A 72,089-nucleotide genomic window follows, 5' to 3' on the forward strand; every position below is an offset into this window, starting at 1 on the left:
AATAGAATATATTGTTGAAAAATGTCCTGTTTCTGGCTGCATCTCAAAATAAGTTAAACGTGATAATTTCCTCAAACAGGCGTTTAAAGTAAGTAGTTTATCTAAGAGATGTATATCCTAAGACTGCAGCCAGTTAGGTGTGTCTTAGAATTCAAAAGTCATTTTGAATGGTTGCATTTCATTCAAATGAGTCTAAACATTCAAACCATGCTTCTTTTTTCAAAGGAGATGAAAAGGAAACAACAACAACAGTGTGCTCAGTTTTAAGGGTTTGGGATGAAGGGATTGCTTCTTGATCTATTGAAATCTAAGAGTTACAAATCTCTATCTGTAAGTGTCAAGTTATTTTTCAGGAAAGCTTTGAATTCTTTCAAAGAACACTGACAGTTGAGATTCTTTCCCCTGAAGGTTGATTATTTGGACCTCAATTTTCAGTTTTTCTAAAAGGAAAATACTGCTGAAACAGTATGTCTCAGTCCAGGATAAAGAACCAAATAACTTCTGATTTGGTGGTTAAAATCCAGAAACACCTGCTAATGAGTCTGAACCCGGATTATTCAACCCTTCCTCTGAGTCTCAGAGATACCTTTGTAACCTCACTTCAAAACTCCCACCCTCTACTAAAAAATAAAACAAACAAATGTATATAACAAAACAGAAACAGACTCACAGATATAGAGAACAAACTAGTGGTTACCAGTGGGGAGAGGGAAAGGGGGAGGGGCAAAATAGGATTAAGGGATTAAGAGATACAAGCTACTATGTATAACATAAATAAGAACAAGGATATGTTGCACAGCACAGGGATATATAGCCATTATTTTGTAATAACATTAAATGGAGCATAATCTATAAAATTATTGAATCTCTATGTTGTACACCTAAGCTAATATAATATTGTAAATATTACATATAATATATATATAATATAATATAGTAAATCCACTACACTTCAATAAAAAAATTCAAAAAGAAAAAAAAAGAGAAAATGAAGAGTGTTTTGTGACATAAAAATTATATGAAATTCAAATTTCAGTGTCCATGAATAATATTGTATATAATTGTATAAATTATATATATAATATAATATAATTGTATAAAATAAATACAATAAAATTGTATTGAAATATAAAGAAAACTTCCCACCCTAATTTAGTAGGTTTTTTACTTTTTTGTTTGCACTAGCCTGAGTTGAATCTGTTGCTTGAAACTAAATGAAGTTCTTGAAGTGGTTGCACTCTTTATATAAGATGCAGTGGAAGATGCCTACCCCCAGCGAAAGCACAAATTTCATCACTGTACTCCAAAAATATTTCTAAGTCTTTCAAAAGAGATTAAAATAAATTTTAGTGAAAAACTGAGTGACTGCTATCAGCAGTTGTTATGCCTACTTTCGTATGTAATATTTCATTTGGATCTGTATTCATTTTTCTAAGGCTGCTTTAACAAATTACCACAAACTACGTGGCTTAAAACAACAAAAATTTATTCTCTGACACTTCTGGATGCCAAAATTCTGAAATCAAGGTGTTGGCAAGATTTCACTTCCTTCTGAAGGCTCTGAGGGAGAATCTGTTCCATGCCTCTTTCCTAGCTTCTGGTGACTGCTGGCAATTCTTTGCCCTCCTTGGCTAGTAGCTGCATAACTCCACTCTGCCTTAATCTTCCCATGGCTTTCACCTCTGTGTCTCTGTGTCTTCTCCATTTCTGTCTCTTATAACAACACTTGTATTAGATTTAGGACCCACCTTGAATCCAGGATGATTTAATCTAGAGATTCTTAATTTAATCACATCTGCTATTTTCAAATAAGGTCACATTCACAGGTACCAGGGGTTAGGACAAGGATATATCCTTTTGGGATCGCTGTTCAACCTATTAGAGTCCTTCAATAACCTGTGAGATGAGTGACAATGTTATCATTCCCATTTCACACATGAGGAAGTCGAGGCTGAAATCACTTAGCCAGCAGAGTGGAAAGCAGGACACCAACCAAAACCTCATTGTAAGACCAATGTTTTCTCCTATGTCACAGCCTCTCTTGACACACTGCTTTTGCTGACATAATCATCTCATCTTTTAAAAAGATAACACATATTTAAACATTGTTTATAGATTTGACAAAAAGTTGCATATTTTATCAGCATCACTTAATTCTTCAATATAAAGTGATTCTTGTTAGCAAGTTATTCCTAACAAGATTCCTCAGCTTTTCAGAAAGAAAGGGAGATTAAGAGAGAAACCCAAATATGTTTTTCCTCATTATCTTTAGCTCTTTTTTTTTTTTTTTCCTCTCATGAATCTAACTTTCCATTTATGCTGTTCTCCTTCTGCTCATTCTCATCCCCTTTCCTGATTCCTGGGGTTCAGACAGTGATGAGCGCTCTTGAAGAAGCCCAGGGAAGGCGTTCTGGTTTTGTCTACAATCCACTTTTATTGGCACTCTGTGTAAGTAATCAAGGCTGCACCTATGCTCTTATAGACAAGGGAGTAGGGCCATGATGCATGTTAGGTTTTTGGTTTTTAAGAGCATCTATTTTATAGATGAGTCCTATTGAGGGCAGACCACAGAGAGCACAAGGTAACATGTGAATAAATTTGCTGCAAGGTATGACATGTGGCAGTAATTTGCCTGAGTGACCTAAGAAATCTTGACTATTCTTCTCATGTTTTTTAAATATTTGGAATATTCTACAATCCCACAAAACTCAAAAATTCAATTTACATTGAGTCAGTTGTAGAAATTGAGAATATATAGGAAGGATGTAACAAATGTTTGGTTTTCTAAACCAATTCTCCATTAAAATATACTTTACATTACTGAATTACTGAGCACTTGCCTTACATTAATCTGATTTCATTGCTCAAAAGGGATTAAAAAGTAACCAATATGCTTTTAAAAAATAAGACTAACCTTTAAAAAAGTCTGAGCACATTGTTTTTTTTTTTTTTCAAATGTAATATCTGCTCCCATCCACATTCTACCTTCACAAAAGAGTTTCTTCACAAAAAGAATTTTTTCTGTGAAGTCAGTCTACATTCTCCAAGAAATCCTGAATTCTAGACCTTCTTTGACATCTTCCTGTCCTCAAATTTGATGAGCATTTGGTTTGTACCCTACAATTTAATTTTTTTTTATTATTTGGCATGCACATTATAATTTTGAGTGCTTATCTTATGTCTTATCTTGTCACTGGAATGTAAATTCCAGAACCTGGTACTTACACTGATAGCTGTGAGTAACTAGCTGAACATGCCCAAATATTGAGCTATGACTGATGCAAAGTAAGTCTACATTTATTGTAAGCCTAGAGCTGACAGAAGTCAAATTTCCTGTTATATTACATAATACTTAACATTATCAAGGGTTTACTGTGTACTAAGCACTGCTCCAAGTGCTGTCTATGTATTCACGTCAGTTATGGAAGGACTGATTTGTTGGGAAGCCAGAGCAGCATTGCCATTATCTTGAGGAATATAATTTTCATCAAAGTTTTGGTTGAAATCCCTTTCTGGAGAATATTATTGCTATTATGCAAAGTCAGGGCCAACTCGACTTCCATCTTCACATTCCTTTTCCACTCTGTCCCTTTTCAATGTTTTCAAGAACTCACACTTGTTGTCAGTGCCCATTCAAATCAGTTTGGATAGATGAGGCTATTGATTAATTTTGTCAACAAGTGAAGAAGGATTTGAGTGATTATATTCTTTTACTAATTTTTTTGCACTAACATTCTTGGCAGTTGATTTGAGAGTGTTAAAATTGCCAATATCGTAGGTGGATTTAGGAGTGAAAGAAGTTCCAACTTCAGTTGCTTTAGTTTGGCTTTTCCCCGGTGAATTTTTACAGGAGGAGCAGCATGTTTAAGGACTAAGCCATCATACCATTTGGCGCAGTCTTGTCATTAACTTACTGTGACTAAAAATTTCCTACTCCTGGGAATCCAGATATCTGCCAGTATTTTATATTATCTTCCTCAATGACCAGCATTCTTATTACCCTAGATATAGGTTTTGGAGACTATTCTAAGAAAGAAGATTAGTAGACATTTTTTTTTTTTGATTGGGTATTCGTGTGTTTGGGCATGTAGGCCCCATATACCTGCAGCAAAAGACTGATTCTGATTTAGTTATCTCTCATATTCAGTAGTTAAAGATAAAAAATTTTCAGCCTCAAATTGTCTACATTCTCTCTTGCATTTCCCCTACCCCCAGTTTCACTGTCAGGGACATTAGTTCTATGGAGTCCTGGGAAAGTACTGCTACAAGACCAGGAACTTCCACCATAGTATCTGTTATGGGCTGAATGTTTGTGTTCCCCTCAAATTCATATGGTATTTAGAGGTGGGGCCTTAGGGAGGTGATTAAGTGTAGGTGAGGTCATGAGGGTGGGATCTCTGTGATGGGATTAGTTCCTTTATAAGAAGAGATCATAGAGCTTGCTCCATGCCCCCCTATCCCCCCCACCTTCCCCTGGCCATGGGAGGACATAGCAAGAAGACAGCTATAGGTAAGGCAAGAAGAGAGCTCTGACCAGGAATGTGACTATACTGGCCCCTTGATCTTGGACTTCCCAGCCTGCCGAACTGTGAGAAATTAATGTCTGTTGTTTAAGCCACCCAGTCCATGGTGTTTTGTTATAGCATCCTGAGCAGACTAAGGCAGTTTCCATTTTGATGATTTATGCTTTCAATACCATTTATTCCTTGCATATTCTATCCAATTTTTCTTGCCTTACAGTGTTACCTCCATTAGGATATCCAATCCTAGAGTCAAAGGCATTTGAAGAATTTTGTCATCTATGATTCAAATCAAAACAATTTTCTGTCGATGAAAAGTTTTCATCATGCTTCTCAAAATTCAATAATGATAATTTTTTTGGTGGTAGAGAAGAAAAATTAACCCAGGCTAGAGCTCTGCCATTTTGGGTGAAGTCTCTCTGGCTCTGTAAAAACAGATTTCAATACCTCTTGGTAAGTCCAAAACCTAACAGGACTGCACAGAAAGGTGTTAGATTTTTTCTTCAAAACTTTTGTTTTCCAGTTTGTTTTTAAATTTTTTGTTTCCATTGAAACAGGTTTTTTTGGAGATACTTAACAAATAGCTATTTGACATAGAGTTATTTTGAGTCAGCTACTGTACTTCTGTTAAAAGTTTTTATATGGTAACCTCCTAAATTAGCCAAGTTCCTTGTATTTAAGGTTATAGTGTCTTCTGAAACCTGTCTCTATATTGTTCCATGTATTTGCAGAAGTTGACATATTTTATACAGATGAAATTATGGAGCTAAAAATAAAAATCAAAAGAAAATTTCATATCTGAAGGAAAGAACACTCGGAATCATCATAGAGACGTGTAGCTATCTTGGTAATACCATGATCCTATGAAATGGCAACATCTTAAATAAATATATACTTTTAATGTCTTTATTTAGAAGAGTTGTCCCATTGTGACGTGGAATAAGCTAACATCAGAAATTTCTATAACTATTAATAAGGATACAAATGTCTATCATGAAACTTCAACAATATTTAAACAGCAATTTGAAGCTGTTTACTCAGTACGCAGCTCAAAAATATCTAACAGCTCTGGCTGAAAAATATCAATAGGGAAGAGAGCAAAAATTCCACTAGCTTAAATACTTCACCGCTTATATAACCTGTTTTGAACCTAAAAATGGAAGAAATGTCTGGGTCTTTTAAAAAATTAAAAAATTTATAGTATTTTATTTTATTTTAATAAACTTCATGTCAAAATTATCCAAACTTGGTCTTTTAATTTTCCAACATTACTTTAGGAAACTTTAGAGTCAAAATTATTTAAGAACATTATATTCTAAAAATGGCCGCCTCAATACCTGGAACCTTTTGTACAAAACCTAGATGTTCTTCATATCTGAGCAATTCAATCATCTGAGTAATTCACTCCTAGCAGAGGTGCTCTGGCCTGGAGGAAGTGCTATGCTCAGTCCCAAGAGGTGGTTTCAGTGCCATTTTCCCCTCCTCACAACCAGTCTCAATCCCAAAAATGGCTCTGACTTGATCCACAATGTCCTGGGCCAAGTTTTGCAAGAGTCTCTTGAGTTTGGTTTTGAACACAGTGAATTTGAGCTGACTGTAGTATATCCAAGGGAAAATACTAGAAGACTGTGTTAGGCTGGGTCTTCTGAGAAGCAGTCACCAAGAAAGAATTTGAAGTACAAGAGACATTAGTGAAAAACCTGTGAAAGATAAACAGGGTGGGAACAGGAATCCACAGGGAACCTACAGATGCAGGTGTGACACCTGTGAAAAGAGATGGGGAAAGGAGGAGGGTTGGGTAAGGAGGGCCTCAGACTACAGTGAAGTTCTGAGCATGCGTTGGCCAGGCCACTGGGGACCCCAGAGCAGAGATTGTCCATCAGTGTCCTGTGTTGAGCACGTATGACCCAGCTCCAGTATGCCCTCTGTGTTTGGTCATTGATAGGGTGCAGCCAGCGAGATAAGGCCTTGGTGTGGGTATGAATGCTGTGATGGATTCTGAAGGTGGAGGCTGTCAGCCAACTGTACTCCCTGTAGCAGGTTCTCACTTGAAGGAAAATCTGAGCAGCTCTCCTCCATGGCCACGACAAAGATATGGAACTTGGTTTAACGATGTAGGAGGGTTGTTTTCTTAATAGTTGGCAAAGCATTCCTTTTAGGAAGGAAATATTTCGATGTGGAAAAATAATAAGCCAATTGATGTATGGAAGGATGTCTGCAGAAGCCTAAGCAATACAAATGATAGCTAAGATACTCTGAAGAGAAATTTTTTTTTTATTATTTACTCAACAAATATTTACTGAGCACTTAGGACATGTCAGATATTGTGAAGATAGAACAGCAATCAAAACAGACAACAACCCCTCCCTCATGAGACTTACATTCTAGTGAGTAGAGAAAGATAGTAAACAGATAAATGAGCAAGTTATATAGATTGTCAGAAGGTATAAGTGCTATGGAGAAAAAACAAAGCAGGGAAGGTTGATGGGTAATTCAGAAGTAAAGGGTTGCTATTATAAAAATGGTGTCTGGGAAGTTTTCACTGAGCTGAAGGAGGGTGAGGGGGTAAGCCTTGTAGATAACTGGGAGAAGAGCGTTCTAGGCAGAAGGAAAAAAAGGCTCTGAGGCAGGAGTGTTCCAGAGCAGCAAGAAGGAGGAGCTTCTGTGGTGGGAGCTGGTAAACAAGGCTGAGAGTTACTAGGGGTGCCAGGTCATGTAGGACACATTATAAGGACTTTGGCTTTTCTGTTGAGTGTGATGGGAAGCTATTGAAAGATTCTGAGCAGAGGAGTGGCACAAACTGACCCATTTTCAAAGGATCCCTCTGGCTGCTGTGTTGGAAATGGACAGCAGGAAGGCAAAGTAGAAGTAGAGAGACCAGTTAGGAGGCTATTGCAATAATCCAAGAGAGAAAATGGGAGGACTTTATTTTTTTTCCTGAGATGAAAGGGGCAGAGATGAGTAGAAAGAAAAGGTACAAGGAAAGGGGCTGTATGGAGACATGACCAATGAAGGTTTCCCATTGTGGAGTGGATAAAGGACATTATAAGAAGGTGAATGTCAAATATTACCTTTGAAATTGTTGCCATGTTTCTGTTTCTGCTTCATATTTAATCAAGCCTATTTAATCCAGCCTTTAATTTAATCAAGCCTATTTTACTCACAAATGTACTGTAGGAGTGTGTCTCTGTCTATCTATCTTTTTTATTCTAGAAAAGGTCTGTGTGTTATAACTGGGTTGGCATATAGAACACAGTATATTCATGGTAGCAGGAGCTTGAAATCAAACATAATCAGGAGAATGAAAACCAGGGAAGTTGGCAGAACTTGGGGAAGGCTTTGGGTCTTAAAAGTAGATTAAGGGGGCTTCCCTGGTGGCGCAGTGGTTGAGAGTCTGCCTGCCAATGCAGGGGACACGGGTTTGAGCCCTGGTCTGGGAAGATCGCACATGCCGCGGAGCAACTGGGCCCGTGGGCCACAATTACTGAGCTTGCGCCTCTGGAGCCTGTGCTCCGCAACAAGAGAGGCCGCGATGGTGAGAGGCCCGCACACCGCGATCAAGAGTGGCCCCCGCTTGCCACAACTAGAGAAAGCCCTTGCACAGAAACGAAGACCCAACACAGACATGAATTAAAAAAAAAAAAAAAAAAAAAAGTAGATTAAGGATTTGAACAAATCTTATCTAGTTGCAAGAAGCTTGAAACTTCCAGCTGACTTCTGACTTAAGGCAAGGCTAGAGATTTAAATTTTTGAGCTACCCCTTATAGAAATGATGACTAATAAAGGGACTCTTGGAGGGAAAATACCAGAGAAAAAACCGTCTGTACTTTAGTATTTATTCCAGGTAAAAGAAAGAGATGGTAGATTTAGTAAAGGCAATGAGAGACTGGAGTGATAGATGAGAAGCAATGTTGCATGTTGTGGCAGAGTCTGCTGGTTTCCCACCCAAATCCACATTTCCATTTCATATTTCTAGAACCCTAATTTTTATTGTACACCTAAAATACTATATTTCCTATCCTCCCTATGCACCAAGGCTCGACTCAGTTCTTCCTAGTGAGATGCAAATAGAAGTTGGATGGAAATTTTTGACAGAATGAAAAGGAGCCTTAAAAGTGAGCAGATAGCTGGGATGAGATTTTCGTCCGCTTCCTCTATTTTTATCTCCAGGAAGTTGGAAATATTATGATGGCTGGAGCATCAGCAGTCATTTTGGACCATTAAATGCCCTTGAGGATGGACAGTAATTGCTAGGATAATGGAACAAAAAGTAGGAGGAGCCCTGGGCTTCCTATCTCCAGACTTGTTTTATGTGAAAGAGAAATAAAATATTTTTCTTATTTAGGTCACGGTTAATTTAGGTGTTCTGTCTATGCCAATATAACTGCCATACAATAATGGCAGCCACCATTTATTGAGCCCTATTATATTTCAGGCATGGTGCTAAGAACTTTATATTATTAGCTCAATTAATCATCACAGTAATCCTATGAAATAGGTGCTATTATTTCCACCAATTTAATAGATGAGGAACATGAAATTTAGAAGGGTCACATAACTTCCCCAAGATCATCTAGCTAGTGTGTAGTCTCAAATTTATTTGTTAGATTTTTTTTTAACATCTTTATTGGAGTATAATTGCTTTACAATGGTGCGTTAGTTTCTGCTTTATAACAAAGTGAATCAGCTATACATATACATATATCCCCATATCTCCTCCCTCTTGCATCTCCCTCACACCCCTCTAGGTAGTCACAAAGCACCGTGCTGATCTCCCTGTGCTATGTGGCTGCTTCCCACTAAGCTATCTATTTTACATTTGGTAGTATATATAAGTCCATGCCGCTCTCTCACTTCGTCCCAACTTACCCTTCTTCCTCCGCATGTCCTCAAGTCCATTCTCTACATCTGCTTTCTCAGATTCACTGAAATGTTTTTTCCTCTGAGAACAAAGCTTCCAGAAACTCAAAACACCTGTATTTACTGGTGACCTAAAAGGAGCACTTACTTACCTGCTAATTTCCTGCCTGGTTTTCAAGTAGCTTGGCAGAGATTTCCTGCTGTTACTAGGCTTTTATAAAAAATTAATTATTCTGAATAGCTAGGTCTATTTCAACGGGAACTGCCTCACTTTTAAAATCTGTCTTTTGAAATTTTCTAATAACTATTAAGAGACCATTAGCAAAATTGTAAGGAAAATAAGAAGGTAAGACTAGTAAAGCCATTATCCCAATCATCCTTACTGAAGACACAGCACATTAGCTTCTGTGCATGTTTTTGTTTTACAATTAATCTAGATTACAGAGATGAAAGAGCTTCAAATCTTTTTTACTTATGCATGTGATTGGGAGTGGAGTATGAAAGAGTAGGTATGAATGGAAAGTATCATTTAAATATTTTATTCAAAATTACATGAACACTTATCATTATTGAATGCCTATTAGGTGCCAGATGCCACATGAGGTACTTTACTTGTCTCATTTAATGTCATCCTTGCACCAGTCCCTGTGAGGGAGAGCACAGTTTGTAAATATGATGATGTTCAGAGACACTGAGTGAATTGCCCAAGGTCACACAGTAGGAATTGCACAAGGTCACACAGTAGGAATTTATATATAGATCTGTCTCCAAAGTACATGCTCTTTCAGTTTATTACTCTATGACAGAAAGCATTCAGTGCTATGGGATATTTTAAACAGAGGTCTGTTTTATAGAACTTCAGTGATAATGAAAACTCAAGTGCCACTTGTAAACAACTATGAATCACTGCTTATGGTCTGGTTTGAAGTTTCCAGATCCCATGTCCTTCTCTTTCCTGCTTCTACCCTTTGACCATTTCATATATGCTAGAAGAAAGAATGCAGTTAATTAATTTTGTTCATTATTAACTGCCTTGGCAAAAGTTTTGATGAAGAAGGAAATGGAAATTACTGATTAGAATGAACTTTGTTTATTATTTTTCAATTTCATTTAGTGGTACATTACCATTCTTCATTCCCATGATTTCTTAAATTGACTTTAGTTTTTTAAAAAAAATCTCTAAATTGCTCTCATTTAACAAGTGAATGCAGTATTGTTTTTACAAATAAGAAAATGAACTTATATTTGCTTATTATGGTTTATAATTACCCTAATGGTCACATAAAGAAATAAAGTAAATTCTTAAAGCAACCAGCTTCATTTGTTACTTTGAAGAGGGCCAACAGCCGCAAAATATCAATAGTAGCATGGTTCTGGGAGAGCTTAGTGCAGTAGAGTTTCAACTGAATCGCATATTGGTTCGCTTGATGGATAACCTAACTATGTATACAGTTGATGCTTAAAATCCTTACCAGTAGCCGTAAGGTTTTATCACCATTAGCAGTTACTAACATCATGCAATATACTTTAAAGTCTCTGCTTAAAGGAAATTTGTCATTTGCTAAATTTTACATGAAGGTTATTGACTATTTTGGTAGCTATAACATGTATACCCTTATATATAAAATGTATAACCTCTATGGACATTTTGAAAAACAAATGAATATTGTTATGTAATTTCTGTTTTGTATATCTATCTAGCTAATGGGGTCTGGAGAAAGTAATAATCAAATGCTTGTGTTTTTCTCTCTTTACATTTGAGTAGTAAAGTATTTTTCAGTTTCCTTTATGAGTTGTATATTGACTATGTTATTACTATTAAGAAATTATGCAATACATTGATTATTCAATGTGTGTAGAACATTCGTGTCTTTGGAAACATAAGGGAAAGGGGAAAATATCTAAGTATTTACAAATTGTTTGACAAGATTAAATAATCCCATTATCACTAACTTGTTGCTGATAGTATTTGTGGGTAAATGTGTAGGAAAAAGAGAGTTTACCTATAGACTCAGACCCCTGGGCTTGTCTGTTTTCACCCAATTCAAAGCTTTTCTAGAGTTGGGGGATAAGCAGGGAACATGTATTTCCATTGCAAAAGGAAAATTTGTTTGAGGGTATAATTTTGCCTGAATTTTCATTGTGGTAGGATTACTTGCCTGGTCTTCTATACAAGTTTAGGGGACATTTGCAGGCCCTGTTCCAGGATTAGATTGCAATAAATTTTGGGGGTGGGGGTGGCTCATCAAGATGCTTTTCCCTGTAATCCCAGGTTTGAGAATGATGGTCCCAGGGAATAAGATGGAATAGTTTGCATTAGACACTTTTCTCATCCCTTCTCCCTAGAATTTGGAATTGGAGACTGTCAGGGTAGCCTCAGTCAGTGTCCAGTGGCAAGGGCAGGAAATTGAGCTGAAGAAATGAAATGGCCTTGAGTCAGGCCTGACAGAAAGGACTAAAGATGTGTGAAGGAGGACTGGTTTTTATATAATGTGTTTGTGACCATAACCAGTTACTCAAGCACGGTGGTTCTCAAACTTTGGCATGCATCAGAAACTCCTGGAGGGATTGGGAAACACAGATGTTTTGAGCCCCCACGTCTAGAGTTCCTGGTTCAATAGGTTTAGGGTGATATCTGAGAATTTTCATTTTCAATCAGTTCCTGGGTGATGCTGCTGTTGCTGGTTCAGACCCCGCACTTTGAACATCATTGCCCCCAGCATACAGACAAGCTTGGTGTGAGGGGGTTCCTGTGAATCCAGAGTGCTGTGACTATGATGCTAACATGTGAGACGTTATGGGGCTTTGGCAGGAATTCAGCCCAGAAAAGGCATCTGTGGAGCAGTGGACAGCTTCTTTTGGATGGGGCCTAATATGTCTTTTGTAGCTGTGCTCTGGGGCAGTGAGAAGCAATGGCAGTGGACTTATATCTTTTAATCTCACTCACCTCTCCTGGAGGAGAAGGGATAGGGAGATTTTGCTGGGCACATGATATCTGAGCTGGGTCTTGAATAAGTTCTTCGGGAAGAAAATGTTTCTAGCAGAGGTGCAGCTTGCACAAAGGCAGAAAATAGCATGATAGTGTGGTGATGTGTGTGTGTGTGTGTGCACACGTGTGTGCCTAAGGAGTGAGAGATGGAGTTGGAGAGGTAGGCAGGGAATGGAATAAGACAGGTTTTTTTATACGTACAGAGCAACTTGGACATTGATTGAAGAGTATGGTTTCAGACAGTGCTCCAAGAGCCCTTTCAGTCACATGGTGATGGAAGTGAATAGGGTGTTGGGACTCTCATACTCATTTCAGCCAGGGTTTATTTACATATTTTATAAATTTGGGTTTTTCCTAGTCTCTGTATTAAATAAAGCATTCTACAGTTCTCATAGTCACCCTTGGTGGTTATGTCTTTCTTGCCATTTCTGGTATAATCTTTACATTTTCAGCATGTCACCTTTAAAACCATATGCCATTGTCTTAGCTAATCTATGAATTGCTTGGACCATCATAGTTTTTTTGTTGTTGTTGTTCTACTTCACTCTTTTCTCTCCTCATGAAGACAATATGTGATTGAATAATCAGAATTATATCTTGTGGAGGCTCTAGTCCCTTTAACCTCTATTTTCCCTTTTAGGATTACATGTCATAGAATCATGAATTTTTCTCCAAACTTTCAAATTCTTGTCTTGCTACAGTCTCGACTTATATCAAGCCATCTGGCTCAGCCTTTACCTTGCTGGTTATTGTAAGCCTCCTAGTGACAGGGCGCCTGGATCCTAAGATTCTTAGCACTTTTGCTTCACTAACCAATTCTTTTTTGGTCTTAAATCCCTAGGTGTTTCCTTGATCTTCTCAGTGCCCAAATTGTGAAGACCTGTCATATGTTTTGTTTGTACTAAATGAGAGACAAGAACTAATTGAGGTCCTCATCATGACTGTGCCTATTTTGTGACCTGTCTCAGTAGCACATTCTAGAATTGGCTTAAGAATGTTACAATATCATCATAATACTTTTTATTTCTTTCTTCCCACAAATTTCTACCAAAATGTTTATCTTCATTAATTTACTTCTACTGCACTTACCTTCTACCAATCTAGTGAGTCATTTTATTAAAACAGAGTAACTCAGAAAAAAAGAGAGAAAAAATAAAATAAAATAGGGTAACTCCTCTTATTATTATTATTTTTTACATCTTTATTGGAGTATAATTGCTTTACAATGTTGTGTTAGTTTCTGCTGTATAATAAAGTGAATCAGCTATACGCATACATATATCCCCATATCCCCTCCCTCTTGCATCTCCCTCCCACCCTCCCTATCCCACCCCTCTAGGTGGTCACAAAGCACCGAGCTGATCTCCCTGTGCTATGTGGCTGCTTCCCACTAGCTATCTATTTTACATTTGGTAGTGTATATATGTCCATGCCACTCTCTCACTTCGTCCCAGCTTCCCCTTCCCCCCTTTCCCGTGTCCTCAATTCCTCTTATTATTACACCTGAAATATATAGGCTTATACTAGCAATACTAGTAATACCTATATGATCATGGTTATTGTCCTATATTATACATTTAAGCTTGATGTTCATTTCAATTCAATCTTGTTGGTTTTCAGGGCTCTGCACATAGCTACATAACGATGTTAATACCAGTGATTGTTAAGTAGCATTTCTAATTTTTAAAATTGTTTTCTCATGGTAATTGTTGGACATCTGCCCTCCAGTTAGATTTTCAGGCAGACTGATGGGAGAGACTTGTTGGAAAGATAGAACTTTCAGCATTTCCCAGTAAAACTTAGAAATGATTTTCTAGTCTGTGTTCAGTGGTAACTATTCTTGATGTATAAGCCCAGTTGAGAGACCTCTTTTAAGAAGGGTGGCAGAAAATATGAGGAAGAAAAACTGGGAAACTGTGCTAACCTTGCACCCAGTTGGGGATTTGGCAAGCTTTGCACACAATAGAACTTCACTAATCTTTCCCCTTAGAGATCACCGTTTGAGGACACCATTAGACTGAGACACACAATTGTATTTTTCCATTGTAAAACAAAACAAATATCATAAAAGAATGAAATGTGGTATTATTGGATTATTTCTGGATAAAGGTATGCAATTTGCTTTTGCTATGATAAGTAGATTCTATTAGAATGGTTATGTAGCTACAGATGACCACCAATTGTTATTTAATTTGTACGGAGCTTTGAAACCGAATTTATTTAAGCAAGTGAAATGATGTGAATTATTTGTGATAAATCATTAATTCAATATTTTAATTTATGCTTTTGAAGATCATGACAAGTTTACCTTTAGAAGTCTGTGTTATCTCAATATATATTTTTCTTCTCTGTGAATCTACTTTCTACCTTGTTGTGATGATTCTATTGTTAGTGCTCACATGGACAAAATGTTTGCTTTCGTTTTTTTCAGTGTTACTGATTTTGTTTTACACAGTGATTTTGATCCTTTTGCTTATCGCTCTTTGAGAATATTGGTTCATTCCCAGTGCTATTTGGGGGACTGAATGAAGAAGAGAGTTTATAATCCTACAAAGTCTTGTGCCAAAATATTTATTGGTTAAGTGGTTTCCCTGACCATTGCTATCCATGCTGTAATAGTGCTTTTCTTATTCCAATATTTTTTCCTTGTTAACTATGATCACAGACTTGAGATATTGAATGAGATATTGACTTGCTTATTTTGGAGGATAAGAAAATTATTGGTTACTTTAGCTGTAGAATTGAAACATGGTTACTTTAGCTGTGGAATTGATAGTGTGTATTTCCACTGGATTATAGTTAGGTCAAGGGGTGATCTGTTTTAAAAACTGTTTAGGATTAGAAGTAGTTCTACCCAGAAGTAAGTGTTAATGGATTTTTTGGTAAGTGTTATATAGAACCCAGAATTTGGGTACTTGGGGCTTCGAAAAGAGGAGGAAGAAATACAGGCAAAAACAAGGCTAAAAGACTATTGTGCATACCAGAAATCACATGTAAATTTAGGTTAGAACAAACTTACAGAATAAAATGCTCTTTAAAAAACAGTTATAAGACAAATGGCATTTTCTCAAATCCCTTGCTTTTGGGTATTTCAGTCTAATGAAGCTACATTGAAACTTCTGATAAAGATTCAGTTTGCATGGCCAAGAACATAAGCACTCTTCAGGCTAGCATAGGAAAGGGCTTCCATCTACTTCCCAGGTTTTGTTTGTTTCTTAAATCTTATTCCAGTGACCTTTCTGAACACTAAAATTTCTCTAGTTCAGCCGTGTTGTGGTTTCTTATGTTTTAAAAGCACCTGCTTCATCCACTAAGAAGAATGGATGGAAACCTTCGATAGGAGGTGAGCCTTGTAGTGTTTTTCATCAAGTAAAACTATGACAAAGCCTTCTGATGGGACTAAAGAGAAATACGTGAATAAAAAGACAACTGCTGCTTGAGATTTTCCTGCAGATGGCACTAGTGTTTCTTAGATAAAGAACATTTTTATGCTCAGCAGCTGTTAGTTCATTGTGCACAGTGGAAAGGCTTATATGTACTGGGAAACTAAGTAGATGTCTTACAGTAAGTAGTCACTTATCTGGGCATGATTGAACCCCAGCATGTTTCAACCAGTCCTTTGGGAGATCTGCTTTTCAGTTAATGCATTCACATGGACAGTAAAATCTGATGGAATACTCTTTTTGACCAGGGAAGAGGACTACTACCAAAATCATATTACAGAGCTCCAGGCCCATTCTCCCAGTTGCAAACTGTAAAAACCTACTAGATTTATCCTGATCATCTTAAAGGTTAATTCAACAAAGACTTATTGAACACTTGTTTGAGGTAATGCATTGTGCCAGATTGTTTTGGAGGGTTCAGGATTAAAAACCAAAACGAACATGATCTCCACCTTCTCACATCTCTCAAGACATATGCATAAATATACAAGATACGAGTGTCTTAGTCCATTCATGCTGTTGTAACAAAATATCACTGACTGGGTAGTTTATAAGCAACAGAAATTTATTTCTCAGAGTTCTGGAGGCTGGAAGTCTGTGATCAGGGTGCCAAGATGGTTGAGTGAGGGCTCTCTTCTAGGTCACAGACATCTCATTGTGTCCTCTCATGGTGGAAGGGGCTAGAAATGTCTCTGGAGCCTCTTTTATAAGGCATTAATCCTACTCATGAGGGCTCCACTCTTATGACTTAAGCACCTCCCAAAAGCCCACCTCCTAATACCATCTTTTTTAGGGGTTAGGATTTCAATATATGAACTTGGGGGGGGATGCAAACATTCACACCTTAGCATAAAATTAGTTTCATAAGTCATAGACAAATTACTAGTAAGAAGTTATTGGAGTAAAGGAGGAGTGTTGAGGTGGGTTTGAGATGGACTGTGAAAGGAGGGCCTGCCTTCAGCCGAATATGAAGTGAGGAAGAGACAAAATAGAATTTTCAATAAGGGAACTGGATGAGGGAAGCAGTGTGTAGAGAATGGTGTTTTTTTTGCGTTTAATGATTCATTCAGGGACTGATATATTCTATGCTCTCTGTTAGGTGCTCTAAAACATGACTGTATACTACTGTTGTCTTAGTCAGTTCAGGTTTCTATAACAGGTAGACTATAGACTGAGTGGCTTAAACAACAAACGTTGATTTCTCACAGTTCTGGAGGCTGGGAAGTCCAAGATCAAGGTGTCAGCAGATCCAGTGTCCAGTGAGGGCCTGTTTCCTGGTTAGCAGATGGCCGCCTTCTCATTTTATCCTCACATGATGGAGAGCAGAGAGAGAGGAAGCAAGGTCTCTCATGTCTTTTCTTATAAGGACACTAATTCCATTCATAAGGGCTCTCCCTTATGGCCTAATTACCTCCCAAAGGCCCCAACTTGAAATACATCATACTGGGGATTAGGCTTCAATATATGAATTTTGGTGGGGTGCAAACATTCAGCCCATCACAACTTTCTAATTATGTGCTCTTGGGTTATTTAACCTCTTTGTGCCTTTGTTTCCTCATCAGTAAAATGAAAGTGATAAGAATACTTTCCTCAAAGTGTTTCTGAGGGGATTAAATGAGCTAGCACATGCATAGTACCTGGCCATAGTAATAAATATTACTGTAATTATAAAAATAAATGTTAGATGTTATTATGAATATTTGTATTTTATACCAATCATTCTATTAGAGAATTCTGATTCTTTTGAGAGACTAAGAATTAAGTATCCTTACAATTTTACATATAAGAAAATTTAGGCTTAGGAAAATTAACTTGCTAAAGAGATACAGGCTACATTTTTTTAATTGAAATATAATTGACAGTTAAAACTATGTTTAAGGTATACAATTTGATGATTTAATATACATATACATTGTTAAATAATCACTATAATCAAGCTAATTAACATGTCCATTGATACAGGCTGCATTTGAACCAAGGCCAAATCTATCCTGTTTTCTGCTTCATCATTCAATTCTTAATAATTATGTTGATTGTAATCAGTCTGTGTGGTGAATGGATAACAAGGAGCTACAGTTGGATTTAAAGATAATAGGGGCCCAGAGTTGAGGGCTTCTAATGCTTGGCCAAGGGTTTAAACTTTGCTATGCAATGGGAAATAATTATGGACTCTCATGGGCATTGCCTGTTTCCCTTGGCAAAGAATGAAAGATAACTAGCATCTGCAAAGGTCAGTTACCAGGTGTGGTTGAAGGCTAATTCAAGAAAAAATTATTCAGATATTAAATGTCTGCCAACCACTCCATTATAGATTGGTGTCCTGGTCTGGAGGAATGTTCTTAAGGTACCATACTGGGCTATCCAGGGAGATAGGCAAGAGATCTGAACATGGGACAATAGTTAACTTTTAGATAAAGGTTGAAGAAGAGGATTAATTCAAGTGGTTAGGGGAGAATCAAGAGATAGTCTGAGTGTCATGGATCCAAATAATGGGAAAGTTTCAGAAAAGAACAAAGCTTTGACTGCTATAGAGTGGTTGAGCAAGACAGTTGCTGAGAAGAGGTGATTGGACTTCCTGGCTAGATGGACGTCTGTGACAATTCAGAGAACAAATCAGTCAAATGTTGGGGTTTCAAACTGAGAGGTGAAGTAAAGAGAGAGTGAGAAAAATAAGTGGGGACAAATATAGATTAGTCTGATAAGAACAAAGTTTGGAGATAAAAGAAAGATACTTGTAATTTAAGGGAGAAATATTACTAAGAGGGAAGTGTTATCACTGAAGGTTTTCTTTTAGTAAGGGATGGAGCATGGTAGTACTTCAAGGGACTACAGTAGCAAAGAAGACTAAAATGGAATAGCTGAAGAAGGAAAGGAGAAAGCAATGAGATATTTTGGGATGGGCGTGGACATTGTGGCCAAGAGAATATCAGAGGAGTGATCAGTAATGTTAAATGCAGAAGAGAAATCAAATAAGATGTCATTGGAGGAGTGAGAACAGAAAATGTGTGTAGAAGCTTCTTTTGAAGAGCTTGTTGTGCTTGGTTATGAAGAAAAGGAGAGAAGAGAGGCAGCCCCAGAGGTGGTGGGGTGTTTGTTTGTTTGTTTGTTTTTATTTTTAAGGATGGGAGTGTATTTATAGTCTTTGGGGAAGATATCAATAAAGCTGAAGCCAGAGAAAGAGAAGTAAGCAATGAAGGCCAGGGAAACAATAATAGAGAATCTGATCAGGAACTCAAAGGGGTTTAGTCATTCAGGGCAATGAAGGTTGGATATGTTTGTGGATGGAGATGGGATGTTAAAGGAGCTCTGTTTTGCTTCACAGAGAAAATAGACCAGGGACTATTCCATACACTCTGAATTCTCCTATATGACATATAAAGCCCTTGACTAATTCCCTAGTTTTCATCTCCTGCCCCTCTGCTTGTGACACAGCACCATTTAGACCTGTTACCCAAGTGCTATTCATATCCTGAATCTTTGCCTGTGCTGCTCCCTCTGTTAGAAAGTTTTCTTTGGATACCTCTGCTGTTCAAGTTGAATTTAATGTCCTTCTTGTGGCCCTCTGTGTCTTGAGTCCTATAAAGCCCTCCCAAATAGACCATTAGATTGAAAGCACATTAGGAACAGGGACCATTTTCCAGTTACCTTTTTATATCTGGTTCCTCGACCACAGTAGTTGCGCAACAATATTTGTTGAATTTCATTTCTCCATTTTTCAAAATAACACTTCTGTGCATTTTTTAATGTTTTTATAGCAATTGGAGATGATTCCAACTTATATACTTTCGGTTTATAAAGTTGAATTAGAGACTGATTTGATTTTAAAACTAGTGGAGCTAATATTTTACTGGCTAACTCACTCGCTTCAGTGCTCACTGTCTTTGCTTGTTTGACTTGGTGTGTGTGTCTGCCATCTGTGTGTGGATCATGGGTCACTAACCAGTGTTAAATCTGTGAAGGGCAGAACGTTTGTTTTATTTTCTAAATCTACAACATAGGCTTGCCAGAACCATGCTCAATAGATGCCTAACAAACAGCTAGTAAATTTAATTAAATAAGTAGACTTACATATGATTTATAAGTAAACCATACTTATATGTAGAGTGTTTTCTTGGAGAAGTAATTTTACATCCCTGTGTCATAGTTACTGCTCTGTGAAGTGACCTCATCTGCTAACGTATTTCCCACAAGTATTAAGCAGGTTATATTGATTAATAATTTTTTCTCATAGAAGATAAGCACTGTACAAATAATTTTTCAACAAGAGAAAGTTTCGTAGTTATGTGCTGACCTTTTCAGTGGATGACTATACATGGGTAATATAATCTGCAACAACCATATTTGTATGCAAAGACCAATGATAAATAATATAATGATTCTTTTGCTCTTATTTAAATAAACATGGATGTATTGTCTCTGTTCCTTAAATGATCAGTTCTCTCTTCTGTCCTATTTAGATTACTTTATATTTCTATCTCCTTTCTTCCGTGGTTTGTCATACATCTCACCTCAGTCCAAGATATTACTCCCTGATCTTTGTTTTTTCTTCCTCAGGTCATAGGGTTTCTCACCACCTGGAGTGCAAACACTGTCACTGTATACTGATGGTTTTCATATTATGTGTTGACAGTGCTACTACTCAGGAGTGGGAACATGGTCAAAAAGACAGATATGACCACCCATCCTTTCCAGAGAATATTGCTGTGATAAGGAACATTCACAGGAGGCTTTTCTGTTTTAGCTCCCAAGGTAACTTTGGTGTGCACATCTTACTTTTTATTTTCCAAGAATATACTGTTGCTAAATTTCTGAAGGCTTTGCTTGACATCATATCCTAGGGTTTGCTTCTGTGAGTTTTGCTTAGCATGCATGCAAAGAAATAGTGGTGTCGACATTCTCTATCTTATTTAGAATATTTTATTGTGGGCCCGACGTACATGTAATTTAATTTTAAATAATAAATTGAATACAAATGGAAATAGTGTGCTGTCTTCCAAAACACACTTCCTAGAGCCTTTTTCTTGAGATTGCTGTGACTAACAAAGGTTACTGTTACAGAAACATAACCTTGTGTACCACTCCATGTTTGAATGTGCTCCAGGAAGACAATATCTCAAGATAAAACGCAATCAGATTTTATTTTCAGTCCTTCAGCAGTAAAACAAAATTTCAGTGTGTCTGTAATGTGATTTTCTATAAAGACTCATCCCATGATGTTACATTTAATCAATTTCTTAATTAATATTTGTATTAGTACACTTACTATTTTATTCAGACTACAGATACCATTAGTAAAGAAAGTGGATTATATTGAGTAAAAATTAATAGAGTAGGTAAAAAGAGTGTAGAATTAGAGGGGAATATTGGAGAATCTGTTAATAGCCTTTATTTGAAATGGTGAAAAGACACAAAATGTAGAATATTTAGTAGTAGCGACTGATAAATGTGATAATATCAAAATTTAAAACTTTTGTTAAAATTAGACCCTATAAAGTCAAGACAGGCAGTACACTGGAAAATGTTTATTCATTTACTTTCTTATTCATATTTCCAGTAAACATTAATTGAGCACAAATTATGTGTCAGCAGTTTCCCTGGTGGCGCAGTGGTAAAGAATCCGCCTGCCAATGCAGGTGACACAGGTTTGATCCCTGGTCTGGGAGGATCTCACATGCCACGGAGCAACTAAGCCCGTGGGCCACAACTACTGAGCCTGCGCTCTAGAGTCCGTGAGCTACAACTACTGAGCCTGTGTGCCACAGCAACTGAAGCCCGTGGGCCTAGAGGTGGTGCTCTGCAACAGGAGAAGCCACCGCAATGAGAAGCCTGCTCACCGCAACAAAGAGTAGCCCCCGCTCACTGCAACTAGAGAAAGCCCGTGCGCAGCAACAAAGACCCAGCACAGCCAAAAATAAATAAATAAAATAAAATAAATTTATAAAACAAACAAACAAACAAATTATGTGTCAGGTATCATTTTTGGCTCTAGGGATCTAGCAGTGAACAAAACAGATAAAAACCATTGCCATGGTTTATAGTGGAATAACATTCAGAATATATGAAGAACTCCTTCAAACAAAACAAAACAAAAGCCCAGTGAGCAAAGGAGATGAGTAGGTAATTCAAAAGGAAAATACATATGGCCAATGAACTGTTAAAATCTTTAAAAAATATCTTTTAAAATCTCAGTAATAGCTGGAGGATACAAATTAAATTAAAACAATGAAATAGCAAATTTTTCTCAAAAAATTGAGGACAACTAAGAAAGAATGACAAATCCAGTGACAGTAATAGTGTTGGGCAATGGGTAGTTTCAAGCATTTTGGTGCTCCAGTAAGTTGGTACAGTCCTTTTGGGAGACAACCTGGTAGAATCTTCCACCGTGAAACTCCCCTACTCGGTATATATCTGCCATGGACTGAATGTTTGTGTATCTTCAAAATTCATATGTTGAGTTTCTAATTCTCAATGTGATGGGGACTTAATGGAAATAATTAGGATTAGATGAAGTCATATAAGGGCACAGCAAGAAGACAGTTGTCTACAAGCCAGGAAGAGTGCTCTCGTGAGAACCTGACCAAGCTGGTACACTGATCTTGGACTTCCAGGCACCTGAACTGTGATAAAATAAATTTATTTTATTTAAGTGTAAGGTATTTTTATTTTTATTTTATTTATTTATTTAATTTTTATTTTTAAAATTTATTTAATTTATTTTATTTTTGGCTGCATTGTTGCTGCACGTGGGCTTTCTCTAGTTGTGGCAAGCAGGGACTACCCTTCGTTGTGGTGCACAGGCTTCTCATTGTGGTGGCTTCTCTTTTTTGTGGAGCACAGGCTCTAGGCACACAGTCTTCAGTAGTTGTGGCACGTGAGCTCAGTAGTTGTGGCTCATGGGATCTAGAGCACAGGCTCAGTAGTTGTGGCCCACGGGCTTAGTTGCTCCGTGGCATGTGGGATCTTCCCAGACCAGGACTCGCACCCATGTCCCCTGCATTGGCAGGTGGATTCTTAACCACTGTGCCACCAGGGAAGCCCAAGTGTATGGTATTTTGTTATGGCAGTCTGAGCTGACTAATACAATATTCTAGAAGAAAAATAGTGCACAATCATGTTCATTGAGTTTTTTTTCTTTTTCTTTTTCTTTTTTTTTTTTTTTTAGCATTTTTCAGTGGTAAAAATGGAGGACGGGTGAAGGAGGGATAAATAGATGGACCACAGAGGATTTTTTTTTTTTAACTTTTTATTTTATATTGGAGTACAGTTGATTAACAATGTTGTGTTAGTTTCAGGTGTACAACAAAGTGATTCAGTTATACATGTATCTATTCTTTTTCAAATTCTTTTCCCAATTAGGTTGTTACAGCATATTGAGCAGAGTTCTCTGTGCTATACAGTAGGTCCTTGTTCGTTATCCATTTTAAATATTGCAGTGTGTACATGTCAATCCCAAACTCCCTAACTATCACCCCCGCCCCCACCATTCCTCCCTGGTAACCATAAGTTCATTCTCTACACAAAGCATTTTTATGTCAGTGAAAATATTCTATACGATACTGTAATGGAGGATACATGTCATTATACATTTGTCCAAACCTGTAGAATGTACAACACCAAGAGTAAAATGTAATGTAGACTACGGACTTTGGGTAATAATGATGTGTCAATGATAGGTTCATCAGTTATAACACATACCACCCTGGTGTGGAATGTTGATAAAGGGGGAGGCTATGCATGTGTGGGGGCAGTGAGCATATGGGATAACTCTGTACCTTCTACTCAGTATTGCTGTGAACCTAAAACTGCTCTAAAAAATAGTCTTTAAAAAATAGGAGAAGCCTGCGCGCCACAACTACTGAAGCCCGTGCACCTACAGCCTGTGCTCTGCAACATGAGAAGCCACCATGATGAAAAGCCTGCGCACCGCAAAGAAGAGTAGCCCCTGCTCACTGCAACTATAGAAAGCCCATGCACAGCAACAAAGACCCAACGCAGCCAAAAATATAAATAAATAAATAGGAGAAAATAAAACAAAACAAAACAAAATAGGGATAATCCAAATATTCATATTGAGTGGATTGTTAAATAAAACATGACATATCCACCCTTGGAATATTATAGCAGATTTCTATTACTGACATGAAAAGATCTATAAGAAAATGGGTAAGAAAAAGAGTTAAAATGGTATTGGGTTATGATCCTACTTATGTAAAATAAACATGAAAATACACAAAACAAAGCCATATATCTACATATGTATGTATTTATATATTTTATATGTATGTATGTCAATACATATAAAGAGGTATGTTAATATTGATTGCCCCTCTGGGAAGGAGGATTGGAAGAGAAATCCAGGGGAACTTTACTATCACCTAAATGATTTGACTTCTATGCAATAGGGAATTAGTTTAATAATTGTAAAATTAAACTTGTTTTAAATAAACACAATTGCAGAAAATTTTTAAAAAGTCAATGAGCAGAAAAGAAAATTGGCAGCTGGGAGTATTCAGGGAACTTTCTCTAAAGTACAAGAACATAGTGCCTAGTCAGGTTTGTCTGAAGTGCAGGTCAGAACTTGAAGAAGTGAGAAAAAAAACCTGAAAAATTTAATTAGAAGTGTTTTTATGTGGTTTTTAAGGTTAGCCTACATTCTGGGGATTAAATTTTAAGCAGACATATGGGATTTTTGGACCTGTATTTTATGAAGTTTTATCTGTTGTACAGGATGGATTGGAGAGAATAGAGATAAGAAGGTTAAGACTTTTTGTGTGTGTGTGACAATTTCAAGAAGAAAACATGTATTAGATCTCATAAAACCAACTTACAAATATACTCCTGGTGGTTGATAGTAGAAATAACTGAACACACTTACACATTAATGTATCTACATAATTTTCCCATCTTAGCTACTGTTATCTTTTGTATATATTTAAGGAAATTTCAAGATGTCAAAATTAGTAGACATTAGCAAAAATTTTAATCTGTTTTTCAAGAACACTTGTTCTGCTTTTTTTCTATTCCCTTGGCTTCAGATTCTTAAGAAACCATGAACATTACATCAGGTCAAAAAGACAGATGATACCTACTTCAACATTTATCTCAAGGAATCCTTCTTACTTCTTTAAATAAAAAAGATGGATATTGAGAAAGTCATCAGTCACCACTGCTTTTTCCCCCACTGGTAATAGAGATGGAGTCAATCAACCTGAGCATCTGCCAGGGTCAGCAGAATAGAAGAGACTTTTGACATGGAAACACATTTCATGATATAGCTGTCCCTCCAGAATGCATACTAATTTTAACCCTGGACTCACCTTATTGTTTTTAAGAAGAAAGGTTGATGTTCTTGTATCTCAGGCAAACTGTCTACCTTATCCTACGCTGTGTTTCATCACCAAGGTTTTTTAAGACTATCTATCTCATAATTTTCACAAAACCACATCTCCCAATTGCATTTTCACCTCCTAGAGTGTGGTTTTAAAAAGTTAAAAGGATAAAAAGAAATCTGTTTTCTGTAGGACACAGCATACATTTGCTGCATACTTGTCAAGTTTTTGAAAGTGAAATTACAATGGAGATGATAAATGAAGGTGGTGTTCCTATGTTCCCTTCTCTTTTCAAGTCCATTTAATTCTCCTCCTTCCCTCCATTTTCAATCTCTCCCCTCCTACAACACCCATTCTTGTTGTTCCCACTATATTTAATGGACAGACATTTGTCTTGTGCCTACTGAATGTGAGCCCCCAGAGCAAGAGAACAATTTTGCCTTAACTGTGGATAGAAAAGAATGGAAAAGGAAATGCGATATAGTGGCCATGAGTTTCTTGAGCACAGGATTTTTTCATTCAACAAATATTGAACACTAGGTACTAGGGACACATGCTTTAGATGGCAACTCTGCCTTAGAGGGGCTCAGATGAATAGGAAAGACCTGGAGGTAAACATGCCATTGTAATACAATATCGTAGCTATAACAGAGGTATTTAAAGATTCTGCATAAATTCAGAATCAAGCTAAAAACTGAACTCATGTGGAGAGAGGTCAAGGAAGCCATCATAAAGGAGATGCCACCTTGATGACCAAAGGAGCAGTGCAGTGAGAAGAAGGGAGAGAAGGCTCTTCCAGGCAGTGTGCATGTCATGTGTCAAGGTAGAGAGCAGAAAAGCATTTATTACTCGAGGAAAGAAAGTTGTTCAGTGTGGTTAGAGAACAGGATGAGTGGAGGGGAGTTTGGGGAAGAACTGGGGGTGGGGGACGGCTAGATGGGATGCTGCGCTGGCAGGAATGGCCAGTCACTGTTCTCAATGTTTTATATGTTTTCTAACATTTATTCCTTACAAAAATTCCGAGTCAAGTATTATTACCCCTATTTTTCACAAAAGGAATCTCAGCTCAGATAAAGTAAAAACAAACCCCCAAATATCTCAAATTTACGTTGGCAGAAAGTGGCAGAGACAGGATTTGGATTCAGGTCTAACAGGCTTTAAAGCCTGTGATTCATAGAAGAGTGCAAGGGAAAGGGAAGTCTGCCTGTGAAAAGTCTTGTTTGTAATGGGAATTTGAATTTTATGTATATGCAGTAGGAATTCAAAGAAGCATTTTAAGCAGTAGGAAAGGAATAGTCCATCATATAGAAAGAGGAAAGCAATGGTTTCTTTTTAGAATTTCTTTTGCTAACGTTAGTAACATACAATCATTAGTATGAGTTAAAGATTTGTCTCAAGTCAATAATTGGGCAGGAACAAAGTATAATTAAATTGTTCTATGGTAACTGAATGTAGTCATCTATATAAAATTAAAGTAAGATATAATTTAATTTGAAAAGCACCTGAAAAGGACAAAAAGCTAAAGCTATCTGATTGCTCAGTTTTCAGTACATTCTCAGCTTGTCGACATTTAAATGAATTAAGAACAGAGACCAGCTCAAATACATCTGCAAAAGCACTGCTTTCAGGATTATTTAGGGCTGATGTCAACACAGGACCCAAACAAACCCAGTATGACACAATGACTGTCTTAGCCAGGCTTTTCATACTTGGTGATAAATTCAAAATCTGTATAAATTTGAAGCAAATCTGTAAAATTTGTTAGCATCAGGTGGAAGTCAGTGTACAAACTGATTTTTATACAAACTGATTTTTATCTGAAACAAAAGGCATATTGTACTATGTTGTTTTACAGGAAATAAAGTATAAATCAAGAAGAGTCCCTATATTAGGCCCTATGATGTCCTTGAACTATGTGCACAGAAATTCAATTGATGCTAAAAGCACAGTGACCTGTTATATGGCAAATGCTTGCATTTATTTCCTTTCCTTTTTTTAAAAAAAATGAATAAAACCCTTAATAAGCTGGATAGCTTGATATATTAATCTGCTCATGTTATCTTTTATTGCAAAGTATGTGTGTATTGTAAAGGAAATCTCAATATAGAAATTAACTTCAAAAGAGATTTTAAAAAAAGTGAGGAAGTGGTACTTTTCCCTCTGAATTCCATATTTAAAAATGATGATTATAGGTTGAGTGGACTCATTCAACTTGATTCTTCTACTTTGAATTCCGATTCTTCTACTTATTAGCTGGATAATCTGAGCAAGTTACTTACCAGCTCTGAGCCTCAGTTTCCTCAACTGGTAAATGGGAATGAAACCACCCCTCCCTCTAGAACTGGTATGAAGATTAAGTGTGATAACGTGTAGGGTATAGGTAAGTGCTTAGTTCATGAAGGCTCCCCACTGCCCTGCCTATAGGAGGTCCCATATAAATTGTTTTGGTTTCAACATCTGGTTGCTGCCAAAGTAGACAGTCTTGCTGAGAAATATATTTGTTTATACGAAAATAAATTAAAGATGATTATAAGTATGAATCTTAGGCTTTATCTGAATATTCAAATACTGTTTTATGTTCATATTAGTTATGCATTAGAAAGTTGGAATTCTGATGCTTCTGCCTTCCTTAAAGCAGTTGCAGTTCATCAGAAGAGATTTTTAAAAAGATAACAGCAGGATGGGGTGTCCTGCTCATGAAGAAGCCCTTATCTGGAGCATAACTTATGAAGATGCTTTCTTTCCTCCCCAAACGTAGTTTTGAGATTCTTATGAGAAGACAGCTTGGTTCTAATTGGCAATCTGCAGGACAAAGCACGACCTCACTGTCTCCCTTATGACAGAGCTGGTTTTGAAACCAAACCAAAAAGGCTTCAGAGATACTCAGGATAACTCTGCCAAGAACTAGGGCGAGGATCCCTTTTTTTTTTTTCCCCCCTTTCCCTTGCAACTGACTTTGGGATCTGTAATTTATGGGTTGCCATGGAAACAAGTCATATGTGTGAGTTCTCATGGCAAAAGTGCCAGCCCTTGACTGGTGAATATTCAAGGTGGCACCAGGCTCATCTATGCTGAGAATAGTTCAGTTCTAAAGCATCCAAAAATCTTAGTAGTCATAGCTGTAGCAAAGAGGGCACTGTTTTAGTGAATTAGAAAACAATTGCCTAATACATTTCTCTACTGTATGGAATATGCCTGCTTAGACATAAAGAGTAGGTTCTTCCATGTGGGTGTGTCATGGTGCGTATACACATGTTGACTAGGACATGTTGATTTCTTTTCCACAAACGGTGAATGAAATATTAATAAGAATACTGACTTGATGTTTTACTGTTATGTTTTACTAAATCACCTTTGGTATCTTTAAAGCAATCTTGAAAAATAACTCCTCCTAATATGCTGCTTTAGAAACCAGTATTTATTTAATTTAGTTGTTTAGTTTAGTTGAGCTGTCAGCATAAAACCTCATGCTAAAGGAAGGTTAATATATTAAAAACTATTCTCATTGTTCTGTGGGTTGTTTTATGTGCTCTACAAAGAAGAGCTATTTAATTTCTAGTTTTTAATGTATTTTTCTGATCCTTATTCCTCTTACTCACTTGCCTACCCCTTTCACTTATTAAAATAAGTAGCAGGGCTTCCCTGGTGTTGCAGTGGTTGAGAATCTGCCTGCCAATGAAGGGGACACAGGTTCGAGCCCTGGTCTGGGAAGATCCCACATGCCGCAGAGCAACTGGGCCCGTGCGCCACAATTACTGAGCCTGCGCGTCTGGAGCCTGTGCTCCGCAACAAGAGAAGGCCGCGATAACGAGAGGCCCGTGCACCATGATGAAGAGTGGCCCCCACTTGCCGCAACTAGAGAAAGCCCTCGCATAGAAATGAAGACCCAACACAGCCATAAATAAATAAATAATTAAAAAATTTAAAAAAGACCCTTATAATTAAAAAAAAAAAAAAGTAGCATACAGTAGATAGATGAAATAGGTATGGAAATTGCTAAGTGGTATGCATCCTGAAGATACACAATTTCAGATGTCAAGACACTAGAGAAGTCACATTTAAGTATTAATCAGTATTTTCATCTTGTTTTGCACTTGGATTCCCTGACATGACTAGTAAAATAGATTTATTTTAGTGACTAAGAAGTTCTAGTTAGAGGAACATAAGAAATTTTCTGTTGTTTTGAGTAGCCCCCAAATTAAAATTTTAACCTACTATTGATACATATGGTCGGAATTCCCATTCCAATTCTGTTGTTATGATTCAGGTCTCAATTCACCACCTCTTCCAGGAGTTACAAATCTATATAGTTATTTTCTACTCTACTCTGACCACTTTGGATATATATACTTATATGCCTTTTTGTATACCATTTTCGTAAGTACAACTTCTTTTCATTCACCACCCACCACTGTATGTGTGGTATGTATGTCTATCAATACATTATCATATTTCAAACCTTACGTATAAGCAAAACTATTTCTTCCTTGTTTCTAGCTGCCTTCATTACAGAAGACCTAGAAATTTCATTTGAAGTTTATGGAATTTTCCTTAAATAGGTATCAGAGACTAGTGCTAAAATGAAAAAGGTAGAATCACTAATCCTCAAAGATAACATTCCAAATCCTCCATACTAACATGTAAAAAACCTCCATTCCCTAGGTCCCCCGCCACTTGGTATGTGTCCACAAGGTGCCATGATGAACAATTTACAGGGTTTTGTCAGATTTAGTTTGCCAAGTGCTCATACATGCAGCCAAAGAGTGACTGGGTAAAATTCCAGCAGAGCAAGATAGAAAAATCATAAAGTAAAACCTGGAAAGAGGGGTAAAGGTGAGAACTCAAGAGAAAATGCTAAAATGAAACTAGAGGAAAATGTTGAAAAGGAAGAGAGACACTACAGAGGGAAAAAAAGAAGTAAAAGAAAAAAGAACAGATTGCAGCCAGAATCATTCTATAACTGAACGTATCTGATGTGTCAGGCAATACATCTCTAAAAATGTATTTGGGAGTGCAGTCATTCCTTTTTAATAGTAAGCTATTCTCAAGTGCTATGAAAGATGTGAGGTTTGGTGTTGTCAGTTCTACTCTTGGCATCCAGTCTTTCTGTATGGACATAAAAGGAAACCATGAGGCTAAAAAGAGGCAGAAGGCAGCTTTCATAGAAGGGGAAAAAAGAAACAATGTATTGACATTATTGGAAAAAGCATTTTAGGAATACTACTCTTCGAACTGCTTATGCATCTGTGCTGTGAATTGCAGACACCTTTAACATTGTTGCCAAACACTGATTTAAAATCAAATGCCTGGCACACTTTATGTTTCAATATTCTATTGTATATTTGAAAAAGCTGTCTAATAAAACTGCTGGAGTGTTTGTGGAGTGAGTTTTTCTTCATAGGAGTTGTAAAATTCATCTACAGTGGCTACAATAAAGTTTCACAGTCTTTAAACTACTAAAACATTTCTTTAAGCACACGGTATCAAAACGTTTGAGAATCTCAATCATTATAAAACGTTGAACGTTGTAAGTAGGCTTTTGAACTTATCGATTTTTGTTATAGAGATTTCCTTTAGATCTGACACCAGTGCCAGATTTCTATTCCTACACATTTCCATTCCATTAGAAAGAAGACAAGAAGAATTTCAGCTCTTTCCAAGAAAGTGTTTTGTAGAAAGAGATTGATATAATGTGCCTGTTGAGGATTTATTTCTTCTCAAACACAAAATCATAGCACAATTGAACTTTATTTTATATTTGATGGATGGACAGAGATTTAAGACTTTTGAGTGCCTCACTCTCAATTAGAAAAAATTACTGTTTGAAGATGTAATAATGATGAATAAGCTGTAGACACAAAAAAAGAAATCATCAGGAGACTCGATTGCCCAGTTTGTTTCTGGGATTCTTATCTTTCTTTGGATATGGCACTACAGAACAACTAAAAATCTTAAAATAATAAGTATACAGCCTCTGTTGCATGCTGTTTTCAGCCTGTGTTGCATGTTTTTATGAGGGCCAAGGGTCATCAAGTTTGTCCAATTTTTTATATTCTTTTTTCTCCTACATAGGGAAATGCATTAATATGGAACTAGCAAAAAGTTTTACTGAGCTCTGCCCACCAGAGCAACAGTCAGCTCTACCCACCACCAGTCCCTCCCATCAGGAAACTTGCACAAGCCCCTTAGATAGCCTCATCCACCAGAGGGCAGACAGCAGAAGCAAGAAGAACTACAATCCTGCAGCCTGTGGAACAAAAACCACATTCACAGAAAGATAGACAAGATGAAAAGGCAGAGGGCTATGTACCAGATGAAGGAACAGGATAAAACCCCAGAAACATAACTAAATGAAGTGGAGATAGGCAACCTTCCAGAAAAAGAATTCAGAATAATGATAGTGAAGATGATCCAGACCTCAGAAAAGAATAGAGGCAAAGATCGAGAAGATGCAAGAAATGTTTAACAAAGACCTAGAAGAATTAAAGAACAAACAAACAGAGATGAACACTAAAATAACTGAAGTAAAAACTACACTAGAAGGAATCAATAGCAGAATAACTGAGGCAGAAGAACAGATAAGTGACCTGGAAGACAGGATGGTGGAATTCATTGCTGTGGAACAGAATAAAGAAAAAAGAATGAAAAGAAATGAAGACAGCCTAAGAGACCTCTGGGACAACATTAAACGCAACAACATTCACATTATAGGGGTCCCAGAAGGAGAAGAGAGAGAGAAAGGACCCAAGAAAATATTTGAAGAGATTATAGTCAAAAACTTCCCTAACATGGGAAAGGAAATAGCCACCCAAGTCCAGGAAGTGCAGAGAGTCCCATACAGGATAAACCCAAAGAGAAACACACCGAGACACATAGTAATCAAACTGGCAAAAATTAAAGACAAAGAAAAATTATTGAAAGCAGCAAGGGAAAAATGACAAATAAAATACAAGGGAACTCCCATAAGGTTACCAGCTGATTTCTCAGCAGGAACTCTACAAGCCAGAAGGGAGTGACATGATATACTTAAAGTGATGAAAGGGAAGAACCTACAACCAAGATTACTCTACCCAGCAAGGATCTCATTCAGAGTCGATGGAGAAATCAAAAGCTTACAGACAAGCAAAAGCTAAGAGAATTCAGCACCACCAAACCAGCTCTACAACAAATGCTAAAGGAACTTCTCTAACTGGGAAACACAAGAGAAGAAAAGGACCTACAAAAACAAACCCAAAACAATTAAGAAAATGGTCATAGGAACATACATATCGATAATTACCTTAAATGTGAATAGATTAAATGCTCCAACCAAAACACACAGGCTTGCTGAATGGATGCAAAAACAAGACCCATCAATTTGCTGTCTACAAGAGACCCACTTCAGACCTAGGGACACATACAGACTGAAAGTGAGGGGATGGAAAAAGATATTCCATGCAAATGGAAATCAAAAGAAAGCTGGAGCAGCAATACTCATATCAGGTAAAATAGACTTTAAAATAAAGAATGTTACAAGAGACAAGGAAGGACACTACATAATGATCAAGGGATCAATGCAAGAAGAAGATATAACAATTATAAATATATATGCACCCAACATAGGAGCATGTCAACACATAAGGCAACTGCTAACAGCTATAAAAGGGGAAATCAACAGTAACACAATAAGAGTGGGAGACTTTAACACCTCACTTACACCAATGAACAGATCATCCAAAATGAAAATAAATAAGGAAACAGAAGCTTTAAATGACACAATAGACCAGATAGATTTAATTGATATTTTTAGGACATTCCATCCAGAAACAGCAGATTACACTTTCTTCTCAAGTGCACACGGAACATTCTGCAGGATAGATCCTATCTTGGGTCACAAATCAAGCCACAGTAAATTTAAGAAAATTGAAATCATATCAAGCATCTTTTCTGACAACAACACTATGAGATTAGAAATGAATTACAGGGAAAAAAACGTAAAAAACACAAACACATGGAGGCTAAACAATACGTTAGTAATAGCCAAGAGATCACTGAAGAAATCAAAGAGGAAATCAAAAAATACCTAGAGACAAATGACAATGAAAACACGATGATCCAACACCTATGGGATGCAGCAAAAGCAGTTCTAAGAGGGAAGTTTATAGCTATACAAGCCTACCTGAAGAAACAAGAAAAATCTCAAATAAACAATCTAACCTTACACCTAAAGGAACTAGAGAAAGAAGAAGAAACAAAACCCAAAGTTAGCAGAAGGAAAGAAAACATAAAGATCTGAGCAGAAATAGATGAAATAGAAACAAAGAAAACAATAACAAAGATCAATAAAAGTTAAAGCCTGTTCTTTGAGAAGAGAAACAAAATTGATAAACCATTAGCCAGACTCATCAAGAAAAAGAGGGAGAGGACTCAAGTCTGTAAAACTAGAAATGCAAAAGGAGAAGTTACAACAGACACTGCAGAAATACAAAGCATCCTAAGAGACTACTACAAGCAACTCTATGCCAATAAAATGGACAACCTGGAAGAAATGGACAAATTCTTAGAAAGGTATAACCTTCCAAGACTGAACCAGGAAGAAATAGAAAATACGAACAGACCAATCACAAGTGATGAAATTGAAACTGTGATTAAAAATCTTCCAACAAACAAAAGTCCAGGACCAGATGGCTTCACAGGTGACTTCTATCAAACATTTAGAGAAGGGCTAGCACCCATCCTTCTCAAACTCTTCCAAAAAATTGCAGAGGAAGGAACACTCCCAAATTCATTCTATGAGGCCACCATCACCCTGATACCAAAACCAGGCAAAGATACTAGAAAAAAAGAAAATTACAGACCAATATCACTGATGGATAGAGATGCAAAAATCCTCAACAAAATACTAGCAAACACAATCCAACAAGACATTAAAAGGATCATACACCATGACCAAGTGGGATTTATCCCAGGGATGCAAGGATTCTTCAATATACGTAAATCAATCAATGTGATACACCATATTAACAAATTGAAGAATAAAACCCATATGATCATCTCAATAGATGCTGGAAAAGCTTTTGACAAAATTCAACACCCATTTATGATAAAAACTCTCCAGAAAGTGGGCATAGAGGGAACCTACCTCAACATAATAAAGGCCATATACGACTAACCCACAGCAAACATCATTCTCAATGGTGAAAACCTGAAAGCATTTCCTCTAAGATCAGGAACAAGCAAGGATGTCCACTCTCACCACTATTATTCAACATAGTTTTGGAAGTCCTAGCCACGACAATCAGAGAAGAAAAAGAAATAAAAGGAATACAAATTGGAAAAGAAGAAGTAAAACTGTCACTATTTGCAGATGACATACTATACATAGAGAATCCTAAAATTGCCACCAGAAAACTACTAGAGCTAATCAATGAATTAGGTAAAGTTGCAGGATGCAAAATTAATGCACAGAAATCTCTTGCATTCCTATACACTAATGATGAAAAATCTGAAGGAGAAATTAAGGAAACACTCCCGTTTACCATTGCAACAAAAAGAAAAAAATACCTAGGAATAAACCTACCTAGGGAGACAAAAGACCTGTATGCAGAAAACTATAAGACACTGATGAAAGAAATTAAAGATGATACCAACAGTTGGAGAGATATACCATGTTCTTGGATTGGAAGAATCAGTGTTATGAAAATGACTATACTACCCAAAGCAATCTACAGATTCTATGCAATCCCTATCAAATTACCAATGGCATTTTTTACGGAACTAGAACAAAAAATCTTAAAATTTGTATGGAGACACAAAAGACCCCGAATAGCCAAAGCAGTCTTGAGGGAAAAAAACGGAGCTGGAGGAATCAGACTCCCTGACTTCAGACTATACTACAAAGCTACAGTAATCAAGACAATATGGTACTGACACAAAAACAGAAACATAGATGAATGGAACAAGATAGAAAGCCCAGAGATAAACCCACGCACCTATGGTCAAGTAATCTATGACAAAGGAGGCAAGGATATACAATGGAGAAAAGACAGTCACTTCAATAAGTGGTGCTGGGAAAACTGGACAGCTACATGTAAAAGAATGAAATTAGAACACTCCCTAACACCATACACCAAAATAAACTCAAAATGGATTTGAAACCTAAATGTATGACCGGACACTATAAAACTCTTAGAGGAAAACATAGGCAGAACACTCTTTGACATAAATCACAGCAAGATCTTTTTTGATCCACCTCCGAGAGTAATGGAAATAAAAACAAAAATAAACAAATGGGACCTAATGAAACTTAAAAGCTTTTGCACAGCAAAGGAAACCATAAACAAGACGAAAAGACAACCCTCAGAATGGGAGAAAATATTTGCAAATGAATCAATGGACAAAGGATTAATCTCCAAAATATATAAACAGCTCATGCAGTTCAATATCAAAAAAACAAACAACTCAATCCAAAAATGGGCAGAAGACCTAAACAGACGTTTCTCCAAAAAAGACATACAGATGACCAAGAAGCACATGAAAAGCTTCTCAACATCACTAATTATTAGAGAAATGCAAATCAAAACTACAATGAGGTATCACCTCACACCAGTTAGAATGGGCATCATCAGAAAATCTACAAACAGCAAACGCTAGAGAGGGTGTGGAGAAAAGGGAACCCTCTTGCACTGTTGGTGGGAATGTAAATTGATACAGCCACTATGGAGAACAGTATGGAGGTTCCTTAAAAAAGTAAAAATAGAATTACCATTCGACCCAGCAATCCCACTACTGGGCCTATATCCAGAGGAAACCATAATTCAAAAAGACACATGCACCGCAATGTTCATTGCAGCACTATTTAGAATAGCCAGGTTATGGAAGCAACCTAAATGCCCATCAACAGACGAATGGATAAAGAAGATGTGGTACATATATACAATGGAATATTAATCAGCCATAAAGAGGAACGAAACTGGGTCATTTGTATAGACGTGGTGGATCTAGAGACTGTCATACAGAGTGAAGTAAGTCTGAAAGAGCAAAACAAATATCGTATATTAACGCATATATGTGGAACCTAGAAAAATGGTACAGATGGACTGGTTTGCAGGGCAGAAATTGAGACACAGATGTAGGGAACAAATGTATGGTCACCAAGGGGCGAAAGCAGCAGGAGGGTGAGGGTGGTGGTGTGATGAATTGGGTGATTGGTTTTGACATGTATACACTGATGTGTATAAAATGGATGACTAATAAGGACTTGCTGTGTAAAAAAATAAAATAAATTGCAAAATAAATAAATAAATAAATAAAATATGGAACTAGCTATCCACCAAATATTTCTTTCCAAGTTCAGTTCAAGTCTCTAAAATGGCAATATAAATCATAAATAAAATTGAGAGTTTTTGATTATACTAGTTTCAGGCATACAACACAGTGATTCAATATGTTTATAGGTTATACTCCACTTAAAGTTATGATAAAATATAGGCTATATTCCCTGTGGTGTACCATATATCCTCATAGCTTATTTATTTTATACATAGTAGTTTGTACCTCTTAATTCCATACCTTTATCTTGCCCCTACCCCCATCCCTTTCCCCACCAGTAATCACTAGTCTGTAAATCTGATCCTCTTTTGTTACATTCATTCATTTGTGTCATTTTAAAAATTTTGTATATCAGTGATAACATAAAGTATTTGTCTTTCTCTGTCTTACTTATTTCATTAAGAATAATACCCTCTAGGTTCATTCATGTTTTTGCAAATGACAAAATTTCATTCTTTTTTATTGCTGAGTAATATTCCATTGTATATATACACAATAGTATCTTTATTCATTCATGTCTCAATGGACACTTAGGTTGCTTCTATATCTTGACTATTGTAAACAATGCTGCTGTGAATATTAGGGTGCATGTATTTTTTTCAAATTAGTGTTTTCACTTTTTTTCAGATATATATGCAGGAGTGGAATTGCAGGATCATATGGTAGTTCTATTTTTAGTTTTTTAAGGAGCCTCCGTACTGTTTTCCACAGTGGCTGCACCAATTTACATTCCCACTAACAGTGTACAAGGGTCCCCTTTTTTCCACTTCCTCGCCAACATTTGTTATTTGTGGTCCTTTTGATGATAGCAATTCAGACAGGTGTGAGGTGATATCTCACTGTGGTTTTGATCTGTAATTCTTTGATGATTAACAATGTTGAGCATTTTTTCATGTGCCTATTGGCCATCATATGTCTTCTTTGGAAAAATGTCTGTTCAGGTCTTCTGCCCATTTTTTGATTGGATTCTTTGTTTTTTGATATTGAGCTATATAAGCTGTTTATATATTTTGGATTTTAGCCCCTTGCCAGTCATTTCATTTGCAAATATTTTCTCCCGTTCTATAGGTTGTCTTTTTGTTTTGTCAATGGTTTCCTTTGCTGTGCAAAAGCTTTTAAGTTTAATTAGGTTCCATTTGTTTATTTTTGCTTTTGATTCCTTTGCCTTAGGAGACAGATCCATGAAAATATTGCCAAGATTTATGTCAAAGAGTGTTCTGCCTATGTTTTCTTCAAGGAGTTTTTTTGGGTTTTGGTCTTACATTTAGGTTTTTAATCAATTCTGAATTTATTTTTCTATACATTTTGAGAAAATGTTCTAAATGTATTCTTTCACATGTAGCTTTCGAGTTTTCCCAGCACCACTTATTGAAGTGACTGTCTTTTCTTCATTGTATATTCTTGCCTCCTTTGTTGTGGATTAACTGACCATAAGTGCATGGGTTTATTTCTGTGCTCTCTATTTTGTTCCATTGATCTACGTGTCTGTTTTTGTGCCAGTACAATGTTGTTTCGATGACTGTAGCTTTGTGGTATAGTCTGAGGTCAGGGAGTGTGATACCTCCAGCTTTGTTCTTTTTCCTCAAGATTGTTTTGACTATTCAGGATATTTTGTGGTTCCATATAAATTTTAGGATTATTTGTCCTAGTTGTGAAAAATGTCATGGGTATTTTGTTAGGGATTGCATTACATCTGTAGATTGCTTTGTGTAGTGTGGACATTTTAACAATGCTAATTCTCCCAATCCATGAACTTGGTATATCTTTCCATCTGTTTGTGTCACCTTTGATTTCTTTCATTAGTGTCTTATAGTTTTCTGAGTACAGGTTTATTGCCTCCTTAGTTAGATTTATTCCTAGGTATTTTATTCTTTTTGATGTGATTGTAAATGGGATTATTTTCTTAATTTCTCTTTCTGATAGTTTGCTGGGAGAGTTATGCCTCCAGCTTTGTTCATTTTTCCTCAGGATTGCTTTGGCAATTCAGGGTCTTTTGTGGTTTCATATAAATTTTTAAGTTATTGGATTTTTCATCTCTATTTGGTTGTTCTTTATATTTTCTAACTCTGTGTTAAAAATTTCTAACTTCTCATTCTGTTCATTCAGTCTTCTCCCAAGTTTTTTGAACATCTTTGCAGTCATTACCCTGTTACTCTTTATTGGTTAGATTGCCTATTTCCACTTTACTTATTTCTTCTTTTGGAGTTTTATCTTGTTCCTTTGTTTGGAACATGTTCCTTTGTCACCTCATTTTCCCTGTTTTTCTGTTTTCATTTCTATGTATTTTGTACATTTGTTATGTTTCCAATCTTGGAGAAGTGACATTTTGTAAGAGATGTCCTATGCATCCCAGCAACACACTCCCCTCTGGTCACCAGAGCTATATGCTCTAGCAGTGCCCCCTATGTGGGCTTCATGGGTTCTTCTGTTGTGGTTGGCTGACTACTGTGGGTGGTCTATTAGGTGTGGCTGGCCCTAGTCTGGTTGGTTGCCAGTGCCTGCCTTGTGTGGAGACTGCCACCTGCTGGTTGGTGGGCTTGTGTCTTGAGGCAGATGGCTTTGGAGCCCTGGGGGGTCTTGGGACTTGTGATGGCCTGCTGATGGGTGGGGCTGAATCCTGACATGGGTCGCTGTGAGTTCTGGAGCGTCCCAAAGCTGGTGCTGGCTCACTGGTGAGTGGGGCTGGATCCTGGGGCTACTGGCTTAGGGGTTCAAGGTGTCCCAGAGCTGATGTTGACCTGGAGGTGAGCAGGGCCCAGGCACAGGGGGTCCTGGGGCTGGTACAGGGCCTGCTGGTGGTTTGGCTAGTTCCTGACATGACAAATTGCAGGGTTGTAGTGGTCCTAGGCCTGGTGTTTGTCTGCTGGTGGGCAGTTCAGGGCCCAGAGGATCCTAGGGCTGGTGCCTGATGACTGGTATGTGCAGCCAGGTCCTGGGCCTAGTGCTGACCCACTAGTGGGCAGAGCCAGGTCCTGAGGTCTCTGGCTGCAGGGCCCAGGTTCCCAGAGCTGGTGTCCACACTCTGGTGGGTGGGGCCAAGGCCCACGGGGTCCCACTTGTAGGTGGGCTGCATCCTGGGGTGGCTGGCTCAGGGGCCCAAGATGTCTCAGAGTAAGTGTTAGCCTGCTGGTTGTCAGGGCTGGGGCCCAGGGAGTCCTGGAGCTGGTGCCAGCCTACTGGTGGGTGGGCTGGGTCCTGACACAACAGTCTGTGTGGCTGTGGTGGTCCCAGCATTGGTGTACTGGTGCACTAGTGGGCAGAGCTGGATCCCAGGGTTTCTGGCTGCAGAGCCCTGGGGGTCCCAGGGCTATGCCAGCGCACTGATGTGTGGGGAGATGTCCTGGGCCCTCTGGTGGACAGGGCTGTGTCCTGGGGTGGCTGTGGGTTCAGGGGGTCTTAAGACAGCCCATGTACTAGTGGGTGTGGCTGTGTCCCTGCCCAGCTAGTTGTTTGGCCCGAGGTGTCCCAGTACTGGTGCTGACAGCCTGATTGGTGGGGTCAGGTCTCATTACTAATAAGCTAGAAGAAGGATTCCAAAATGGCGCTTGCCAGCACCAGTGTCCATGTGGTAGAAAGAGCTCCCCAACATGGCTGCCATCAGTGTCTATGTCCCCAGGGTCAGCTCCAATTTCCTCCTGCTTCTCCAGGAGACTCTCAACAGATGAGTCTGACCCAGGCTCCTTTCAAATTACTGCTTCTGCCCTGGGTCCCAGAGTGTGTGAGATTTTGTGTGCTCCCTTTAAGAGTGGAATCTATATTTTCCATAGCCCTCTGGCTCTACCAAAAGTAAGCCCTGGTGACCTTCAAAGCCAGACATTCTGGGGGTCTGTCTTCTCAGTGCAGGGCCCTAGGCTGGGAAGCCCAATGTGGGGCTCAGACCCCTCACCCCTTGGGGAAAACCTCTGCAATTGTAATTATTCTCCCATTTGTAGGCTGTCCAGCCAGGGGTATGGGTCTTCACTATACTATACTATACTATACTATACTATACTATACTATACTATACTATATATACTATACTATATTATACTATACTATGCTATACTATACTATACATCTCAGGCCCTCCTACCCATCTCATTGTTGTTCCTTATTTATATCTTAGTTGTAGAAGATCTTTTCTGGTAGATTCCGGTCTTTCTCCTCAATAGTTGCTATGTAAATAGTTTTAATTTTGGTGTGCCTGTGGGAGGAGGTGAGCTCAGGGTCTTCCTGTTCATGGTCTTCCTACTCTTCTATCTTGTCTACCTCTCAAGAATTTTGATTAGTTTTACCTGTGACAATAATGACAGTTTCTGAAAATGAATGGCTAATTTGTTCAACCAATGCTTTTAATTTTACTACAGCCCTTGTTTAAAAAATATGATTTTTCTAAATGTGATGAACTTTACTTAAAGTAGCCATCGTCTCTCAAATATTGCTTTCTAGGAAAATTAATGATAAGCTCATCAGTTTATGAACCAAAATAAAAATGCATCAAATTTTAGTACATTTAACCAATTCATACAAGAATTTAACAAAACTTGTCATGATTGATTTAGAATATACTTATCTTCAGAAAACCACATATAAGTAAACCTTGAAATATTTATATAATATTACATAATATTATATATATTATATTATTATTACTGATATATACATGTTACACACACATATGCATGTACATATATTCAGGCAATGAAGATTTAGTACAAAAATTAAGTGCCTCTCCAAACGTCAGTTTGAAGATTCTATTTGATTGTTGTACCTCCTTCCCTTATCCAAATATCTCAAATATTGTCTCAAAAGGAATGTATACTTTAAGGTTTGCATCCTGAGTTATCATTGTTCTCTTGCAAAAAAAAAGAATCTCAAAGAGCTAAATATATTTTTATTTAAAAAAAGAGCTTTAAAAATGTCTTTACTTTTGGATCTATAAATTTTATTTTTTATTCTTTAGAGAATTATACTGAAATAACAGTAGACTTCTATATGGAAGATCTTTTCAGCAATAACTTTGGTTTTTTATCATAGTGCTAATTTAAAGAGTACATATATGGGCTTGACTATCCCGTAAGTAATACTAATTAGATCGCTTTGCCTTCCACTCTATACCATAACTCATTGGATTCTCTGTTGAAAGATTGTAGCTTAAGCTTTGTATGAAGTGATTAGCTCTAGAATGTAGAATGTACTTGAAAGAAATGTCTTAAAGTTTATTTTAAAAATACTGTAACTACAGATCAATATCTGTTATGAACGTAGACAAAAAATCCTCAACAAAATATTAGTAAATCAAATTCAACAATGTACAAAAAAATTATTTATCATGACCAGGCGACATTTGTTCTAGATGTGCCAAGCTGGTTCAACATTTGAAAATTAGTCAATATAAACCATCATATAAATTGACATAACAAAAGCAGTTGACAAAATCCAACACCCGATCATGATAAAAACCCACAGGAAAAAAAAAAAAAAACCCACAGTAAACTAAGAATTCAGTAGAAATTTCCCAATTCTTCCCAATTCATAAAACACGTTTTTGGAAGATCTACATAAAAATCATACTTGTTGGAGAGAGTGGATGCTTTCTCTTTAAGATCAGGAACAAGGCAAGGACATCTTTGCTCACCACTCCTATTCAATGTCTTACTGGAAGTCCTACTTATTGCAATAAGATAAGAAAAAGAAATAAAAGGTATACAGATTAGAAAACAATATAACCATCGTTATTCATAGATAATATGATTATTTAATGTAGAAAATTCCAGACTTCCCTGGTGGCACAGTGGTTAAGAATCCACCTGCCAATGCAGGGGACATGGGTTCGATCCCTGGTCCAGAAATATCTCACGTGCCGTGGAGCAACTAAGCCCATGTGCCACAACTACTAAGCCCGTGCGCCACAACTACTGAGCCCATGCACTGCAACTACTGAGCCCACGTGCTGCAACTACTGAAGCCCAAGTGCTCTAGGGACCATGTGCCACAACTACAGAGCCCGTGTGCTGCAACTACTAAAGCCCGCATGCCTAGAGCCTGTGCTCTGCAATTAGAAAAGCCACTGCCATGAGAAGGCCATGCACTGCAATGAAGAGTAGCCACCACTCGCTGCAACTAGAGAAAGCCCACATGCAGCAACGAAGACCCAACGCTGCCAAAAAGTTTAAAAAACAAATAAATGTAGGGGCTTCCCTGGTGGCGAAGTGGTTGAGAATCTGCCTGCCAATGCAGGGGACACGGGTTCGAGCCCTGGTCTGGGAAGATCCCACATGCCGCGGAGTGACTAGGCCCGTGAGCCACAATTACTGAGCCTGCGCGTCTGGAGCCTGTGCTCCGCAACAAGAGAGGCCGCGATAGTGAGAGGCCCGCGCACCGTGATGAAGAGTGGCCCCCACTTGCCGCAACTAGAGAGGGCCCTCGCACAGAAACGAAGACCCAACACAGCCTAAATAAATTAATTAATTAATATAAAAAAAAAAAGAAAAAAAAAAAACAAATAAGTGTAGAAAATTCCAAACAATCTATCAAAAAACTGGAACCAATAAGCAAGTGTAGGAAGATAGCTGTGTATAAGGTTACTAGTATTACTTTGAAAAAATATTTATCTATTAGATCAATTAAGAGTAATAAAAATAAAAAATATTTTACCTTCATTTATTCTTTCTCTGATACTTTTCCTTTTTTAAAAAATGCAGATTGAGTTTCCAACGTATGCATTTTCCTTCTTTCTGAAGAACTTTCATCATTTCTTTCAGAGCAGATCTGCTTGTTATGGATTCCCTCAGTTTTTGTTTGAGAAAATCTTTATTTCTCCCTCACTTTTGAATTGGGTCAAATTGTTCTTTTTCCTGCCATTTAGGATGCCTTGTAATTTTTATTGAAATCCGGACATGGCATATTGGGTAATAGGAACCAAGGTGAACTGGCCATTAGTGTGAGGTTTTGTCTTAATCTGGCTAGCAGTTGAACTGTGTTCAATGCTTGCTGTAGCTGTAGGTGTCAGAGGCTTCAAATTCCTCCAGTATCCTTGTTTTTGTCTGCTCTGTTGTCTTTCTTTATTTCTTAGAGTATGAACCTTGCAGTTCTTTCAGCTCTAATCCTCTGTTATTATACTGTTGATGTGCTGGTTAGGAGTGGTGGAGGGAAATCATTCTACAATCTTACAATCAAATCTTAGTCTTTTAGTGGACCTGTATCTCTGGGGAGACATTCACAAGTGTTTTATAGTTCATTTTCTCCCCAACTTAGGTGGGACAGGAAGGCTAGAAGGGGCTGGAGTTGGGTATTGCCCTTTTGCCTATGTGAGATAAGACTCTAGTAATGACTTTTTCACTAGAGAATAGGCCTTTGCTATATTTAGAAATTGATGCTTTTCCCCTCCTCCTGCCAAAGACACATTCTTGGCTCCTCACTGTGAGAAACTGGTGGTGTTCCTGGAGATAGAATGCATAAAAGTGTGGGGGCAGTATACAAGGTTAATAAACAAAGGCCAATTTCTTTCTTACATACCAACAATGAACAATCAGAATTTGAGATATAGAAAATATCATTTATAATAGCACCCAAAATATACATAGGTCTATATCTAATGTTATGTACAGGATGTGTATACAGAAAACTATAAAACTGATGAAAGAAATAAAAGAAAATTCAAATAAATGGAGAAATAGTCTATTCCAAAATCATGGATTGGGAGACTCAATATTGTTAAGATGTCAATTCCTCCCAACTTGATTTATAGATCCAAAGTTAGCATACACACATATATTTCTTGTTCCTTCAGCTGAGAGAGCCTAGAAACAATGAGACACAGTAGCAATGAGCATACCTAGCACCGAGATCTTGGTTTCTAATACCATTGTACGATTAAAGAAAAAAAACAAACACCCCAAGCGACTTAGAGAAATGGCTGACTTTTTTACTGGGACAGGAAATATACAAGATGAACCTGGATCTTATAGTGCCAAAAAGTAAGGAAATGCTAAAAAAATTTCCCCCCAAATGAAAAACAACCCCACAGTGATAAGGTATGTTAAAAGGAGAAGGGAGTCAACTGAAAGAGCTCCCAATTGTCAAACCTGGAACAATTAAAGTAACAAAATAAAGTAATATTGGATTATGATCTAAAGTATAAAATAAATATTCATGAGTTTATACTGATATAAATAGAATAACCAAATAAGTGGAGAATAGTCAAATCTCCCATGCAAAAGAATTACACATAATTTGGGTGTTATGCCCTCAAGGGTATGGAGCATAAGTCCCCATTCTTTAAATATGGGCTATGGAAAGTGACTTCCTTCCAAAGAATACACTATGGAAAGGAGAAGAAAGATTAACTTCATAGTGGAGAAACCTGACAACTATTACCTCAGCAAAGTGATCAATGTTAACATCAGCAATGATGTCATGTTAATTGTATGTACTTTTGATATGATTTGATAACAATGGAACTTTACCTCTGTTTTCTTCTTCACAAAACTCATAACCCCAGTTTAATCATGAGAAAAATATCAGACAAATCCCAGTTGAGGGATGTTTATAAAATGCCTGACCAGCACTCCTCAAAACTGTCAAGGTTATCAAAAACCAGGAAAATCTGAAAAACTGTCACAGCCTAGAGCAGCCTAAGGAGACATGACAACTAGATGTAATGTGGGTATCCTGAATGGGATCCTAGAACAGAAAGAGAACATTAGGTAAAATCCAAAGAAATCAGAATAATATAAGGATAGTTAATAATAATGTTTCAAGAGAGATGATGTCAGAAGGTGACAGAATAGAAAGCTCTGGACTCTCCTCCCCATGGACACACTGATTCATTAATAATGTATGGACTAATTCCCTATGCGAGATATTCAGAAACTAGTTGAGAGACTCCTGCATCCCAGGTGAGTGTGAAACCAATAACATAGAAGCCAATAGGAAAACGCAAGACACCTTCTCACCATACTCTCTGCCTCTAGCACAGCACCACATGATCAGAAGGAAATCCTCACCTCCCAGCTTTTCCCTGGGAATGGAGAGTTAGATCATGTTTCCAGTGTCCCAGTTTTTCCAGGGATGGCCCAAGGTATTGGCATATGTCTCACCTGTCTCAGAGTACTGGCAGGACCTGGCATATTTTAGATGCCTGTTGGCCAGTGAGAACAGAGAGGATAGTTTGAACTAGCACATGAGAAATCACCATAGTCTTTCCTCCTGACTCTGTGCAGAATGAGTGAGTTAGAAAACCCCAATTCCAGCTTCTCTCTGGGGAGGGAGAGCATCGGACTTCATGTCTAAAGTTCCAGGTTTTCTGGAGGCTGCCTGAGGGACTGACTTTTGCCATGCCTGTCTTAGAGTGCTGATGGGACCCAGCGTACTGTAGACAACTGTGTGCCACTAAGAACTAAGACAGTGGTTTGAACTAGTATGAAAGTTTGAGAGTCTCTCAAGAATACTTAAGAATAAACTTAACCAAGGATGTGAACAACTTGTACACTGAAAACTACAAAATATTGATGGAAGAAATTAAAGAAGACACAAATAAATAGAAAGATATCCATATTCATGAATTAAAGACAATATTGTACAAAAGTCCTTACTACCCATAGTGATCTACAGATTCAATGAAATCCATATCAAAACCCCAATGGCATTTAAAAAAATAGAAATATAAAAAGTCCTAAAATTCATATGAAACCGCAAAGGATCCTGAATAGCCAAAACAATCTCAAGAAAGAAGAACCAGGCATCACATATCCTGATTTCAAGATATATTACAAGTTAAAATAATCAAAAAGGTATGGTACTGCTATTGAGACAGACATCTAGAACCATAGAACAGAACAGTGAGTTCAGAAATTAACTCATGCATATTGTCAACCTATCTTTGATAAGGGTGTCAAGAATACACAGTGGAGAAAGAATAGTCTCTTCAACAGACGGTGCTAGGAAAATTGGATCTCTACATACAAAAGAATGAAATTGGTCCCTTATCTTAAATCGTATGCAAAAATCAACTCAAAATGGATTAAATACTTAAACATAAGATTTGAAACTGTAAATCTCCTATAAGAAAACATAAGGCAGAAGCTACATGACATTGGTCTTGACACTGACTTTTTGGATTTGACACCAAATGCAAAGGAACAAAAGCAAAAGTAAACAAATGGGACTACATCAAACTAAAAAACCTCTGCACAGCAAAAGAAACCAACAAAATGAAAAGGCAAGCTACTGAATGAGAGAAAATATTTGTAAATTGTATATCTGATAAGGGGTTAATATCCATATATATAAAGAACTCATACAACTCAATAGCAAAAATACAAACAATCTAATTAAAACATGAACAGAGGAACTGAATAGACATTTTCCAAAGAAGATATTCAAAAGGCCAACAGGTATAGGAAAAGCTACTCAATATCACTAACCCTTAGGGAAATGCAAATCAAAACCACAATAAGATATTACCTCACACATGTTAGAATGGCTGCAATCAAATAGATAAGAGATAACAAGTGTTTGCAAGGATGTGGAGGAAAGGAAACCCCTGTGCACTGTTGGTGGGAATGTGAATTGATGCAGCCACTATGGAAAACAGTATGGAGGTTCCTCAAAAAATTAAAAATAGAACTACTGTATGATCCAGCAATCCCACTGCTGGGTATTTATCTGAAGGAAACAAAATTACTATCTCGAAGAGATATTTGCACCCCCATTTTCATTGTCTTATCTAAAATAGCAAAGACATGGGAACAACCTAAGTAACCATTGACAGATGAATAGATAAAGAAAATATGGTGTATATATAAATGGAATATTATTTAGCCATTAAAAGTAAGGAAATTCTGCTATTTGTAATAACAGGGATAGACCTTGAGGGCATTATGCTCAGTAAATAAGTTAGAGAAAGACAAATTTTGTATGATTTCACTTACATGTGGCATCTAAAAAAAAACCAAACTCATAGTAACATAGAACAGATTGACAGTGGAGGAAGTTTGGGGGTAGGGAAAATGGGTGAAGGTGGTCAAAAGGCATAAACTTCCAATTATGAGATAAGTTCTGGGGATGTTAATGTACAGCATAGTGACTGTAGTTAAAACTGTATTGTATATTTGAGAGTTGCTAAGAGAGTAGATCTTAAAAGTTCTCATTACATGAAAAAAAGATGTGTAACCATGTGAGGTGATGTATGTTAACTAAACTTATTGTGGTGATCATTTGGATCATTTGTGTATGTGTGTATATATATGTATGTATATATATATATATATATATATATATGTACACACACACAACATAATGATTATAATCATTATGCTGTACACCTTAAACTAATATGTTATATGTTATTACATCTCAATAAAACTGAAAAAAATATATATACTTCTACTATACATAACTAAAGTGTAATTTTATGTAACAGAGGGATTTTTATATTGACTTCCATATCATTAGAGAACTGATAAAGTTTTATATAGGGTTGACCAAGGCAATTATTTCTGTTCTCTCAGGTCTGAATTTCTCTTCTTATGGACTACAATTTCTGGTAACCCTTTTTTGACTGTACATTGAGCTTCTTGGAAAAGATTATTCCCTTTTAGGTAATAAACAGTGTTCACCATGAGACTAGCATTGTTTCAAGTGTTTTACAGGTGTTAACTCATTTAATGCTCACAACCCTATTGAATGTCTCCAGTTATTAATATTTCTGTTTCACAAAAGAGGAAAATTAGTCTCATACCATACAAGGGGGAGAGCAGGGACTATGAACTTAATTACTATATATTAGGCTTCTCCATAAAGATGTGGCTTTAGGGTATTGGAGTCCATGTTACTAAATTACTGCATTTTTGTTTTGTTTTGTTTTATATGAAAATGCTCAATCCACAGGTTTTAATGACAGTTATGTCCAAAGGAAAGCTTTGTTTCCTCCAAAATGCTCAAAAGGATGCTACCTGTCTGCTTCATGTACTATTGTGAGGAATGACTGTCTTCTGCTTGGCACTGTCTCTTTGCTGTCTAACCTCAGGTTTCAGTGTTCCTCAACATTCTACCTTTGAGTATTCTGCCCCAGTTGCCATGGTGGAAAGGAATTCTAACCTGTTTCTTATAATTGGAGGAATATTTTCTTGATTGAGATCCAAGAGGCAAACTGATCCCCAGACTACCTCCAACCCAGGCCAACTGACATCAGTGCTCCTTAGTTGTGTCCTTGATGCAGTTTTGAACTTAAACTTTTGACTTACCTAATGAAAAGTATTTGAACAGAGACTTCTAAGATATCAAATGCAAATAAGAACCATCAAATACCTTATAATGGTTTTCTTTGCTTTATCAAAGATCTCCACAGGAAGGAGATTGGCAGTTCAGTAGGTGGCACTTTTTCCACTGAGCCAGAACTGAAGCAAAACCCCAGGGAACTCAACCTGCCCCAGGAACAGGTAACTTTCCACTGAGAAATGGGACAAAGGAGGTATTTATTGATGGTATGAAAAATATGTTTATTTTGAAGTGCTCAGGTGTGCTGGTTAAAATCCAGTTTGGATAATTATATTCTTTTCACAGAAATTCCACCCACAATTATAACTGCCAACTCCAATTTCACCAACAGTTTGAATTCTAAATAGCTTCTCTTTGACACATGTGGTTTTTTAGTTCCACTTTGCAATTTCTGGCCAACTCCCCCCATCATCCCTGTAGCTGACTGGGAAGGAGTAGCGCAGCTAAATATTTTGGGGTATAATTAAGTAATTTGAAATGAATGACACTATATTAAAATGATGTAGTACTTATTAAAATACATTCTGATTATGCAAACTTTCATAGATTTTTGGAATTCCTCTGATGATGAATACTTTTTGGCTTTTCACTTGTGATATCCTGCAAACCTAGAACTTGATGTACTATGTTCTTTTTTTATTACACAAGTTTCAGGTGTACAGCATTGCAGTCAACATCTGTATATACTACAGTGATCACCGCCACACGTCTAGTTACCATCTGTTGCCATAAAGTTGAACTCCTTCACCCATTGCCCCACTCTCCACCCCTTTCCCTCTGATAACCACTAATCTGTTTTCTGTATCTATGAGTTTGTTTTTGTTTTATTTTGTTTATTGGTTGTTTTAGTTTTGTTTTTAGATGCCACATATGAGTAAAATGATATGGTATTGGTCTTCCTCTGACTGATTTATTTCACTTATTTTCACTCAAGGTCCATCCATGTTGTTGTAAATGGCAGGATTTCATTCTTTTTTATGGCACAGTAGTATTCCATTATCTATATAGATTATAGTATTCCATTATATATAATATATTATAATTATACTACTATATTTTATATAATATAATATATGGTACTTATATACATATATAGGTATGTACATATATATATAAATTATATATAAATTTTATATATATATATATATATATATATATATATACACACACCACCTCTTCTTTATCCATTCATCCATTGATGGACACTTCAGTTGTTTCCATATCTTGGCTACTGTAAATAATGCTGCAATGAACATATATGTCTTCATATATTTCCTCATTCATGTTTTCTTGTCCTTTGGATAAATACCTAGAAGTAGACTAGCTGGGTCATGTGGTAGCTCTAGTCTTAATTTTTGAGGAATCTCCATACTATTTTCCATAGTTGTGTACTATATCCTTTTACTTTAAAAAAAAACCCATGTTTTATGATTCTTCTTTTAAATATGAGAGTGTGTCACCTGCCTGATGAAAACATATTCATGCTGTTGGTATTCATTCCATGTAGTATGACAATATAGTTGAAAGATAAAGCACTTTACATGGAAAACACAGAGTACGTCACTAACACATATATCAAACTCTTTCCTTGAACTGAGAAATATATGAAAGTAAGTTTGTTTTGTTCTCAAGACCCTATAATTTTAAAATTGAGGGAATCAAAAATAACAAGAATTTTCCTTAAACCTAATCTTCAGAAGAGGTAAGCTGTATCTTAAGGTGAAAGCACTTTTGAGAACTAATGTCTTTACTCTCTCTGGGTTTCCTTTATTCTTCCATCTTTCACATCACCATTCTTATTCCCAAATCTCAGAGAAACACTTTTAGTTTCTTATTCTTTATTCCTACCAGTCCCTTTTGCATGTGTTTCATGTCTTTTCATACCTTGCACCCTCCTCTAAAAACTGAGTATGCATAATGAATTTCAGGTTTTCATTAATGCCTAGATAATGCATAATAATCACTATTCAGATAGACTAAACAAAATCTCTCTGGAACACTGAGAACTTTGAAAAGGAAAAAGGAAAAAACAATTAATTCAATGAGTAATTACTGTTCACTAATCATAAGACAGACTATTTTTTTAAAAAAGTATTTATTTACATTATTTATTTGACTGCACTGGGTCTTAGCTTCAGCTTGCGGGATCTTCGTTGCTGCGTGCGAGATCTTCGTTGGGGCATGCGGGTTCTTTTTAGTTGCGACATGCGGGATCTAGTTCCCTGACCAGAGATTGAACCCAGGCCCCCTACACTGGGAGCGCGGAGTCTTAACGACTGGACCCCCAGGGAAGTCCCCAGACATTGAAAAATGTTAGATACAATGATTGTTACTTTTATTTTAGCAAACCCAAGTTTACATCAAAGCTCAAGGTCTCACAGCATGCCTAGAGTAAAGCCTGGCTTATACACCTGCTCTTCTCATTCCCTAGCCTGAGTTTCAGTCATCTAATGCCAACTGTCCAGATATATCATTGCAATCAGCAATGGCAACAGTACATGAACCTCCTCTAGTATCTCTCTCTCAAAATATAAGTCAACCCTATTGCCAATCTCCAGTTCCAACTTGTATTCTAATTGTATCAAGAAAGTAAATTTAAATCCCTGCCAGTACCCTTTTTCATATAGTTAGGGAGGAGAACAAGCATACACTATGAAAAAACATGTTGCTCATCTAGATGATGTAATTCAGAGGGTATTATTAGATTTTCCTACCTCAAGGTAAAGGTGACAGGCAAGAACACAGAAACTGTGAAACTTTAAACAAATCCATATTTGAAAAATAGTCAGGGGGTTCTAACTAAAGTTATCTTAGATCAGCAAATGGGACTTTCACATACCTGTCTGATAAGATGTGCCCTCAAGTATTTGAGAGGGCTATTTAATACTTATGAACTGACAAGGATTCCCCCCTTGACCAAACTTTATTCAGGCTCCTTTGAGCCCTCTTTTTGACTGGATCCTGTCCTTGGCTGCCTGAGCCCAGTTTTAGCAAGGAATCTGGTTGAATCCAGTTTCACCAGGGATCCTGCTATTCCAGTTTAGTGAGAATCCTTCCACTCTTGATATCCCTCCACCTTTGATATTTAATCAAGTTCTTCTCCCCACACCCTTGATATCTAATCAAGTTCCTCTTAGTAATTTTCTATCCAAAGACTCCCTCGCCCTGCCCTTTGGCTATAAATCCCCAGCTGCCCCGTTGTATTCAGAGTTGAGTTCAGTGTTTCTCTCCTATTGAAATAATCTCTCTCCCCATTGCAATAATCTTGAATAAAGTCTTCCTTGCCTATTTAACTGCAATAGGTGCAATTTTTCTTTGACAGAATTGAAGGGTGAGTTTGATCCAAACACCTTCCATCATAGCCTACCAAAATATGAAGCACTCACACTTATAGTTTTTGAGTGGTAGACTTACAAAAATACAAATATATAGTGTAGGAGGAGCATGTATTAACATCCATTTACCTTTAGTAGGATATTTAAGGGATGGGATCCATGACAGATAATTTTAATCAGGAAGGAGGATTCTAGAAAACAGTTAGTTACAGGATGTGGAGTTTATCTGATGAGAGTTGGTGTCTATCCAAGACCACAATGGAGGATCTCAGGCAATCTGGCTTTGGGGTAGAGGATAGTTCACACATGAGGTGTAAGGTGCCAAAAGGGAAGAAAAGAGGAAGGCAATAAAATGGAAAATGTTTGGGCATACCGAAGAGATGACAAAAATATAATTGGATTTTGCTGTACCTCAGGTTTATATACTCTCACTACAAAATAAGCTCTGGCAAACACCTTAGATAGTGCTGGAAAGACTAATGTCACAAAGAGAGGATTCCCCTAATATCTTACCGAGTTTTACAAATAAAGGAGAAATTCACTTCTCTCAGTTCTGATCCAGGACTCTTAATTGAAAATTTTGCTTATCTCTCTTAGGTGTGGGAGCAGGGTGGAACCAAACTCTATTGTCAAATACTGATAATCTTAACAAAAAATAGGCAAATAAGCAAAAGTTTATTTTTTATAATTTATAAAATATTTAAACATGCTCCATGTTTGAATACTGTTATTATCAGTAAAATATGCTATTTAGATTGATTTTCAAGGATCAATGAGTTATTTGCACTGAGCCACACACATTCCTTTCTCATCACTTTTAAGGCCAAAAGCAAGTGTTGACAACAGTTAACTGGTTTTCTAGGGCAACCTTTGACATAGAAGAAAAGCAAAGCTAACAGGCTTGTGAAAGCCTTGAACCCAAGACCTTGACCAAGTTCTGATCTGTAACAAAATAAAAGCATTGAGAAAGACAACTATTTAAATCACTCTCATCAAATAGACCATGGCATTGAACACATTTTACAGAACTTACATACTCTCTGAAGATCATAGTATTATCTCTCCAGGTTCACACTATGAACTCTGAAAATGCCAGTCCCCAAAGCCTTGGAAATAACTGTTTCTTCTCCTACCTAGGGAAAGATTATTCTCATACTAATAAGAGCCTGATGATTTTATTTTACTACAGTAGATGGTTACTGGAAGGGATATGACTCTTTAATAGAGTTGCGTTGAATGGTGAATTTTTTTTCAACATGTTTACAAGGACACATTACTGTGGTACCTAATTTGAAAAAAAAATGATTTCCATTGATCATTTTGTCTGTTTAAATGTGGATAATACTAACTTACTCAGAATAGTAGGGGAAAAATACTGACAAAGTAGTGTTAAGTCCCTTTATAGAGATTCAAGTGGATAAAAATAATAATGAGAAAAAGATAAACATTATCCCCGATTTCTAGCAGCATATATGTTTTGGTGGAAACAGAACTAATCTTTATGCTGAATTTTATATTAGATTCTACAAGCATCTGTATCAGAATCAAAAGCTGCTTTCAAGGGGTATTGTCCAAATGCATCAAACTGGTCAAACGTTGCCTGTTTCAACAAAGAATCTGATGAGATTCAGGCCACTTGAAAGTAATTAAAACAGAACAGTAAACACCAAAGCTCTTCTACTTCCTCAGAAGAATGCTACTTTTCTGAATGTAAAGTGAACATAAAGGACAATTGTGCTGCATAGGGAAGTATGAATAGAGTTAGGAAGTCACCACTTACGCTCCTGTCCACCAAGAACTTCAGAGGTCACCCAATCAGAAATCACTCAGGAAGTCTTTTCAACTCTGTAGGCACATAGTAGTTATAGACTCTAAGACTGACACTGAAAAAGGCTAAAAAGCTCAATGCCTTTGAATGAACACAATATCATATGAGCCTTTCCACTTTACAATGAGAATGAGAATGTTTTAGCCCATATGTAATATAGTTAACAACTGTCATACACTCACTAATGCAGCCTGATTCTCTCATGGATAAGTTCTCCTTTGTTGCTCCGACAAATTCAATAGCTTAACCCAAACAGGAGTTTTCTCAGAGGACTGCCATCTTGCGGAAGTTGCCAGATCCATGAAACTGCTTTAAAAGATTTTCAAGAAGCCTATTGATCTGCTCAGATTCATCTGCTGGAACATGCACAGCTTCTGTCTTCTCTGCCGTCTTTCCTTCAATATGTCTTTGCTTCGCTTTCCCTGGGGTTTCCATTTCCCCAAAAGTTCACTGTAAAAATGACCTTCAATATATCCATTTCAGCACTTTTCCATCAGTCCACTAAAATCCACTCTTCATAGCTCAAAAAGTCAGGGTTTAATCTTCATAAAGAGCCAAGCACTCTAAAAAAAATGCTTTTTGAATGATGTCTTATAATAGTTTGATAATATTGTGGATGCGTATAGTTCATTAACTTGCAACTACAGAAAAGATACAGATGAACTATCTCAAATACACAGATACACACATGCGTGCACACACATACATATATGCATACATACATCATATGTATTTATTATATATGTATCCATAAAAATAAAAAACTAGAAGGCAGTAAATAAGCCCCACATGCATATAATAAGCACACATGCATTCTACTTGTACTGCTTAATTAAAAAGCATTTTCTTGCTTCTCAACTATTGTTTATAGTCCTCAAATGAAAAAATGAAACTTAACCTGTCAAATTTCTCTAGAAAAGGGAACCCTTGTATACTGGTGGGAATGTAAATTGGTATAGCCACTGTGGAAAACAGTACGGAGATTCCTCAAAAAATTAAAAATAGAACTACCAGATGATTCAGCAATTCCACTGCTGGGTTTTTATCTAAAGGAAATGAAATCACTATCTTGAAGAGATGTCTGCACCCTGATGTTCATTGCAGGGTGAACATATATTTGCAATAGCCAAGACGTGAAAATGACCCGTGTCCATTAACAGATAAAGAGATAAAGAAAATGTGATATATCTATATGTCTATATATCTATATCTCTCTCTGTATATAAATGGAATACTATTCAGCCATAAAAGGGAAGGAAATGCTGCTATTTGTGACAATATGGGTGGACCTTGAGAACATTATGCTAAATGAAATAAGCCAGACAAAAAAGACAAATACTGTATGATCTCACTTACATATGGAATCTAAAAACACCTGAACTCATAGAAAGAGAGAACAGATTGGTGGTTGCCAGAGGCAGGGGTTGGCGGGGGCAGGTAGGAGAAATGTGTGAAGGTGGTCAAAAGGTACAAACTTCCCATTACAAGATAAATAAGTTCTAAGGATGTAATGTTCAGCGTAGTGACTATAGTTAACAACACTGTATTGTATATTTGAAAATTGCTGAGAGAGTAGATCTTAAAAGTTCTCATCACAAGAAAAAAAATTGTGAAAAAAAGATCACTTTGATTAGTCTGTCTTCTGGGGTCAACGATTGTTGGGTTGTTGACTGTACAAACTTTTCTTAGTCAGCCTGCTTGGTTGGGGAAACCTGAGATGCTAACAAAACACACTGTCATTGACAAAAACAAAAGGAAACAAAAACAAACAGACAAAACCAAACTTCTCTACAATATGTCTAAAATGGCATTCTTTACTTAAAACTTCCATGATCTTTTATTTTTTTATTTTTTATAATAAAATCTAATTTTTATTAAGAAATATATGTACATAATTGTATGTGGGTTTATGTATGCCCATAGGAAAAATCCAGAAAAACATACATCAAATAACTAATACTAAATAAACTTCAGTGATAGTGTTACTGTAGAGGAATTTCACTTTCAACTTTTCTGTGTTGTTCACGTTTTTTTTTTTTAATTAATTAATTAATTAATTTTTGTCTGCGTTGGGTCTTTGTTGCTGCACTTGGGCTTCCTCTAGTTGTGGTGAGTGGGGGCTGCTCTTTGTTATGGTGTGCGGGCTTCTCATTGCAGTGGCTTCTCTTGTTGTGGAGCACAGGCTCTAGAGCGCAGGCTCAGTAGTTGTGGTGCACGGGCTTCATTGCTCTGTGGCATGTGGGATCTTCCCGGACCAGGGCTCGAACCTGTGTCCCCTGCCTTGGCAGGCAGATTCTTAACCACTGCACCACCAGGGACTCAACTAACCCTTCCCCCTCCCAGTGTCCTCAAGTCCGTTCTCTACGTCTGTGTCTTTATTCCTGTCCGGCCCCAGGTTCTTCAGAACCATTTTTTTCTTTTTTTTTCTTTTTAGATTCCATATATATGCGTTAGCATACGGTATTTGTTTTTCTCTTTCTGACTTACTTCACTCTGTATGACAGACTCTAGGTCCATCCACCTCACTACAAATAACTCAATTTCGTTTCTTTTTATGGCTGAGTAATATTCCATTGTATATATGTGACACATCTTCTTTATCCATTCATCTGTCAATGGACACTTAGGTTGCTTCCATGTTCTGGTTATTGTAAATAGAGCTGCAATGAACATTGTGGTACATGACCCTTTGTGAATTATGGTTTTCTCAGGGTATATGTCCAGGAGTGGGATTGCTGGGTCATATGGTAGTTCTATTTTTAGTTTTTTAAGGAAGCTCCATACTGTTCTCCATAGTGGCTGTATCAATTTACATTCCCACCAACAGTGCAAGAGTGTTCCCTTTTCTCCACACCCTCTCCAGCATGATCTTTTAAAAATGACATTTTTTCTATGACTATTTGTTCTGTATGATACTTATATATGCAAGTAATAAAACTTCATTCCACTTTATCCATTTATAAATAAAATTTTCCCAATTGCTATTCATGACACAGTTGATTTTTGGTATCTTTCACATCTAATTGTTTCTTCTCAAAATAATATTATTGCTCAAAAAAATAAGTGATTTCATTTGTATTCTTTTTGTTAAACCATAACCTCTTGTATAGCTGTTAAGATCATTTTTCTTTATTATTATATGGCTTACAATGCTTTTGTGTTATTCTAAATTAAATAATATCTGTATTCTTAAGACTTAAAAAAGAAAAAATTTCCATGATCATCTACCACCACCCATCCCAGATAACTGAATGTATTTTCTATTTTGAACTCTCAAAGCATTGTGAATCTCAACCATCTATCTTTCATCCATTCATTTATTCATCCATTTTCTTATTCATTTAGTCCATAACTATTTTCTACCACATTGCTGAACCTATATCAGGCATTTAGGAAAACGCACAATCCCTGCTCTAAGGGAGTTCATGGTCTATCATTGGGGATGAACAGTAATTTTATGAAAATCAAATACATTTGTAATTATTTCTTCTGTTCCTCTGCTAGAATGTGAGGACGCTAGAGCAAATGCTGTGCTTTCTTCATCTCTGTAACCTCCTATACTGTCTATTACTTGCACCAAATAGCTATTCATTAAAGATTAAAAATGTACAAGTCTTTGTGTCTAATTCCAACCTAATTTTAATGACACTTTTTACTTTAATCATCTTTATTCTTCCAGGCCAATTGCTCTGCTTGAGAATTCTAGTCGTTATGAAATTCTGTTGGGTAGAAACTGTCTTGGTCCAATTTCAGACTAATGTATGAAAGATTTCTGGTGATGACTATGTAAATCAGGAAAAAACCCATCAACTATAGTTAAAGTTTCAAGCAGTTGTATTTTCTGTGGAGATTTAAAAAAAATAATTTTTGTTTCATTGGAGAATACAAATATATGCAAAAGATTTCTCCAATCATAAATATACAATTTGTTGATGAAATTTCCACAAAGTAAACATCTGGAATGAGCATCCAGAACAAGAATTAACAGTAATTTACAGTATCTGTAAATTACTGTACAGATACAAAATCATATGATGATTTTGATTCTAGTTGGCAAAACTCACTTTATACAGTGACTATCACATTGCCCTGTACAGATTCTTAATATTTTATAAGAATAGTAAATATTTTAATAAATTTGCCTGGATTTTTCTTTCTTTCTTTCTTCCTTCCTTCCTTCCTTCCTTTCTTTCTTTCTTCCTTTCTTTCTTTCTTTAAGTAAGGGGCTGTGCTTATTTTCATGCTTGTACTATTAAGTAAGGTAAAATTATGCTTCTTACAGCAAACACTTTTCCACAAATACATACCAATGGAGCATCACATCCACCTTCAAATCCTTTGCCCTCTCGGCCTTCTGTTGCTCCTGTTTTGCCAACTCCCATGCCTGAGTGAGCCTCATTTTCTGTTTCTGTTCTCAGAGCTTCTGACTATTGCTGGATCCACTATAATTTCATGCTGTATGTTCACTGGTGCTGAGATCCTTTGTTTCATCTCTTGTTGACTTTTATTTTATTTCTGGAAGTGGCAGTTCCAATTGATTTGAATTCTGCTTCAGCTCTTAACTGTAACTTTTAGTAGTTGATTTGGTTTGTATTTACTGAGAAGTGTGAATTCTTTTAATTTTCTAATTTTATTCTCACTTTATTTCTCTTATTAGTGTTAATGTTCCCATGGCCTTTTTATTCCCTAATTACTCAACAATGTTCTTTACTCAATCCTGATTCTTCTCAACTGTCTGCCACATTCTATACTGTTATGCCTTAAAAATACCTGGATATATTGGGTACCGAAGGAGATGCCCCTTTCTTCTCTTCCTCTATTTTTTTCTTGCATATTTCTCTTTCCTTGGCTTCCATCACACTTCACATAACCTATTTTTGCCTCCAACAATTGTTCTTATATCTTCATAACTGAGTCTTCACCCTTCCAAACTAAAGTATTTGAAGGAATGGCCTTTTAACCACCGCCCCACCCCGACCCCCTGTGACATATAGTTGGTGTCCAACAGAGATTTTTGACTTTAATAAATCCACTAAGATTCTCTTATTTTTCTCTTTCTCTCTTAATCTTCCCTATTATCACTTCATTAATTTTTGTTCTTTCTCTTCTCTATTTTTATAACAATTCTCTTTCTCCTGGCAACTTTTCCAAGACTCATAAATGGGCTTACATCCCCTTCATTAAACACACAGACACAGAATAAATGTGTGCACTTAAGTTTTTCAGTTGCAAGAAATGGAAACCAATTCTGGTTAAACATAAAGATATTTAATTTTGAGTCTCCAGAAGCTCATCAAATCAATGGAATCATGGAAAGCTAGGATTTCATTGAAAGAGACTTATTTACATATCTAAAAAAAGGAACATAAAACAAATAACATAAAATAACTTTTCTTCATACACCTAAATACAAGTTTACTTCCTACTCAGTGCTTCACAATTCCATCCACATGCAGCTTCAGGGTGTGGCTTATAATCAACTTCCCTTTAGTTCTGTTGTGATTCTTTCTTGATGTTCTGCAATCTATAGACTAAGCTGTAAAGTTACATACCCCAAATAACTCTACATAAAGTAGCAGGGGAAAGAAAAAAAAGAGAAATTATACATATAAAATTACTTGTATAACTTTATATTTATTGATTATTATTTAATAAACTATTAATAAATTAGCATTTATTGATTATTTTATATTTATTAACTTTTGCATATGTGTGCATATGTATTTACATACATACATAAATACATGAGCTATATTATTGAAGGAAAAAACACATTTCAACTTCATGTCTGTAACTAGTCATGAAGTTACAGATGCTTTTGTGATTGCTTCCTCCACTACTCCTAAAGTCCCCCATGATTCCTTTAGAAGTTCTATGGCTCTGACTTACATCTTGGTAGGAAGAAGAAGCTCCAGGGTCTTCCCCTTGGTTCTATGGTAATAATCTGTAGAAGAAGCACAGCAGTGTAACAAGAGTATGGATTCAAACCAGAATCTCCGGCTGTGAATCTAAGATCTGATACTTACTAGCTTTGTGACCCTGGGCAAGTTACTTAACTGATTTGTGTCATAGTTTCTTTATCTGTAAAATGGGGATAATGATGGTACAAGTTTGCTGTATTAAATAAGTAAATTCATGTAGAGTATTTATAACAATGACTGACACATCACAAGTACTCAAGTGTTAGTGATTATTATTAATATTAGTAGTAGTAGTGGTGGTGGTGGTAGTAGTTTTCCAAGGGTCAGGTAGCTAATGGGGACTAATAGCATGGTAGGCTCAGAGTGTCACTGGCCAATAATGAGGTGGACTTAAGTCAAACTTCTTTTTATCCCTCTGTTCCTGTAAGTTCCCATTCTGACAACTGGACCACGGTGGCAATATGAGGGACCTTCCTCAAGTTATAGCCTCCCCTACAATTCAAGGGGCTGTAGGTATGTAAATTATCTTAGGTCTGAGAATTGGATGAGGAGTCATGACTCCCCATAGTGTTATGTATCAGGTAGTATCTTAGTGAGATATCTATTTTGTTCCTTAGAGCTTGCCAGTAAGTGGAGTAAAGATCTAAATGGTTCATGTCCTTCAAAAGGAAATAAACTTTTCCATTTGCAAATAAATTTACTTCTCAGATGTTTGATTGCAAAGGAAGGTCACACACATATACTTCACTTCATATCACCTTGTTTGTTTCTAATGTGACCTCTACTCAATCTTCCCTGCTGATTTAACTCAGCTGCTACTTTAGGACACAGTTTTGGCTTCTGAGGGAACAGGAATAAAATAAAGATCACTCTCACTGTTTTGTTTTCTGATCCCTGATTATTTTTTCAGAACGTTAGCAGTTTGTAGTTGACTATGACTAGACTGGGTAGGTCTGTTTTAGGAGATCTAAACTAGATCTCAACTTCACTGCCTTTGGGGGCTGTAAATCCTGAGTACAAAGAAAGACTCATTGTCTAGAATATTATTTCTCTATTTAAACTGTACTGTGGGCTGTCAGTCTCATTAACCAAGGGTTGTAAATTTTAGGGAATATGTAGTTACTAACACCTACTGTGAAACATGCTGATTGTTCTATGACCAAGCATAATGGTGCCTTTTAAAACTGTGAGATACAGCAAAATGGCCCAGCTTTCCCTTCCCCACCACCTCCCACCCATACCCATAACTAAAGCCTAAAATTCACTAGCTGACAACCCCTGATCTGAAAACAGAACAGGGAGACAGGAGCAATGGAGGAGCAATAGCTATAAAATATAAGGGGAAAGAGGAAGAACGTGGTTTAAGGTGGCAAAAGTTCGCTTCACCAGCATCTGGGAACTGCCAGAATAGAATGTGCAGGGCAGTTATGGGCCAAACCCATTTCCAGCTGGATCTTGCTGAGTCTGAGTCTGTATCTTTGGGAATTTTGCCAAGATTGTAGTAATCATGAGACTAACAAATATTTACCAGAAGGTAGACACTATCACTACAATGCTAAAAGAAGTTTTCCAAGTGCCAGTGGGTTATGTTTGAATTCCATACCTTAGATCAAGCAAGTATCCCTAATGTGTCAAAGATTGTTGATTATTAACAGCAAATATTCCATCTGGTGTTTACCCAGTAGTTATAATTAATTAAATCAGCAAAGGATTGGATTAATTAAGATACTTGGTGGCAAGCAAAAAATTCAAAGTAACTTTATTTCAACCAGGGGATTTATTTGAAAAATACTGGGGTAGATCGCAGAGTTGAGGGAAAAGGGGTATGAATTGGGAAAGTTCTGGTAGGCTACAACTGGAGATTTGATTGCTACTAGGATTCTCTCTTTTCATCTATCTTCTCTGCTTTTCTTCAATTTTGACCTTACTCTCCTTTTCAATAAATGAGCTTTATTAATAGGTGACAGTATGGCTCCAAGCCTGGCATATCCTAGCCTATTAACACAGAGGACTTGGGAAAATTCATCATTTCCCACTTAAATTTAAAGAAATTTTAGGAAAGAACTCTGGCTGATGTGAGATGGGTCACCTACTTACCTGCGACCAGTCACGGTGTCCAGGGAGATGGGCTCCTATGATTGGCCAGGCTGGGCCTCATTTCATTTCTGTGACATGGGGACAGGGCATTATGATCAGCAATTCCATCAAATCCACGTGACACCAGGGAGGAGTGATCTTTTTTTTCTTTTTATAAAGATATTTATTTTATTTTTGGCTGTGTTGGGTCTTTGTTGCTGCATGCGGACTTTCTCTAGTTGTGGAGAGCGGGGGTTACTCTGCAGTGTGTGGGTTTCTCACTGCGGTGGCTTCTCTTGTTGTGGAGTACAGGCTCTAGAGCACACAGACTCAGTAGTTGTGGCACACGGGCTCAGTAGTTGTGGCTCGCGGGCTCTGGAGGGCAGGCTCAGTAGTTGTGGCGCACGGGCTTAGTTGCTCCGCGACATGTGGGATCTTCCTGGACCAGGGCTCGAACCCATGTCCCCTGCATTGGCAGGCAGATCTTAACCACTGTGCCACCAGGGAAGTCTGGGAGGAGCGATCTTAAAGGGAGTGGGTAGTATCAGTAGGGGTGTGTGTGTCAGTGTGTGTGTATGTGTGAATACATGCATTTATGAGAGAGAGAGAGAGACAGAGAGAGAGAGGGAGAGAGATATTACTAAAAGAAAATGAAAAAGGGATGCCAAGAAGAAAAAATGTATAAACTTCATATCTTATCCTGTCTTAACATGAAACTGTATATATACGGCCCTTCATAAGTGTTAATTTCCTTATACTTCTCGTCTAGGTGGGATGCTCTTCTTGAAAAGGCTTCATTGAAGCTTGTGTCAAATTCTGGCATTGATTCTAGAGGAATCCTGCAAAGATGCAGGTGGTCTTAGGATGACTGAGTATTTAGTTGAATGGGATTTTAGTCTGTCAATCTGAAAGCATGACTTATGTTTAGATGAGGTTCATCACTGTCTGACCCTGGCATTGGATACCTGGGGGGCAGGGAGGGATCTGGTACATAATATCATTATGATACCTCTGAAGACAAGTACTAATTTCTACCTAAATGCTTGTAGTAATAAGGGCTTCATGTTTCAAATAAGTTCATTTTCTTTAACAGCTATATTGGTTACATTATTTTCATATATTGAACCAAATTATTACCTCTTAGATTTATAGAGACTCTATGTAATCAAATGTTCTTATAAGATATAGTTCTTCAGTATGTGAATACTGTTGTCAAGTCCTTTGAAATCATCTCTTAAGGTTATTTATCTTTTTTTTTTTCCTGCCAACCACATCATTTGTGAATGACACTTTAAAATCGCTCCACACTATTTAGCAGTACACATCAAAACCCTGCTAATGTTTTGCCTAAATAATTACACTTCTACAAGTTTATCCTAGGGAAATAATTATATGAAACTATAAGGCTTAAGACATTTTGTGTGGAAAAAGGAGAGTAACTTATAAAATCTGGAAGTTATAATGGCTTAAATGTCCATAATGAATTGGCTAAGTAAGTTTTGAAATGCTCATGTGATGGGATATTATAATGCCATTGAATTACTCCATAAGTATATCTACTGATAGGGGATAATGTTCCTTTTATAAGGTTGTTTCAATTTTCTCTTGCTGCATAATAAATCTCCCCAAAACTTAGTGGCTTAAAACAAAAACAGTTTATTTCTCCTGGTACTGTGGCTTAGCAATCTGGGTGGTTCTGCTTGTCTTATTTCAGATCACTTATACAGCTGTGGTTGTTTGATGGCTTAACTGGTCCTGGAGAGCCCAAGATGGCCTCAGTCACTTGAATTGTAGTTCATGTAATCGACCGCGGTGCCTCAGTTCTCTGATGCTCCTGAACTTACACAGTGTCACTTCTGTAACATTTTATGGGTAAAAGCAGGTCACAAGACCAGACCAGATCCATGATATGAGGAAATAGAGTCTACCTCTTGATGGATAGAGCTACAAGTAATTTATGGCCATGTTCATGATCTACCACAAATATCAAGTAAAAGAAGCAGCTTATAAATAGCTTGATTCATATTTTCTAATGTTATTGATACACACACACACACAGATAAAATTCTTTAAAGATATATGCACAAATGTTAAAAGTGATTTTTATGGGTGATAAGATTATGATTATTTTTGTGGGATTTTTAAATGAGTAATATCATTATGATTATCTAATTTTTCTATAATGAATCAATTATATAATGAAGGTAAGAGAGACATCTCAAAAATTAATCTTTGTGTTTTCTGTGTATATCCTTATTCCTCTGCTCTTTCATAGGTGTTTTTGGGGTCATTTTTCTCTTCTCCAGCTTAAGAGAAGAGTATAAGATACAGGTCATCTAGAGCATATTTCCCTGTCTTCTTCAGAAAAATATCACAAAAGAGAATTGTATTAAATGTCTTACGGAGACTAATATGCACTTGCTTATAGTCTTCCTTTTATTAGACTCCTAGACTTACTTACATAGGATGAGGTTACTTGACTTATCTTTTTCTTTGTGTCACATGCTGGGTTCCAGTGATTACCACCTCCTTTTCTAAGTGTTCACAAATTGCCTTCCAAGATCTCGGTAAATAATTATGCCTGTAACAATTCTTGCTAGAATCGTTGGGAATCATGTTAAGTTTACCAGATAGCACTGAGCAAAATTATAATTTAAGTAGGAAGACCAAAACTGACCTACATGAAATAATTACTAGTATTTGAGGGCTTGTCTTGGTATATAAGCTCCCCTTCCTGGAGTGTCTTCCTTCTGAATTCACGTCTTTAAATGCTCTCTATCTCTTATGAAACCGTGCACCTCAGATTGGGACTTGAACCCACGTGACCGGGACTCGAACCCCGCCAAAACCCTGATTGGGACTTGAGCCCACGCGGACAGGACTTGAACCCAGCCAGAACCCTGATTGGGACTTGAACCCACACAGCTGGGACTCAAACCTGGCCAAAACCCTGACTAGGACTTGAACCCACGTGGCTGGGACTCGAACATGGCCAAAACCCACAGTGTTCCAACTGAGATCACACACCTGGTTTCAGGACTTAATGAAGCTCAGGTTCTTGATATCTCATTGCAGAAAGAATTCAGTGAGAAACAAAGTGATAGGTAAGAAGTGGATTTATTTAGAGAGAAACACACTCTACAGACAGAGTATGGGCCATCTCAGAAGGTGAGAAAGGCACCCGGGTATGGGGTTGTCAGTTTTTATAGGGGTGGGTAATTTCATAGGCTAATGAATGGGAGGAGTATTCCAGCTATTTCAGGAAGGGGTGGGGATTTCCAGGAATTGGGCCACCGCCCACTTTTTGATCCTTATGGTCGGGCTTAGAACTGTCATGGCGCCTGTGGGTGTGTCATTTAGCTTGCTGATGTGTTACAGTGAGCGTATACTGAGGCTCAAGGTCTAGTGGAAGTCAACTTGTCTACCATCTTGGACCCATTTGGTTCTTACCAGTTTATGTCATATCCTCAGGCTATGTCATTCTTTCAAAGGTTGTGCCCCTGCCCCCTTCCCACCAAGTTTCTTTATTGATTACACTGTAATCAGATGTTTAACCATGCCTTTTAAGTCTTTTGTCATTTATAGATATTTTTGTACTCTTATGCTGTTACAAAAAGTGCTTCATCATCAAGGAGATTCATAGAAAGGCTATGGAAGCAGTTACAACAGTTCCACACCAAGATGATGGCTATGCGAGGATTCCAGCCATACTGACTTAAAACAATTAACTGTCCTGCCCCTGGGGCCCCTAGATCAGGCATCCAGAGATTTTTACTCCCTGACAGGCAAGGTTGACACCCCTATTCAGCCTTGAAGCAGTTACAGAAGATGGACTTTCGCCCTTCTGCTTCCCATTAGAATATGCGAGTAAAATCTCTGAGGGGGGAATGAAACAGGAGGGAAGGGGGCAGGGCACAACCTTTGAAAGAATGACATAGCCTGCCTGACATGACATAAACTGATTAGAACCAAATGGGTCCAAGATGGCAGACAAATTAACTTCCACTAGACCTTGAGCCTCAGTATACGCTCACTGTAACACATCAGCAAGCTAAATGACACACCCACAGGCGCCATGACAGTTCTAAGCCCGACCATAAGGATCAAAAAGTGGGCGGTGGCCCAATTCCTGGAAATCCCCACCCCTTCCTGAAATAGCTGGAATACTCCTCCCATTCATTAGCCTATGAAATTACCCACCCCTATAAAAACTGACAACCCCATACCCGGGTGCCTTTCTCACCTTCTGAGATGGCCCATACTCTGTCTGTAGAGTGTGTTTCTCTCTAAATAAATCCACTTCTTACCTATCACTTTGTTTCTCACTGAATTCTTTCTGCAATGAGACATCAAGAACCTGAGCTTCATTAAGTCCTGAAACCAGGTGTGTGATCTCAGTTGGAACACTGTGAGTTTTGTCTGGGTTCGAGGCCTGGCTGCGTGAGTTCAAGTCCCAATCAGGGTCTGGCTGGGTTCAAGTCCCGACCACGTGGGTCAAGTCCCAATCTGGATTTTGTCTGGGTTTGAGTCCCAGCACGTGGGTTTTTAATTCTTTTTTTTAATTTTTATTTATTTTTTGGCTGTGTTGGGTTTTTGTTGCTGCGTGCGGGCTTTCTCTAGTTGCAGCGAAGGGGGGCTACTCTTCGTTGTGGTGCATGGACTTTTCATTGCGGTGGCTTCTCGTTGCAGAGCACAGTCTCTAGGCGAGTGGACTTCAGTAGTTGTGGTGCTCCTCGGCATGTGGGATCTTCCCGGACCAGGGCTTGAACCCATGTCCCCTGCATTGGCAGGCAGATCCTTAACCACTGCACCACCAGGGAAGTCCCCCTTCGGTTTCTAAGTAAAAATAAAAGACACATTTTTCATTTTCACCAAGAACTTTATTGAACAACGTATTCACCACTACCTTCTGCCATTTTTTAGGTAATTTCATAATTCTATCTTCCCAAAACTTTTTATCTTTTTGAGCAAAGAACTGTTTCAGATGCCTTTTACAGTCCTCCAGGGAGTTGAAATTGTTTTCCATTAAGAGGTTTTTGTAAAGACCAAAATAAATGGCAATTCAAATGTGCAATGTCTGGTGAACACTGCAGATGAATCAGAACTTCCCAGCCAAGCTGTAACAGTTTTTGCCTGGTCATCAAAGAAACATGGTCTTGTGTTATCCTGATGGAAGATTATACATTTTCTGTTGGCTAATTCCTAATGCTTTTCATCAAATGCTGGTTTCAGTTGGTCTAGTTGGGAGCAGTACTTGTTGGAATTAATCATTTGGTTTTCCAGAAGGAGCTCATAATAGAGGGCTCCCTTCCAATCCCACCATATACACAACCTCACCTTTGGATGAAGACTGGCCTTTGGTGTGGTTGGTGGTGGTTCATTTTGCTTGCCCCACAGTCTCTTCCGTTCCACATTATTGTACAGTATCCACTTTTCATGCCCCTCACAATTTGTTTTCAAAACGGACCGTTTTCGTTACATTTAAGTAGAGAATCGCACGCAGAAATACAGTCAAGGTTTTTTTTCGCTTAACTTACGTAGAACCCAATCAAAGCAATTAATATAACCAAGATGGTGCAAATGATTTTTAATGCTTGATTTGGATATTTTGAGTATGTTGGCTATCTCCCACGTGGTATAAGGTTGATTGTTCTCAATTAATGTCTCGATTTGATCGTTATCAACTTCAACTGGTCTACCTGACTGTGGAGCATCGTCCAGTGAGAAATCTCCAGCACGAAACTTTGCAAACCACTTTTGACATGCTTGATCAGTCACAGCACCTTCTCCATACACTGCACAAATCTTTTTTTGTGTGTGTTTCCGTTGCATTTTTACCTTTCTTCAAATAATAAAGCATAATATGCCGAAAATGTTGGGTATTTTCTTCAATATTAAAATGGCTACATAAAAATTCACCAATTTGGTAACTTTTTAAAAAAATGCACACTGATATGACAGCTGTCACAATACAATCTAACAAAATTGTTCCAAATGAAGTTAAAGACAGCTAAGTGCTACTAGAGCCATCTTATGGAAGAAACCGAACAAACCTTTTGGCCAGCCCAATATTTTGCAGTACCTTCAAAGGCAGGGACAAATGTCTTCTATATCTATGCAACAATTTTATTATATAGTTCTAGGCACCCACCAATAGTTTAGCAAACTCTGATTCACTTGACTGTTAAGAATTACTGTTTTTGCTTAGAAGTTTACTTTTTCTGAAAACGTTTATCATCTGTGCTCTGGAATATTTCTCCTTTCTGACTGTTCTGCACTGTCTTCTTAGCCTCCTTGCCCTGTATGTGCCCTGAATTTATATTTAGAATTCCTAGAATATTGCCTTAGTTTTTCTTTTGTAAAATGTATTTTTTTAAATACTGTATTGATAATTTTATGAGTGGAGTAATAACTCAACAGGAGATGAGGATAACCAACACGATCCATTTCAAAACTTTAAATTTGATACTTCAGAATTGAGAATTAAGTTAGCTTCCTATTTATTAATCTCAGCATTCAGGAACTTAGTGTAAGGGATACCAGTGTATATTTTTAAGTGCATAATGGCAATACTCTGAGGAAGAGCAATATTTAAATTGAAGTAATAGACTATGCTTGAGGTACCACTTAATGCCTACATGTATTTCTTGACTGATCATGTTCACTTATCGCAAATATTTAATGTATCTGTGTGTGAATGTTTTATATCATATGTGTGCATTTTAATCTTTCTTCCTTTCTTTTTTTCCCCCCACCCACTCTTCTTTTAGGTGTATGTTGTTCAATATGTTGGCTGATAGTCACAGTGGCTATTGACCACTTGAAATGTGGGTAGTCCAAACTGAGATGTGCTCTAAACATAAAATACACACAGAAATTCAATAATTTTAGTATGAAAATGAAAAAAAATTGCAGTAATTTTTATATTGATTACATGTTAAGATATAATATTTTTGGTAACAGTCTAAATGAAATAAAATATGATATTAAAATTAACTTCACCTTTTTTTACTTTTTAAATGTAGCTATTAGAAAGCTTAAATTACACATGTGCCTCATGTTATTGGCTCAAATTAAATTTTTGTCAGACAGTGAAGCCTTAATCAGCTGAAGGATTGGACACCTTTTCCCCCTTCTTTCTTCCTTCCTTTTCCCCTCTTTCCTTCTTCCCTCCCTTCCTTCCTTCCTTCTTGTGTTCTCCAATGTGATGAGTAAAGCCCTGTAGATAGAGGTACTTGATAACAGCCCAACAAAAGTTGAATGGTCAAAGTGGTCAGAATTTTGGGAGAAAGATTATCTGAGATAATTTTATGGGGAAGAAAGGTTAGCTAGCAATGAACAGAAGAAGGTCAGTGGTGAAGGTGTGGGGTTCTCTCCATATAGTTGCTCAGGGATTCACCTTGGCTGAGCTACCATCTCTTGTGATACTTCCATTTCAAATTGTGGTTGGTTGCATGATTATTCCAGCAGGGAAGGAGCAAGCTGGAGGATTGTTCTATTTGGACTTTCCATCTCCTATTTTAAGCTTGGTCAAAAAACAAGCACTAAGTTATGTCACTCAGGGTCTGCAAATTTTATCATATTTCCCTTCTATTTGGAAATTGTTGCTTGGGAAACATGTAAATCTGAACACAAAAACTTAAAGTCCCCAAAAATATTGTCTACTACAACTTCAAAATTATAGCTAAAGTTTCAAGGACTAATTTAAGGGCAGCTATTATGACTGATTATTTACTAGATTGAAATGTTTTATCAAATACTATCTGCTGTCTGGGAAGTGCACAATCCTTTTAGTTTAATCAGTGATGCTAATAAATTTGCTGCTGTGGACTCTGGCCATGTTCCTCAATGCCAAACAAACAAAAAAAAGTCTTCAACAAAAGGGAGACATAAAGGAATTAGAAAAGTCTACCTTTTGGCAAAATTTTGTTATCTACCAAAGTTCTTTCAAAAATTGACATCTTGTCAGATTAAAAAAATATATACCAAAATTCAGAATTATTTTCTTTTCTTTTTTTTCTGTGAAGAAGAGAATACATTAGTAACTGATTTTACAGCCTTCTAGGATAATATTTAGAGAAAATAAGAAAGATTGAATTTTAACAGTCTCTGTTCAGCCTTCACTGATAATTGATCCACAACATATAATTTTCTCCAATGTGTTATACAAAAGGCCAAACCTGGGAAAAATAGAATCAATTCACCAAAGGAATAACAAATGGAAACTTTTCTATTTAAATAATAACAAAAAGACATTTACATTTTCCCAACTTTGTTTTAAACAAATTATTTTAGTTTAGTTTAGCTATAAACAAACACCTTTTCTAATAATTTTTAAATTATTTTCTCTAATGACATTTCCCTATCTCTACCATAGGAAGTATTTAGATACCAAAAGCATAAATACTATTTTGAGAATTCATTCTTGCCTATTAACTTTCCTTCTTTGCTAGAACACATTTTTAATGACCTGTTAAAAGATGAGCTTCAAAGTGTCCCTTTGGGACTTTGCTGTAGACAAGCTTCTGGACTAGCTTTGTCAAATCCTATCTGGTCTATCCTCATAGCTGATGGAATTAGACATTCTAAATAACAGATACTAAAAACAAACAAACAAAACAACAACAAAAGGAAACCAATTAGTGTTGTTTGCTGGGTCAGTAAAGAAGACATTAATGTTCCCATCCTTTTCCTCTACCATTGGTTCTGTGAGGTGACATTCTCTCACTTCTCAGTGTTTTCTCTTTTGGGTGAGATTATGTGTCTGATGATGGATGCAGTGTTAATGGCTTCCCTTGGTCCATTACTCTGCTTCCTATGCCACTGAGACCAAGGTGACAGGTTTAGTTCTCGGGAATCTCTTCCTCACATGGTGTTAGAAATAAGCCGATTACCATAGACCTTGTCTGTGACCACTCTTTCTTCTCACTGATCCTTCTACCCCATGGAAGGATATAAGCTAGGATATATTAGGGTAAACTGAAGTAATGAATTAAGCCCCAAATATCAGTGGTTTAATAAAACAGAGACTTTTTTTCTTGCTCACATTTCATGTCCAATGAAGGTCAGTGGTGAAGGTGTGGGGTTCTCTCCATATATTTGCTCAGGGATTCACCCTGGCTGAGCTACCATCACTTGTGATACTCCCTTTTCAAATTGTGGTCGGTTGCATGATTATTCCAGCAGGGAAGGAGCAAGCTGGAGGATTGTGCGTTGGCTTTTAAAAGCTTTGACTTAGAAGTGACACACATCCTTCTGCCCACAGTTCGTTGGTCAGAACTAGTCCCTTCCTAAGTAACTATAATGGGAATGTTACCTGAGAGACACATGGATATTTGGTGAGCAATAAATATCTCTGACATAATATTCCCTTTTGGTCATTAATATTCTCTTCTCTGTTCTTTTTATACATAGAATTTCTCCTTAAAAAGATGAAGTTCCATCAATTTATTGCATTAAGCTCAAAAATTAGAATGATACACATCAGTCTCTATGCCAGGTCTGAATGTGCTGCTCTTAGTGTAGATCCTATGAATTAAAGACAAGTTATCTTCCTCCCAGAAACCTGAGCTGAAGTAGTAGAACATGGACAGGATAACTACAATCAGCACCTCCATTTAGAAATAGGAACAATGGAAGGCATGGCAGTCACCGGTCTGTAGCAATTCTGAAATCCCAGTGGCGGACACTGGGGGAGGGGGGCCTCTAACCCTACCCTGGGGTAGAAGAATGTTCCCTGACTAGACTTGGCTCTCCTGGAAGAACTTCTTTGTCCATGTTCTCACTGGCCCTGACTATGCCCCTTGTGAGGTTCTTCTTTATCTTCTTTGGTCACTTCTGAAGCAGGCATTGAATAATATTACCTTTTTGGAGGGTGTAGAGCTTTTGAAACCTAATTCCTTTTCCTTGAAGTTTGGGAGCCTGAGTCATTTTGTATCTCAAATAGTCACAAGCTTGCAGTTTTCCTTGGTAGTCAATTCTCTCGAAAACTTAATAGGCTTTTGTTTGAATCAGGTCAGTTATATAATCTAGTAACTAAACCAACAGTTATATTTGAGACTTAGTTCTCAGATCTGCTATATCTCTTTGTGTTTCTTCTCTCACACACTCATCTCATTCATACTTTCTTTCTCTTTCTTACTTAATAATGGATACATTGAATCCATCTAGAATAATAGATAAGGCACACCCTTAATCGGATATTTCCCCTGAAGCAT

At 37.2% G+C, this 72,089-nt stretch overlaps 1 pseudogene; it reads right to left on the reverse strand.

Moving 5' to 3' along the window:
• Positions 1–3,402: 3,402 nt before the first annotated feature.
• LOC118889905 lies at positions 3,403–58,274 on the reverse strand (annotated as a pseudogene).
• Between the last annotated feature and the right edge of the window lie 13,815 nt (positions 58,275–72,089).

Source organism: Balaenoptera musculus, chromosome 2 (assembly GCF_009873245.2).
Source record: "Balaenoptera musculus isolate JJ_BM4_2016_0621 chromosome 2, mBalMus1.pri.v3, whole genome shotgun sequence".
NCBI classification, from domain to species: Eukaryota; Metazoa; Chordata; class Mammalia; order Artiodactyla; family Balaenopteridae; genus Balaenoptera; species Balaenoptera musculus.